This window comes from Onychomys torridus, chromosome 8 (assembly GCF_903995425.1).
Source record: "Onychomys torridus chromosome 8, mOncTor1.1, whole genome shotgun sequence".
Classification (NCBI taxonomy): Eukaryota; Metazoa; Chordata; class Mammalia; order Rodentia; family Cricetidae; genus Onychomys; species Onychomys torridus.
Genome location: NC_050450.1, coordinates 82,590,747 through 82,660,874, shown reverse-complemented (window position 1 = coordinate 82,660,874; position 70,128 = coordinate 82,590,747). Strand labels below are relative to the sequence as shown.

At 48.9% G+C, this 70,128-nt stretch overlaps 2 protein-coding genes across 2 annotated transcripts; one reads left to right on the top strand and one right to left on the bottom strand.

Annotated features, from left to right (window-relative positions):
- The first annotated feature begins 13,880 nt into the window (after positions 1-13,880).
- Positions 13,881-49,385, top strand: Abcc3 (ATP binding cassette subfamily C member 3). Its single transcript, XM_036195293.1, has 31 exons — positions 13,881-13,895; positions 16,799-16,975; positions 17,318-17,443; positions 17,630-17,767; positions 18,418-18,543; positions 18,776-18,837; positions 19,504-19,635; positions 20,784-20,975; positions 24,485-24,662; positions 24,758-24,919; positions 25,844-25,936; positions 27,586-27,789; positions 27,902-28,048; positions 28,387-28,474; positions 28,722-28,788; positions 29,019-29,145; positions 29,229-29,405; positions 31,385-31,552; positions 31,868-32,045; positions 33,329-33,440; positions 33,593-33,740; positions 33,819-34,026; positions 34,195-34,505; positions 35,923-36,122; positions 36,229-36,355; positions 38,078-38,179; positions 41,874-42,020; positions 42,144-42,302; positions 42,869-43,035; positions 46,478-46,672; positions 48,870-49,385. The coding sequence occupies exons 1-31, from the start codon at positions 13,881-13,883 to the stop codon at positions 48,976-48,978; spliced, it is 4,542 nt and encodes a 1,513-aa protein (XP_036051186.1). The 3' UTR covers positions 48,979-49,385.
- A 1,360-nt stretch (positions 49,386-50,745) lies between these two features.
- Ankrd40 (ankyrin repeat domain 40) lies at positions 50,746-64,988 on the bottom strand. The gene is made up of 5 exons (XM_036196747.1): positions 64,612-64,988; positions 58,923-59,071; positions 58,081-58,563; positions 54,130-54,311; positions 50,746-53,038 (listed from the first exon to the last, which is right to left on the bottom strand). The coding sequence occupies exons 1-5, from the start codon at positions 64,743-64,745 to the stop codon at positions 52,892-52,894; spliced, it is 1,095 nt and encodes a 364-aa protein (XP_036052640.1). The 5' UTR covers positions 64,746-64,988; the 3' UTR covers positions 50,746-52,891.
- Positions 64,989-70,128: the final 5,140 nt, after the last annotated feature.

The following is a 70,128-nucleotide window of genomic DNA, read 5'->3' as shown; positions in this document are numbered from 1 at the left end:
GAGGCAGGCATGGTAGTGCAGGGCACCGGGTATTGGAAAGCGCTGGCGCTTACCTGTTGATCTCAGCCCCTCTGTCAGTTGATCGCAGGGTACAGAAGCAGCATTTTGCATTTTGCCTGCACCACTAGTGAATGAAACTCCCAGCACCTGATCCACAAACAATGGCTTGCTTATCCACCCGGTCTCCCTGCCCTACACCCTAAAACATACCAAGTACCCTGAATCAGGTACTTGGTACAGCTAGACCTTCCAGGGACAGTTTTTTGGGGAACCACTGTTTCTGTGGACAAGATTTACCTGGTTTGCAGGTCTGTGTGAGGCCCTATTTACACCCAGGATGTGAGAGAGAGGTGGACTGGTCTCCTAGCCCAACCCTCTCCTTTGATAGATGGGGAAAATGGAGGCCCAGAGAGGAAGAGACTTGCCCCAAAGCACCCAATTGCATGAAATCAGAGCTGAATTAAAAACAGTAATAAAGCAAGTAAAAAGCAGACTACTGGGGAGATAGCTCAGGGATGTGGCGCTTACCTCGTATGCAGGAGGCCCTGCACGCAGACACAAGAGCAACCTTCCATGGCTCACATCAGATCCTTTCACAAGGCTGCTTGGGTATCTGAAGGGTGTGCAGCTCAGCGCTCCTCTACCAGGCAAGGTAACTGATGATGCAATCTCAGTTTTGTGAATAGGGGCTAATTTCTGGTAACTCAACCTGCCCACCCTAGGCTGCTTCCAAATCTAAACTCAGAATCCTTGTTGGTAAGTATTTTCCCATTATGATGTATTTTTGTATACATATTTGTGTATCGGTACCTGGTGTGTGCAGGGGTGAAGGTGAGGTGTTATGCACAGGTGTGTGCTATGTGCCTATGTGTTCACAGGTATGGTCTAGGCTGGTCACGGGGTGTCCTATGGATCCAGGAAAAGTAAAAGTGATAGAGTGCTCTCCCTGCTCCTGCCAAATGTCTAGAAGCTGGATGTGGCAGGGCAGTCTGTCATCCTGTGTTTGGGAGGTGGAAGTAGGAGAACCAGAAACTCAAGGTCATTCTTGGCTACATGACAAGTTCAAAGATACAGGAGACCTTATCTACAAACAAACAAACAACAGCAAAAATGTGTCTTTGGGGACCACTCTTTTTCTTTGTATCACTAACTGGTTCCAGCTCAAACCTCAAGGAGCCCCACCCCCCATCATCCAGACTGGAGTGCCACCCTTCTCTAAGGCCCAGAGATGATCCTTAGCTTGTCAGTACAACTCCTCTGTCTGCTCACTTGGACTTGGTAGGCGTGACTACAGCAGGCCCATGGTCATAGTGACTAGGCAAAAGTTTAAAAATCAGGAGGGCAGCTATGCCCAGCCTCAGGGACAACTTTCCTTGTTTCTAGGTTGGCAATGAAACCCTGAGTAATTAGAACAGCCCAAGACAACAGTCCCCGGAACCTGGAGCTAGAAACCTCGGGAAGTCCCCTACCCACCTCCGTCCCAAGCTTAGAACTATGCTATGGCAGGGGCTTAGCTAACCCAACCTTTCAATGTAGAGTCTTGGGGAGAAAAGGACACGTGGCTGGTAAGGCCATGGCAGGGTCACAGTGTTGTTAGAGAGCACTGGATTAAGTAAGGGACAGGATGTGTGCGACACTGCCTGGCCGCACTTTTGAGCCTCAGGCACCCTGGCCCTGGAACTTAACACAGTTTCATGAGGTCATGTGAGTGGGAACTCATTTCTATTGTGACCCTTTAAGGGGGTCTCTGCTTCTGTGTCTCTGGTAACATGGAACTGACTCCTCTACCCACCCCAGACTGGAGATATCCTCCATCTTCCTTCCACACTGTCTTGGCTTCTGAAAGCCATTCCCGGCTATACTTGTTGGTGGCTTCCTGTTGGGGTTGGAGGAAGCTGGAAGCTTCTCTTCATTCAGCCCTGGGAGTTTGCAGAGCTGGGATGTGGAAGGGGCTCAGGCTAGGAGGCTGGAGCCTAAGCTGTAGTTCAGTTACCCAAAGGGCTGACTTTCTGGGCTACTCGAGGGTTTTTTTTTTATATGCTATTTTGCATTTTATTTGCATCATCTACAATTCAGCTACAGTCTTGAACGTTAGGCTGTGGTAAGGAGGGACTGGGGTAGCCAGGAAAACCTGAACCTAGAAGAAAATGGAGCAAAGGGTGTGGTAGTGGTCAGGCCATTCTGGGCCACTTATTTACCCAGACTTTCCCTAGCTTCTCATGGCCTTTCTTTCTCCACCTACAAAATGAGGAAATGAGCCACCTGCTGCTTACCTAGCAAGATTTTTTATGGCGATCAAAGGAACTAGAGAATGTGAAATAAAGTTGAGAAGCAAGAATCACTGTTGGCAGGTCTGTGTAATGCTGTCGACTGGAGAGAAGACAGAGAAGAATGAGGTCAGAATGGGTGTTAGAGCCCTGGTCCTGCTGACACACTGTTGGGACAGAGGCTGTGGTTCCAGCTGTTTCCTGGGGATCAGGGAGCTAATGCCTACTGCAGATTTGGCTCCCTCCCCCTAAGGGTAGAAATTTGGGGACCTGTGATCTGGTGGGCACACACACACACACACACACACACACACACACACACACCACTTGCTAAATGGCATGACAGTTCTCCTCCATGCTCATCTCATTGGGCATATTATCAACATCTCAGAGTACACCTTAAATTTCCATGGAAATAAGTTCCAAAAGAACACTAGGCCAGCTGGGCGGTGGTGGTGGATACCTTTGGTCCCAGAGACAGAGGCAGGCAGATCTCTGTGAATTCTAGGCCAGCCTGGTCAAACAACAACAACAAGAATACTAGGCCAGAAGAAGACTGGGTCTCAAAAAACAATAAGAGGAAATGGTGGCACCTGTTTATAACCCCAGCACTCAGGAGGCAGAGGCAGGCAGATCTCTGTGAGTTCTAGGCCAGCCTGGTCTCCAAAGCAAGTTCCAGGAAAGGTGCAATGCTACACAGAGAAACCCTATCTCGAAAAACCAAAAAAAAAAAAAAAGGAGTTACAGGACAGCCTCTAGCTATGTAGCAAATTTGAGGTCAGCCTGAGTTACATGAGATCTTGTCTCAAAAACAAAACTCAGTCTGGCAGTGATGGCTCAGGCCTGTAATCCCAGCACTCGGGAGGCAGAGGCAGGAGGATCTCTTAGTTTGAGGCCAGCCTGGTCTACAGAGTGAGTTCTAGGACAACCAGGGCTATTAGACAGAGAAACCCTGTCTTGAAAACAAAGTAAGACAAAACCAAAAACAAAAGGAAAAAACAAAAAACAAAAAACAACCTGGAGTTCGGATGCAGGAGACCAAGGGTGCCTCCAGGAGGAGGTTGTGGATTACCTCTGCTGCCCTATGCCTAAAGAGGGACTGTTTGCTCTCAGAAAGTTTAGTCTTTTTGCATAATTAGGCCTGGTCCATGCCCTCTGGAAGCATAGAAATCCAGAGGCTGACTTTGTATGTATAATCAAAACTGTCTGAAAAGTAGTAGGTTCCCTGTCACTAGGGCTGTGTAAGTAAGTACCTGGTTTGAAGCCACCTTGTGGGAAAAGCACTCAAGCAAGCAACGTGGTCCTAACGTGAGATTCTGAAAGCAGCTGGGAAGAGGGGAGTTTTGACCAATGGAGACTCTCTGGTCACCCAAACCCCCACACCCACACCCCCCGCCCCCGATTTCTGGATTCTCCTTTCTCTGGCTTTCTTGTTGTTCCGAACATAAGTCTACTTAGCAGCAGGTCTTGGTCCCGCGGGTCCCACGATGGCCAGGCCCATGTGGGAAGTATTCTCACTGCTTCCTCAGCTACTCACTCACCCTAAGGAGGGGCTGAACTCTGGTACTTTGAAGACCGGTTCTCATGTCTCCTTACATACGTACATACATACATATGAGGTATGTAACTGTGGGAAAGTCTCTCACCCTCTGGGTCTAGCTGAGCTTAGGTGGTTCTGAGGGCCCCCTGCCCTCCCCCCAGCTCAAGTCTGGAGCTGCGTGGTAATGACTCTGGGAGGGTGCGCCTCAGGCTTGTGGCCAGGATCATAAATTAGGTGCTCCAAACCTTAGGGCTCTAGGTATTAGGGACTCCAAGGCTTCCTCTTGAATTATTGCCCAACACAAGTAGGCAACCATCAAAAGGCACCAATAATGGATGAGGTTCAAGTTTCAACATATTTGGGCTCCCAAGCGGTGACAGTGGCATGCAAGGAAGCCTGAAGTAGAGCAGTGTGAAGGGACAGATGGGTAGAAGGTGCCAACTTCTCAGCCTGCTGGGCACCGAAGCTTCCCATCTCCTTCCGGGGACCTAATCTTCCCTGCTGGGCCTGGGGCCTTGGAGAACCCTTTTCATTAAAGCTGGAGATATTAAACCTCGGGCTTATTAGCTTTGGCCTCTAAGTGTTTGGTTTCTGTCTGGGAGATATGGTCCCTTGTGGTCCCAGATTGTCTTCTCCTGTTCCCTGGGCCTGGGCTGAAGGGAGAAACCTAGGGAAGGAAGTGAACCAGGGATGTAGCCTGAGATGGGAAGCTTTGTGAAATCTACTGGCTTCCCTCCACACCCCCAAAGAGTGATCTTGGAGACGCATCTGTGATCCCAGTGCTCGGGAAGCTGAAGCAGAGAGATTGGCCTGAGGCTGAGGCTATCTTTAGCTGTCTATGGTTAAGATTTTTATTTCAAAATGAACAAACCAAGGGCTAACGATGTTGGAGGAGTGCTAGCCAAGTGTGCACAAAGCTTGAGTTTGATTCCCACCTCAGCACTCGGCACGTGGAGGCAGGAGGATTTGAGGCCTTTCTCAGCTACGTATTTACTTTGAGGTCAACCTGGCCTACATAAGAACCCGTCCCACAGAACAAACAACAGGGACTGGAGAGATGGTCCAATGGTTAAAAACGCTTCTTGCTCTTCCAAGGGACCTGAATGCAGTTCCTAGAACCCACATCAGGTGGCTCATGAACACCTGAACTCCAGCTCCAGGGGATCCAACTTCTGGCCTCCTCGGGCAACTGCACTCACAAGCACAGATGTATACACAGACATTCCTATACATTTTATAAAACTTATAAAAAAAATCAATCCTAAAACAATAGCAACAAAAAAGGCTTTGGGGTGCAAATGGCCTATAGTGGGGGCAAGGACTGAGAATCTGTGACTATGTCCCCGTCCCCCCACTGGCTGCCTCTGGAGTCAGGACACCTGCTAGACTATCCTCTTGTCCAGGGGGCTGTGCTGTGGAGCAGGGTGCGGTTGAGAACGGGGTCTTGAGCCTGGGTTGGTTTCCTCCTCCATCCCACCTCAACCAAACGACTTTGGTCCTTCTCTCAAGGAAAAACAGGCAGGGCCTCCAGAGCTCAGAGCAACCATCGGGCTCGCCTTCCCACCAGCCTGCCTACCTGCCTACCAGCCTGCCTGTTACTTCCAAGTGCTCAGCCCCAAAGGCACATACTCTGTAGACACTGGCTAAACAAAACTCATGAATGAATGAACTAATGTGCTCCCAAGCCCCGGCTTCAGTAGCTGAACACCAAGACAGCATCATACTGTCTCTCTAGCACTAAGCCTCATCTTAACAACCAAAGGGGCTTCTAGCCTAAGATACTAAAGTGTAAGTGGCAATGAGGCCAGGGATAGTTGAAGTCTTTTTTTTTCTGGACCCCTCAGGCAAAATGGATGGGGGCTCCTTAAGACTTCTCTTTGCACTCCTGCTCTGAGGAGCATCAGCTGGGAGGCAGCCCAGCCCCACAGTCCCGCCTGCCGCTGCCATCCACTTGGTTTCCACAGCAACAGCAGCTTCCTTAATACTGAGATTAAACAGCTGGATGGAGCTGATAAGGCAGAAGGTCCGGCACCCAGAATGGACCACAGGGCAGATGCCCCTTAATGGGCACCGAGGCTGAGATCCCTGGGGACTAGTGGCAGGGGGAGGGGGTGAGGACTCCAGAGTTCTGTGGCCCAGTTCTGCCAGCAGTCTCCCAGGCCTCAGACTGCTGACAGGCTCTGTCCAAAGAAGATTCATTACTTCCTCAATCCTGTATGGTGGGGTGGGGGACCATCTGTGCTAGACAGCTCCCGAGGTCACTGGGAAGTGACTGATTGGCAAGATCATATGACTCAGCAGAAACTGGTGGAAAGGGAGAGGGCATGTTCTGATTCCCTTCCCTCCTCAAGGCGCTGTTTAGACAAAAACAGGAAGCCTGGGAGGCCAAAGAGGGCTATGCTGGGCCAGCCTGTAGCTTGAAGGCCTAACACACCTCTTACTCCTGTAAAAGGCCTGGCATCCCAGAAAGGCTTTGGTTATTGAGTGCCACTGTGTGCCAAGACACCTGGGACCCACGTGAATGTGGAATTTGAGCCCAGGCCATGTAATCCAAATCCCAGGCCCCACCCTTGGGGTCGAGCCTGTCTCCTCCGTGCCCTGACAGCACTAATGTGACATCCACCTGCATCCACCCTCTCAAGTCATTAGTCTTCCTTGACCCACGCAGCCTGCCCTCCTTCCTGCAGTTCATCCATGGGACTGAGGGGTAGGGGCTGTCAGTATCTGGCAGTGGACCACCTGGATTCTGGGAGTAAACTAAACTAGAAACTGGAATGTCCGGTTTGGAAGAGAAATCCAATCCACACCCTGCTCCACAGCACAGCCCCCTGGACAAGAGGATAGTCTAGCAGGTGTCCTGACTCCAGAGGCAGCCAGAGGGAAGACAGGGACATAGTCACAGATTCTCAGTCCTTGCCCCCACTATAGGCCATTTGCACCCCAAAGCCTTTTTTGTTGCGATTGTTTTAGGATTGATTTTTTTTTTTTATAATTTTTAATTATGTATAGGTGTGTCTGTGTATACATCTGTGCTTGTGAGTGCAGTTGCCCGAGGAGGCCAGAAGTTGGATCCCCTGGAGCTGGAGTTACAGGTGTAACCCTAGGCAGGAAGGACCATCCTGGTCAACAAAAGCTGTCCTTTAGCAAACCTGTCCTTTAGCACATACTCTAGTAGGAGAAGGTAGACCAATCATAACTGCAAACAGTTCACTTGTATCAAATGAGAGGAGGTGATGAGAGGCTATGGAGAAAATAGAACCGGTAAGGGGTGGGTGCAGGGTTAAGAAGGGGGTTGGGTGGGTTGCAGTTCTAATTAAAAAGCCTGCAGACTAGCCGGGCGTTTGGTGGCACACGCCTTTAATCCCAGCACTCGGGAGGCAGAAGCAGGTGGATCTTTGTGAGTTCAAGGCCAGCCTGGTCTACAGCCAGGAAAGGCGCACAGAGAAACCCTGTCTCGAAAAACTAAAAAAAAAAAAAAAAAGCCTGCAGACAGTGAGGGCTCAGGGCTCAGAGGCAAGTGAAGATGGAGCCCCTGAAGATGGCCAGGTCCCAGGCCAGGGCCCTAAGGCAGACTGAGGCAAGAAGGTCAAACAGGTAGGAAGTTGGTAATGTTTTTGAGAGCTGTGTGACATTTCCTGATTTTTCCTTACACGCTGGTTTAAAAAAAAAAACAAAACAAACAAAGTGGTGCAATGGGTGTGTGGTCTGGCTTAGGCTTCCAATAGGTCTTCCCTTGTTGTACTAGAAAAGAGGATGTAAGGACAAGTGGCTGGGCCAGAAGCAGGAGACCAGAGAGAGGGCTCTGGAGAGAAGTCAGGCAGGAGAGTAGAGCTGGAGAAGAGGTCAGATTCTAGAGCGATCGGGTAAAGTAGGTGACGTTTCCTGTCTGTGGATAACGATGATGAAATACAGCATGCCCACAGAGTTGCACCCGACTTCCCACCTGATCTTTTGGATAGGATTTCAAAAGTGAGACAAAGAGAGAAAGCACAGCTGCCCAGCAAGATTCTGTCCTGAAGGAAGGAGGAAGGGGGATGAGAGATCGGGAGGGATGGAGGGAAAGAAGGAAGGTATTGCCAGTTGCCAAGGTAGGCAGGCAGCAGAAGGGACCTGTGGTTCCGGATTTGTGGCGTTTATATGTCCCATAGATGTCCCAGCAATAGCTCTGGGGGAATAATCCAGGATGCAGGAATGAACAGGTCCCTGCTGTCTCCAAGGAGACTGCACCCAATCAGAATATACCTTCCCCAAGGAGAAGCACCCAGATAGGACCTTCATGAGCTCAGAACAGCCATCCGATCCTTACTCCCCAAGGGTGCTTGGTTGTGGCTATAGTGTCAGTGTTTATGTCATGAAACATGTCCCCAGTAGCCTGATGTCCTGAAGTGTGACCAGGTGACAGCTGGGCATTTACACTGCCATCCATCACTCCTGCAGGGAAGGCGGCTGGAGGTCTGTCATTACTTGTACCTAGAAAGTGGAGTTCAGAGGGTTGCAGGGACGGGCCACCACCCCATGACTCAAAAGTGGCAGAACTGAGCATAGTGGTACATACCTGTAATGATGGCACTTAGGAGGTGAAGGCAGCAGGATGGAGAGATTAAAGCCAGCCTAGGCTGCATAGTGAGTTCAGGGGTTACATAAGAACTTGCCTCAGACGAGCAAACTGGTGGAGCTGTACATCTACAGCACCAGGGTTGGGTTCTCTGGTGGCCTTACAAAGCCAAGCCAGTGCCCTGCCAAGCGTACTGTGGACCCATGCATAGACTCTCTCACCCCACATCCCACTGTCACTTATTTAACAGCCTCTGGCCTGCTCCAGGGCACCTGGCCCTGTGCTGGAAGCTAGATGGGGATGGTGCAGCATAGGAAGAGAGCAGGAGGAGGGCATGGGTTACCCCCTTAACGTCTGTAAGGCTCAGGGGGAAAAGTGTCTTCTGGTACATGAGTCCAGGAAGAATAGGGTGGGAGAAATTGTCGAACGGCATCCCTGAAGCCAGGATATTTGTCCCGGTTCCACGGTGTCAACTGTCCCTGAAGCTGTTGCCAAAGCCCATGGTGTTCACTTTCTCCTCTGTAAACTGAACCCAGCGACACCCCTGTTATATATTTCAGGAACTTGTTTTGAGCTAGCCATGAGATAATGACCCTGTGAGCACAGTCATAAAATGCTGGAAAAGCTTTGGGGACTTTTATGACCCTCCCTGAGCGGGTGGTGGAGGCGACACAGGTCAGAGCACTGGTATGATGACATGTGCCTGGAATCCAGGTACTCCCGCAGCAGAGGTAGGATGGTCCAAAGTTCAAGGCCAGCCTGGGAAATTTAGCGAGCGTTGAGGTAAAAAGTAAAAGGAACACGAAGTGGTGGAGGGCTTGGCTTGCCTGGTTAAGATCCAGTGCCGCCAAAATGGGGATGACTCATTCAACATACAGAGTTTGGGGGGCTTTTTTGGTGGGGGGTGGGGAGCACGCCACGGAGCCTGTGTGGAGGTGGGAGGGCACCTCTGAGAAGCTGAGGTTGTCAGGCTTGGTGGCAAGTGCTTTTACCTGCTAGGTGAACTCCTCACCCCTCAACGTGTCGTTTTGAAAGCTTCGTATATATCAAACTGAAAGAAGGTGCCCGTTCTCATGTTTACACACAGCTGTCACAGGAAGAGCATTTGCTTGCCTGTTGCTGCAGAGCTAGCCTGTAGCAGGCTTTCTACTGGGCCACCAACCAGCTGCCAAATCATGACATGGGGACTTATTGTTAGGTATGAATGCCTGGCCTATAGCTTAGGCTTGTCCCGCTAGCTCTTATAACTTAATTTAACCCATTTTTCTTCATCTAAATTGTGCCTCAGGGCTTTTTACCTTTCTTTCTGTGTGTCCTGCTTCACGCCTGACTGGCTGGTGGCTTCCTAGCTGGCTGGCCCTGGGCATCTCCCTCTCTTTCTCCCTCTTTCTCTCCTTCTCTTCTCTCTCAAGCCTAGATTTCCTCCTCCTGCTTATTCTCTCTGACTGCCAGCCCGCCTGTCTCTCTCCTGCTTTGCTTTTGGCCGTTTAGCTTTTTATTAGACTAATTGGGTGCCTTAGCCAGGCAGCACATCTTTACATAATTAAACAAACACAGCATAACCAAATGTAACACATCTCGTAGTAGTGTATGCCAGGATAGCTGGTTCACAAGTTTTGAGGGATTCTGTCTCCACCTCCCATTTGGCCATAGGAGCACCTGGATTACAGATGTGACTTATGTGGATTCTGGGATTTGAACTCTGATCCTCACACTGGTAAGGCAAGTGTTTCTTCAATTGAGCGTTCTCCCTAGTCTCCAATAGATACCTTTTAAAAGCTCATAACCTGGATGGGTGTTAGGGCACCTTGCTTAGGATGTTTGGCTCAATCCCCAGGACCAAAAGCAAAGACAAAAGTCACGGCTATGACTTTTGCCTACAGGCTTAGTATAAACTGTACGGTCTAGAGATCTACTTTTCTCAGTTAGGAGCTGCCTGGAGACAGGTAGGGTGTGTTCTCAATCGAATGTTGGCACAGTGGAACACACAGAGTTGAAGGTGGACCCGCCAGAATAATATACCACAACACTGGGCTGGCTGAAAAAACCCAGACAGACACCATACAGTTTCATTTATGGGAAGATCCAAGCTGGGCAGAATCATGCATTGCATGAGAGATTAGGATGGGTTCTCTGTCGTGGGCAGTGATGGGGAGGGCCCCAGGGCCTCTTCCTGCCACCAGTGTTCCAGCTCTTGATGCTGAACGCACGTGTGTGTGTGTGTGTGTGTGTGTGTGTGTGTGTGTGTGTGTGTGAGAGAGAGAGAGAGAGAGAGAGAGAATCATGGAGGTTTCTATTTCAGAGATATGTGTGCTTTTCTATAACTCTGTCACACCTGAATTTAAAGAAATGCTTTTGAAACGGGGCTTGGCAGGAATGGTGACATACACTAGTAATCCCCCCCCCCCCCGCCTCACTGGGGAGGTGGAGACAGAATGGTCAAGAATTTAAGGTCATAGGCTGGAGAGATGGCTCAGAGGTTAAGAGCACTGGCTGCTCTTACAGAGGTCCTGAGTTCAATTCCCAGCACCCACATGGTGGCTCACAACCACCTATGAGATCTGGTGCCCTCTTCTGGTATGGAGGCATACATGCCACAATAAATAAATTAAAAAAAAAAGAAGAAGAAGAAGAAGAATTTGAGGCCAGCCTGGGTTACAAGAGACCCTATCTCAAAAAAAAAAAAAAAAAAAAAAAAAAAAAAAGGAAACAAGAAAAGAAAGTCTGGGAAGGAAGGAGAGGGGGAAAGAGAAATGAAAATCAGCTGGGGTAGACGATGTCTGCCTCCTCACCTTCTTCGTCTCCCTGATCAGGCTGAGTGTTAGGCTTAGCTCTATAATTGACAGGGCAAGAACTCAGCAGGAGTGTGTGGGTATCTGGTTTATACAGTCTGAATGCAAACATAAAATGGGCCAGACTCGGTGGCACATGTGTGTGATCCGAGTTTGTGGGGAGGCTTAGACCAGGAGGACCACGAGTTTGAGGCCAGCCTGGACTACACAGAGAAACCTTGTCTCAAAAAACCCTACATTGCCGTGGGGGGTGGGGTGGGGGTGCCTGCCTTTAATCCCAGCACTTGGGAGGCAGAGGCAGGAGGATCTCTGTGAGTTCGAGGCCAGCCTGGTCTACAGAGTGAGTTCCAGGACAGCCAGGGCTGTTAACACAGAGAGACTCTGTCTTGGAAAACAACAACAAAACCTATATCTTGAACTATAGCTCAGTGATAGAGCACTTGCCTACCATGTGCAAGCCCTGGGTTTAATTTCCTCATAAGGAAGAAAGGAAAGAAAGATGGGAAAGGGGGTGGAAGGGAAATATAAAGAACAAATGAACACCTGCCGCACCCTGTATAGGGCTTTAGAATAGAACATGTATGTGCTACAACCCCAGTCCCCCGACATGAATGCACATACGCACAGCTTGAGAGAGGCACCTCCGGGCCTCACATCCTGGCTGCAGGCTGCCAGGCTGCTGTGTTTGCAGCACTGGACTTTCTCCAAAGCATCCTCCGAGGCAGGAAAGCTGCTCCACAAAGTGACACTCCCAACAAGTGCTGATTCTAGATGAGAAAGGATTCTCAGGAGGGAAGAGGCTGCCCTGGAGCTTGCCCAACGCTGCTCGCTGCTCGGTGGAGGCACTGGGATGTGCAGAGTTGAAAGAAGAGAGGCCGACAGAGCAAAGGTGCACACGTGGGAATCTCAGCAGATTCAGGGTGGAGAGAGTCGGCTACAGGGGGAGAGGAAGGGGGCAGGAGGAGGAGAGTGGGGGGGGGGGATCCTGCAGGACCTACCAGGCAGGGTGGGCTGGGCAGTGTATGCAGCAGGAGCCGCTGCAACTGTGCTAGCATGTGACAGGGGGCAAAGCTATATTTCAGGAAAGAGCAGCAGTGGCCAGGGCATTGGCAGGCAGAGGGCTACCCAGAGAGAATTAGGGGAAAGACAGGCCAAAGAAAGGGAAGCAGGGGGTAGTGGCCTTCCCTACATACAGAGGTGGAGAACCCAGGCCCCTGCAAAGCTCCATAGATCACTCAAGGCCCACTGGGGGTTTTAAATGCTATAAGGAGAGACTTAGACTTTGTCTTCTAGGTAATAGGGAGCCACTGAAGATTTAGAAGGAATGTATCATATTATCTTCTTTGCTAACTCTTTCATTTCTTCAATATATAAATAACTATATAATATATATATATGTATGTATACACACACATATATCTTGCTTGCTTTTTGTTTGTTTTTTGAGACAGGGTTTCTCTGTAGCTTTTGGAGGCTGTCCTGGAACTCGCTCTGTAGACCAGGCCGGCCTCGAACTCACAGAGATCCACCTGTCTCTGCCTCCCGAGTGCTGGGATTACAGGCGTGCGCCACCACCGCCCGGCGCTCTTTTTGATACAGTGTCTTACTGTATAGTCCAGGCTGGTCTTGAACTTACTACATAACCCAAGCTGGTCTTGAACTCTTGCCAATCTTCCTGCCTTAGCCTTCTGAGTGACAGAATTACAGGCATGTATTACTACATCTGGCTTCAATTCTTCGATAAATATTGAGGAGACTTTACCTTAAAAAAGTTAAAGATTTATTTATTTTATTTTTATGTGTACTAGCGTTTTGACTGCATCTATGTATGTGTGCCACGTGCGTGTGTGCCTGCTACCCTCGGAGGTTAGAAGAGCTGGCAGCAGAGTTAGAGAAGGTTGTGAGCCACCATGTGGGTGCTGGGAACCAAACTTCAGTCCTCTACGAGAACAAGTGCTCTTAACCCCTGAGCCGTCTCTCCAAGCTCCTCATCTAAGTTATTGAAACTACTTTTTCTGGGTATCTACGATGTGTTTGGTACACTAAATTAAATAAAAGTAGTTTACTTCAATGATACTACGTGTTAACAAGAAGGGATGAAAGATAACGTGATAAATGTATAAATTATATACCATTCTTAAGGCATAGGTGCAGCAGAAGAGGGGGAAGGAGATTGGGATGTTTGGAGTCTGGTGAAGGTGGTAGGATTATACAAGGGGGTCATGGTAGACCTCATTGAAAATGAAAGACTTAACCACGTAAGGGAAGAGCACTCTGGAAAAAGAGGATGATATGTGCTAAGACCCTGAGGTAAGAACGAGCCTAGCATGTGTGAAAAGGCCAGTGGCCACCTTTAGGCAGTAGAAACAGTACTGGAAACCGGGTCAGAGGGATGGGACACTGTCTGGCCTATAGGGCGTGTAGAATGGAGGTTCCTGGTTAAGAGCTGGGCACAGCATTGGTGACTGAGGTACAGTAGGCTAGCTCACCGGTACCTACCTACCTGACCTACAACTATGAGACCAAAAGAAATCAGCAGAGGGTGAGCCCAGAGAGAGGAGAGAAAGGTCTGAGCCTGGGCACTCTCACGCCAAGAGAAGGAGCCAGCAAAGAGACTCCATAGCTGTGAAGGAAGGAGAGCGCCAGCACCCACATCATTGAAGTACCAGAAGGGAAGAGAGCCAAGCCTTGAGGCGGGCGCTCTGAAAGAGGTGAGAGGTGGTATCATGGCCAGAGGGCAGGTGAGGGATCAAGTGAGAGTAGCCAAGCAGGAAGTATGATCACCCCAGCCCCAACCCTGAAGAAGCCAGGGCCCAGAGCGGTAGGTGAGAGGCGAATCTCCTCACCACACAGCTTAAGAGAAGGTGAAAGCCAGAGTCAGACACCTGCTCTCTGGGCAAGAGTCCAGTACCCTGGCGCATCTGGGGGACCCAGAAGTATGGTGGTGGCTTTGACAGAGACAAACAGCACCAGTGGGACACTTGTTCCTTTCAGGTAGTAAACAAGTTTAGAATAAACAGTGTTGAAACTGAGGTGGCTGAGGACAGACGGGCACATCATCTGAGAGGCAAGGGCAAGTGGCCACATAGGCCTAGGAGACCGAGGCTATTGAGTACAATCTGTGAACAATGAAGGCACAGCCCACAGGCTGAGGCTGTGCGCTCAGAGGTCACTGGGGAAAAGAAAAGTCCAGTAAGAATGCTGCTTGCCTGTAGTGCAGAGACCAGGAAAGAGTCATTTCCGAGGGGTGACCATCAGCAGGCATGAGAGTGGCTGAAGCCATTTCCCATGCAGAGTCTGGCAAAGCTCAGCGACCAGGTAGCTGCAGGAGGTTGGGGGAGAGGCGGGGCTGGTGGAGAGAAGGGAAGGAGAACTAAGACACCAACTAGCTTCCCCCCCTCTCCTTTCAAAGCCAGGCTAATGCCAGTCACCCCAACAGAGGCCCTTTTCCTCCTCCTCCTCCCCCCCCCTTTTCTTTTTTTACATCTATATGTCCACATGCACATGTTCATGTGTGTGCAGGTCCACACACACACGTGTGTGTGCATGCAAGCCAGAGGACAGCCTGAAATGCCATTCCTCAGGCACTGTTCCTACAGAGCCTCTGGTACCATCCACCTTTTTTGAGATAGGGTCTCTTAGTGGCCAAGTTCTCCAAGTAAGTCTTTCTCCATCTCCCAGAGCTGGCAACATGAGTGCAGGCCACGCACGCCTTTAATCCCAGCAGAGGCAGTCGGATCTCTGTGAGTTCGAGGCCAGCCTGGTCTATAGAGTGAGTTTCAGGACAGCCACAGCTACACAGAGACACCCTGTCTCAAACAAACAAACAAAAACAGAAAAAAACGAAACCACTGAGCTTCCCCTGACCCATCAAGCTCCGCCCCAATCCATAGGGCATCCGTTAGCACTTCCTTGTTGGTTTGAAAGTACTGGAGCAGCCAAGCCTTCAGAGTCACACACGTTTGAGAGGAACTTCCAATTCCAGTAACAGAAAACAAATCTGCTTCAGGAAAATCGGGTTTATGTGCATCTGTGACTTGCATAAAAATTAAATGATAGTTAGAAGGTAGGCGGTATATCCTCAGGCAACACTTGTCCCTAAGTGGATGGGATGGTAGGCGGTTTTCTCATTATTTGTTTGTATTTTGGGGGCTTTTTGTAAAGAACACCTAATGCTTTGTGAGAAGGGGGAAGGATGAGTACATTAGCTACCTTGGAGGAAACGATCTGAATGCGAAGCATTTGTGAATGAATTTATTACCTCATCTTGTTCCAAAAAGTATGGAGGTCTAAGTATAGTCCAAGCCTGCAGTACATAAAACAGACTTCCCAGACTAGACCCCGGGCACTTCCACTGAATACAAACAGGTGCTTGCCCATCCCCTTTGCTCCTGACTCTTAGTCACTCACTGACGTAGACAGGGGCAGAGGATGGCCACCCCATCTTTTTCTCTGTGGTACGTCTATTTGTTAGCACGTGTATTCACACCGGGGTATGTGCATTCGGAGATCCAAGATTGATTGTTATCTACATTTATTTTATTCCATTTATTTATTTTGAGGGGTGTGTGCAAGTGTCACAGTGCACATGTGAAGGTCAGAGAACAACTTTCAGGAAGTTGGTTCTCCCCCTCCCACTCCCCCCCACCCCCATCACCCCCTCATAGTTCTGGGAATGGAACTCGGTTTGTAAGTCTTGGTTGGTGGTTGGTTCCTTTGCTGAGCCACCTTGCTGGTCCTCTGCCTTTATTTTTTAAGATAGTCTCTCAGTGAACCTGACAATCACCAATTCTGCTAGACTGATGGGCCAGTGAGCTTTGGGGATCCACCTGTCTTCCCCACCTCACCCCCACATCCACCAATGCCACTGCCACCCCAGCGCTGGGGTTTACAAGTGTAGACTACCATGCTGGGTTGGTTTAAAAGCAGAAAGAAAGAAAGAAAGAGAGAGAGAGAGAGAGAGAGAGAGAGAGGAAGGAAGAAAGAAAGAAAGAAAGAAAGAAAGAAAGAAAGAAAGAAAGAAAGAAAGAAAGAAAGAAAGGAACTTGGTTTTGGGGATCCAAACTCGAGTCCCCATGCTTATGCAAAAAAGTCATCCATCTAGCCTTGCTACCCCATCTTAAAGGCACCTAAGGTCCCTGGGATTCTCTCTCCTTGCCTGGGAGGGGTCTGGAGAGAGGGGTTTGTTTTGTATTCATTTTGAAAAAAAAAATAGGGGGAGATGTAAGAATATTGAAAAACACCGTTAGCCTGAGAGGAGTGGCATGCAAAGAGACATCAGTGACCTTGCAAGATAATGGAAATAGCATGTCTTTATTGTGGCAGTGGTTTTGAGGGGTTATGCAACTGTTAAACTCACTGAATTGTACACTTTAAATGGGTGCAGTTATATTGCGCTTAAATTATCCCTCAGAAAGAGTATGAGAAAATGAGGCAGCCTCAGACTCCCTAGGAGTTCACACCAGGCCATCCCTGCTCACCTGTTCACATACATATTCAGACTCTTGCCCTTACCCATCCTCCACCCATGCCCATGGCCATCCTGGTGGATGGAGTGGCTCCCTAGTCCAGCCACCTCCCCAAAGGACAGCTACGCCTGCCGGAGGTTATCACAGTGCTGAACTATTCCATTTCTGTTCCCCAGGACTCCAACCTGTCTATATACACCGATGCTCCCGACCTCACACCCTGTTTCCAGAACTCCCTGCTGGCCTGGATCCCCTGCATCTACCTGTGGGCTGCCTTGCCTTGCTACTTGTTCTACCTGAGGAAGCACCAGCGTGGCTACATCATCCTCACCCACTTGTCCAGGCTCAAGACGGTCAGGGGCCCAGGGCTGCCCTCTGAGTGGGGAGACCTGAAGGATTCTGCTTCTAATGAATTCCTTGTCCCCAGTAACAGCTAAACCAGTGTCCCCAGCCTGCCCCTGCCCCATAGTTCTGGGTCCTAGAAGCCTACCCAACTGGGTCTGGAGCCCTTCCCTGTTTAGAAAGTTGTAGAAGGTTCAAACAGCAGAATTTCCCATCACCCTGAGTAGGACACTTCTGAGTAGGCCCAGGCTGGTCTGAGAGCTCTATGGTGGCTGAGTGAGCAGGAACCCCTCCCCAGCAGGGTCTGGCATTGCCGTCAGGGATGCTGACTCCAACCTGTGCACTGTCTGCAGGCCGTAGGTGTCCTGCTGTGGTGCGTCTCATGGGTAGACCTCTTCTACTCCTTCCATGGCCTGATCCACGGCTCAGCCCCTGCTCCTGTCCTCTTTGTCACCCCCTTGGTGGTGGGGGTCACCATGGTTAGTGTGGGGAGGTCTCCGGGGGTGGGGGAGTGGAGTATACTAAGACCCTGGGCTCTGAGGAAGAGGGTGGACACATGGCGATCGTCAGAAGATGACTCCAGAACATCTGACCACACCAAGGGGGTTAGAGCAGGCCTAGGTATGTGTGCTTTGGCTAAGCCGCCCGGGGCCCTTCCTGCACAGCTGTTGGCCACACTGCTGATCCAGTACGAGCGGCTTCGTGGGGTGCGGTCTTCAGGGGTGCTCATTATCTTCTGGCTCCTGTGTGTGATCTGTGCCGTCATCCCCTTCCGTTCCAAGATCCTCTCAGCCATGGCAGAGGTAAGAGGGTCAGACCCTCCAGGTCTAGCACTAGTCAGGGGCGTGGCTTCAAGGCTCAAGGTCACTGCTGGTTCTAGGCTTCTCCTCAATCCCAGGATTTCGGCACCTCTTATGCTGTCCCTCTGCCTGCTGCATCTCTGCTCGGTGGCAGGAGGTGGGAGATCTGAGCAATGCAAGGGACTAGACCAAAGGTCCCACCGTGGGTTTGCTTCTGGGAATGCTGGGGTAGAGGAAGGGGAAGACAGTTCTGAAACTGCCACCCCCAAGTTCAATATACAGTGTGGATGCCAGTGTCTGTTATGAGCCCATGTGCAGGTGTCCCTGAAATCCCCTTCACTTCTTCTGTTTCTTCCCACATGCCTCCATGGGCCTTTGCTCTTTGATGGTGGGTGGGATGGAACACTGACAGTCAGGTGGCCCCCATCTCCCTCTCTCAGGAGGACGTGGGCAAGGAGCCAGGTGCTGATTTTTGGGTCAGCCCAATGCCTGGCTCAAGGCAAGTCCTCACCATGCCCCCACCCCCAACACCACAACACTTCCCCACCACTCAGCATCCTCCGACTGCTCCAGAGGAGCCTGACACCTCAGGGTGCTGAGCTGCAGGCCAGCCTTCCTGAAAGCTTCTGAGGCGCCTCTCCACTCTCCCCCAGGGTAAGATCTTGGATCCCTTCCGCTTCACCACTTTCTACATCTTCTTCGCCCTGGTGCTCTGCGCCCTCATCCTGTCCTGCTTCAAGGAGAAGGCACCCTTGTTCTCTCCAGAGAATGTCAACCCCGTGAGTTTGCCATGGAGGGTGCGGGGGGGGGGGGGGTTGCTTCACAGTTCGCACCTCAGCCCAAATGACAGCAGCATCCCCATCCCTCCAGTCTCACCCAAAGTGGGGATGGTGGTGCCACCTCCACCGTCTGTGAAAGCTGGCTGAAAGCATCAATGGCCTCCCTGCCTCTCCTGAGTGTTGAGATGCTGGGGACACTCCTGATCCTTTGTCCCCTTCTCTCACCTTCTAGAATCCTTGCCCAGAGGCCAGTGCTGGCTTTCTCTCCCGCCTGACTTTCTGGTGGTTCACAAAGTGAGTTGGCTCCTGCTCTAGCTTAGACCTGAGGAGGGAGAAGGAAACCCCAGGAATTAGCCCACTTACCCTTTCTCACACTACCACCCCAGTAACTGGATGGGTGGGTCAGGGTAGGCAAAAGTGGCTATTCGGGTTGGGGGTTGAGTGTGGAGGCTGAGCCTGGTCCAGTTTAGCTCCCAGGCTACAGGCCATCCCTGCATCTGGCAGGCCACAGAGACAGGCGCAGAGGGCTGGAAGGGGATCATAATCAGCTCTGAGCTCTTCCGTTTGGGATCAGCTTCCAGCTTGTCATCTCCTTGGCTGCCCCTCAGAGCGGCTTGAGCAGGATAATTGTGTCTGTGACCTGGGTGACAACTCATTAACCACACGCACCTGAGGCTGGCCTGAATCCCTCCTGCCTTGTGTACATACACTCAGGCCTAGCCAGTGGGAATTTCATCACCAGGGCCTTAGACAGATCAAGCATATAGGGACGTGTAGAAGCGAAGCAGAGAGAAGGTGCGAGGCAGGAGGGGAGAGGCAGCTACCTGCAACATGTTTCCCGTGCCAATGACTATGGGTGTTGCAGCTAAGGGGAACCTCCCTCGACCTTAGGCACTGGAGACATCAGCTCCAGGCTTCTGAATTCTGACCCTGTGTGTGGGTTCCTCCTCTCTCCTCCAGGCTGGCCATCCTTGGCTACCGACGTCCCCTGGAGGAGCAGGACCTCTGGACTCTGAATGAGGAGGACTGCTCTCACAACTTGGTCCAGCAGCTGCTGGAAGAATGGCAGAAGCAGCAGAAGCAAGCATCGGGGTGAGGCCTCCCTGTACCATTAGGCCCCCACCCTCGCTTCTCAGTGCTCTGGCTTTCCACGCCCGTTACCCGTGGTCTTGCTCGAACACCTGGGATGCGTGGGCAGGAGTGGGGAGAACAGCACGCACAGGGAGTGGATGTCTCCGCAGCCTTAGGATGCTGTAGGTGGGAGCGAGGCCTGGGTGGGACCTGCCCTCCCTGGTTTGGACGAGGACGAGGGGATGCTGATACTTGTGTATAGTTCAGTGTCTCCTAGGCACAGAGCTCTTAGCATATAGAGTACCTCATTCACTTTCTCAGCAGCCAGACAGTGTTCATTCTATGGTTCCCATGACTCCGAGAGGGGCACTGAAGCTTAGACCTTTAAAGATACAGCCAAGGTCTCCCCCACTGAAGCTGACAGAGCAATAACCCACACCCAACTGGCCCAGAGGCTCTGATCGGATTTCTCTTCTACTGTGTCTGATTGGAATCAGAAATTGCAGGGGTTTTCCTAGTGAGGGCAGGGCCAGCCCTCTCAATCCCACCTCTCTTGGCTGGAAGCAGGCCTGGAAGAGAGATCCTGAGGCCGAGGGCCTTTGAACTGGCAGCCTCTCATCCAGGACTCACAGTCAAGCCCTTAGTTCCTCCAACCCAAGGTTAGAAGTCAGTGTTTGGTCAGCCCAGAGCCCCTGGTGGAACAAGGGAAGGCTTGGACAACAGTAGTGTGGCTCCCCTGCCTCGGAGCATCTGGAGAGGCCTGTGGAACCCCCAGCTGCCTGCTGTACCCCCTCTCTGTTCCCCAACACCATCCCCTCCCTGATCAGCTGCTCAAAGCCTAAGCCTTCTACTGTACCTGCTCTGCTCTCTCCTGTCCCAGGGTCCTTGCTGAAGCCAGCTCTGGGAAGCAGGAGGAGGGCCACAACTTCTCTGAGCTGGGTACAGAGTTTTCCTTTGAGCAAGGGCACCCCACCCCCTGCCCCGGCACCTGGAGACAGTCATCCAGGGAATTGTGCTGTCTATCCCTCTTCCAGTTCTGAAAGCCAAGAAAAAAACCCATCACCTCCTCCTCCTCTTCTTCTCCCTCCAGCCTGCCCAGCCTAGACTGGCCCTTAGCCTCCTGGAATCAGGTGCCCATTCCCACCCACTGTTGTTTATTCCCCAAACAGGCCCCAGAATGCAGTATTTGAGCAAAAGATCCCAGGAGAGGATGAAGGCCTACTGAGGGCCCGACCCCAGACCCAGACCAAGGCCTCCTTTCTGTGGGCTTTGGTGAGAACCTTCACCTCCAGCTTGCTCATGGGCGTCTGCTTCAAGCTGATCCAGGACCTGCTCTCCTTCATCAACCCCCAGCTGCTCAGGTCTCACCCCACTCCCTCTTGCTGCAGCCTTCTCCTGGGTGGAGGGATGACTGGCTGCCCTAGACCAGGAACTCAAGAGTGCTCTCTGCTTTCTGGGTGACACTTGGTCAATGGCGTTGCCCCTTATCCTCAACTTCCCATTCCCTCTCCACATACACGCCTGCCGGTAACAAGTGTCCCCCTTTAGCCTTGTTCGGGAGTCCTCTGGGGATGTCCCCATATTCCTTCTTTACAAATGTGAAGGCAGACACCCAGGTGACAGCCACAGCTGGTCTGACAAGGCAGATGTGAGTCCCGGGCTCTGAAGTCCGACTCTAGAGCTTTTTCCACTTCTGCCAGCCTCTGCCATCTGTCACAGCAGAGGTTTGGACTGGAGGGAGCTCTCAGATGACAGGGTGAGGTATGGAGCCAAGCCCCACACTGATTCTCCTCACGTGCATGCTCATCAATTCAACAAGCTTTCATGGAACACGACAACACCACCCCTAGATGTGCAGATTAATTAAGGTACTCTTAGAGTCTTGAGGGAGAAGCCAAAAGTAATTCGGGAAGATTACAGCGGGTCCCAGGTGTGCCTGGAAAAGCCTGGGGAGTCCAGGAAGTCAGCCTGCCAGGTCAGAGAACATGTGCCAGCTCAAAAGGTTATCTTTGAAGAAACAAGTAAATGAAGGCAGAGGGGAAGGGCAGCCAGATGAGTCACAAAGAGTCGAGGCAGCAGGACTCAGGACTACTGGAGAAAGTGAACCAAGGGTGGGGCAGGGCTGGGGAGAGAGGAAGCCAGGGAGGGGCATCTGGTTACATTTCCAAAGGTTGGCCTGGGCCCAGTGTGGGGGCGATAGGGCAGAATGGCAAGATGCAGCTAAGCCAAGCAGGTCAGAGGACAGCCCAAGCCAGGAGTGAGGCAAGATTCAGGAGCTACTCCATCCAGGGCAGCCACTGAGGGGCCATGGACCTTTCCCAGTTGGTGATTTCAGAGGAGAAAGAGGATTAGGCCTAGGGCTAAGTGTTGGCCAGGTGGGCCCTTCAAAAGGATGCCTCTCAGTGCAGATCCAGGCTTCTGTGTCTTGGCCTCAGCTCTCCTAGACAGTCTGTGAGAGGAAGAGAGGCTTGAGCCCTGGCTGGATGAGAGAGGTCCAGAGCTGGGAACACAAGAACACAGAGAGTGCTTCTGGGAGAAAGAGAGCCTTCCAGGACACAAAATTAACCCACAAACTCGGTCCCAGGAAGGAGGCATGAAGTTGGTTAGCAGCTTTGCCATGACTGGGACCTGGGACACAAGGAAAAGGCCCCAGAGCAGTGGAGAGTGCCTGCAAGGAAATCACAGTCTCAAAATGTGTTGCAAAGACACCTGTATAGTTTGCAGAAATGTTCTGATGAGTCATCATTCTGTGGGCAATTTGGAACAATAGGAATTAATTCCTTCAGTTCTGCTCCACTGTCCCAAATCAAGGTGTGTTGACAGGATTGGTGAGTTTTGTCTTATTGTTGTTGCTGCTGTTTTTGTTTTTTCCTAATGGGGTTTCTCTGTGTAGCCCTGGTTGTCTTGGAACTCTCTGTAGACCAGGCTGGCCTCAAACTTACAGGGATCTGCTTGCTTCTGCCTCCCAAGTGCTGGGATTACAGGTGTGTGCTACCTTGCCGAGGATTGGTGTTTTTGTTTTGTTTGGTTTTGTTTTTGTTTTGGGGGGGTTTTGTTTTCTTTTGTTTTTGTCCATCTGTTTTTGCATGACCTCACTATGTAGCACTGGCTGGTCTGGAATTCTGTACACCAGACCAGACTGGCCTGAAGCTCACAGAGATCTGCCTGCCCCTGCCTCCTGAGTGCTGGGATTAAAGACTCGCACCACCACACGTGGATCAGTTCTTTTGTTTTTGTTTTTTTTAGATTGAGTCTTGCTCTGGGGCCCAGACTGGCCTTGAGTGATGGGTCTCTTGCTTCAGCCTTTTGAGTGCTGGGATTCAGACCTATGTCTTCATGCCCTGATTCAGCTTGAATCTTCCAAAGACTCTGAATGAGCATTCCTCCAGGGCCTGTCTTTCAGTTTTGGAGGTTGTCAGCAGTCCTTGGTGTTTCTGACATGAAAATTTATCACTCAAATCTCTGCATCTATCACATGACTCCGACTCCTCCTCTTCCCCCCTCCCCTCTCTCTCTCTGTCTCTCTGTCTCTGTGTGTGTGTGTGTGAGAGAGAGAGAGACAGAAAGAGATGGAGAGACAGAGAGAGACAGAGACAGAGAGACAGAGAGACACACACACACACACACACACACACACACACACACACACACACAGAGAGAGAGAGAGGACATGTTCTTTTCCCACTCTTCTCATAAAGACAACAGTCCCAGCATGCCTTTAACCCCAGCACTCAGGAGGCAGAGCCAGGCGGATCTCTGTGAGTTCGAGGCCAGCCTGGTCTACAGAGCAAGATCCAGGACAGGCTCCAAAACTACACAGAGAAACCCTGTCTCGAAAAACCAAATAAATAAATAAACAAACAAACAAACAAATAAATAAAAAGACAACAGTCTCTGAATTAGGATCCACTCTACTCCAGCAGGACTTTATCTTAACTGATTATAGCTACAAAGACTCCATCCATGTCCACATGAGGTCACATTCATAAGTACCAGAGGGTCAAAACACAATTCAGCCCCCAGGAGAAAGACTAGCTTGACTCTGATGGTGTCTAGAAAACTCCATGAGGTTGAGAGGATGTTTGTTTTATGACATTATAAGCCTTGATCATGTCGATAAGTGAAGGCACAGGGCTATCAGAAGAGGCGACAATACTAAGTATCCTACCACAATGGGGTCCAATCTTTCTGTTGGGGAGGTTCCAACAGGAAGATTGGATCGTGGGATCAGAGAGATAAAATAAGGCTTGGAAAGCCAGAATAACTCCCCTTAGAAGAAGAAAGCAAAGGATGAGCTTGGGAAAGCTTGGAAGCATTGGGGTGTCAGGAAATTCTCAGTGGGCAGTTCAGTGGGAAGATAGGGAGCTGCTGAGAGTGGCGAGCAGTGGGGACAGGCCAGGAGGTAAGAGAAGCAGAGTGAAGAGAGTCATAGGAGAGGTGGGCAAGAGTCCCAAGGACAGCAGATAGCACCAGGGACAACTGTTGGAAAGATTTCTGGAATGAAAATCCAGCAGCCCACAAGAATGAGTAGGAAGGTCTAAGCCAGTGGTTCTCAGCCTTTCTAACTCTGAGACCCTTTAATACAGTTCCTCACGTCGCAGTGACCCCCAACCACACAGTTATTTTTGTTGATGCTTCATAACTGTAACTTTGCTAGTTATGAATCATAATGTAATGTTTTTTGGAGATAGACGTTTGGCGAAGGGATCACGACCCACAGGTTGGGAATCGCTGCTGTAGCCAGTGAAAATGTGCCCCTTCTGCCTGCCATGACATTCAAGGACAAGCATGCAAGGCTGGTGATAAGAGCTGCTGCATGGGAGACGGGCTGAAGAGCACACCGGCCTCATACCTGGTCTCCCCCTGGCAGCATACTCATCAGGTTTATTTCTGACCCCACGGCTCCCACCTGGTGGGGCTTCCTGCTGGCTGGGCTGATGTTCGTGAGCTCCATGATGCAGACACTGATCTTACACCAATATTACCACTGCATCTTTGTGATGGCCTTGCGGATACGGACTGCGATCATCGGTGTCATCTATAGAAAGGTCAGTCAAAGTTGGACACACACCGGGAGAGGTCAGTTCTGGGCTGCTTGGGAGAGGTTCATGGGCTTGATCCACTGCTTGCTGTTCATCTGCAGGCTCTGGTCATCACCAACTCAGTCAAACGTAAGTCCACTGTGGGAGAAATGGTCAATCTCATGTCAGTGGATGCTCAACGCTTCATGGATGTTTCCCCCTTCCTCAACCTCCTGTGGTCAGCACCCTTGCAGGTCATCTTGGCTATATACTTCCTCTGGCAGGTAACTCCTGAACCTTGTCCTCTGTACCCTTCCTCTGACTTCATCTATCTTGGGCTGATAGATGAGCTGTGTTGTGCCCGTGAAACCATCCCTGGGTACCAAGGGAACTTGGTCACTTATTCTTCCTATCCTAGGCTGTGTTTCATCCCTCAAAAGCCAGGGGCAAGTGGGTATTGGAGGCAGGGTGGATGTGGCTATAGTTATCACTGTTGGTCTGTGTGTATTATCTTTCCTGGGTATCCGTACAGCCTCCTCCTTTGCTGCCATCTTCTCTACCATGCCTTCTCCATTCCTCCTTTCTCGTCTTCTTTGCAGCACTGGGGCTGAACCCAGAGCTCTGTGTGTGTTTGCACACACTCTGCTCCTAACACCTCTTCCCTTTGAATTTTTAATTTCAAGATGGGGTCTCACTTAGTTGCCCAGGCTGATCTTGAAATCACTGTGTAGCCCAGGCAGGCCATCTAAGTAACGGAATCCCAGACCTGTGCCAGAGGGACCAGTTTGAACAAGCCTCTCTCTATGTGCTGCTGGCCACCTGTGCTCATCAGCTGATAGCTGGCTGCCCCTGCTGATGTGGCTGCGGCTTTCTGACTCCTTCCTGACAGATGTCCTGTCATACTGCAAGTCAGCCAGGGTCTGTTGAGCTCTGTCTGCAGACCTTGGTTGTCTATAAGTTCCTCTATCGTGGGCTGGAGAGGTGGCTCAGAGGTTAAAAGCACCAGCTGCTCTCCCTGAGGTCCTGAGTTCAATTCCCAGCAACCACATGGTGGCTCACAACCATCTGTAATGAGACCTGGCGCCCTCTTCTGGTCTGCGGGTGTACATGCACACAGAACACTGTCTACATAATAAATAAATAAATCTTTTTTTTTTAAAAAAAAGTTCCTCTATCGTACCTGACTCTCCGCTTGTGTGCCTCCTCAGATCCTGGGCCCATCAGTCCTGGCTGGAGTGGCTGTCATAGTCTTGCTCATACCACTCAATGGAGCTGTGTCCATGAAGATGCGAACCTACCAGGTGAGTGCTCCTGAAGGCACTTGCGTTAGACAGCAACTCCAGGCGGGGTCGGGGGTTGGCACTTGAGGGCCAGTGTTCACCTTCTACACTCAGGACTCCTCCACTCCCTGTACTGAATGTGGATGACCGCAGCCCCTTGTACAAACCTTAAGTCCTCGATCCTCGTCACTATAGTGACAGTCTTATTTCATAGCAGAAACTCCAAGGCCCAGAGTAACTGTGGCAGTCCAGAGACAGAGTAAGGACTCAAACTTGTTCCCACTCATGTTGCTAAAGTGTTGCTAACCAGACACTGAGTTATCATCCGTCTGAAAATGGTTACTGAAGTCTTCAGAAGCTCTGTCTACACATGGAATAAGTGGTAGACTACCTAAGAGTGTCTTAGTCACTGCTCGACTGCTGTGAAGAGACGCCGTGACTTATGATGTCTTAGGAAAGAGAGCGTTTCACTGGGGGCTTGCTTAGGACATCAGAGGCTTAGTCTGTTATCAGCATGGGGGAGAGCATCAGGGCAGTGTGTGTGGCAGACATGGTGCTGGAGAAGTAGTTAAGAGCTACATTCTCATCCAAAGGGAGAAAGAGAGATTGGGCTTGGCATGGGCTTTTGAAACCTCAAAGGCCACCCCAAGTGACACATTTTTTCCAACAACACCACACCTCCTAATCTTTCTAATCCTTTCAAAGAGTGCCACACTTTGGTGACTAAGCATCAAATATATGAGCCTATGGGGGCCATTCAAACCACCACAACCACTTTCCAGGCTCCATTGGACCTTGCCTGCCTCCATTTCTAATCCTCATGGGATGACCACATTCCAGACATGCTGGCTTTTCCTTTCTTTAAGAACCAAACTCGGGTTGGGGATTTAGCTCAGTGGTAGAGCACTTGCGTAGCAAGCACAAGGCCCTGGGTTCAATCCTCAGCTCAAAAAAAAAAAAAAAGAACCAAACTCTATGTACCTCTGGGCCACTACATGTACTCTTCCCTCTTCCTGGAACATTCCCCGCTCTCCTTGCCTCTTTAACATCCTCCCTTCCTTGACTTCTCAGCAGAAACATCACTTCCTTCAGATTGCCCCAAGTTCACTCCCCTGCCCCGACCTGTTTCTCCCCTTATTGAATCCTGTTCTTTCCCTGACATTTACATTGTGTTGTCTGCCTCTGCCATCAGACTGTCAGCTCTATGGTAGCGAGGGCCACATCTGAATCGTCCATCACGCTGTCCTGCATTTGGCACGTGGCTTGACACATAGGCACTCAGCAAATAAGAACTGAGTGGAAAAATCACTGTGATATGCCAGGCCTTAGATTAGGATCTGAGTGAACAGAAAGACAAACAAATCCTGCCTCTGGGAGGCTCATAGTCTGTCCAGGACGTTGTAGAAAGAGGTAGGGATGGAAATGGAAGGCAGGGGCAGAGGATGCTGCCTGGGGAGGTCAGGGGTGTTGACACTAAAGACGGAGCTGCACTTCTGAGTCAGAGGACACTGGTGGTGGGGGACAGGGGTCTGGGCATTTGAGGTGTGGTGGGAAGGCCCGTGGGTCAACATGCAGTGTCTACGCTAGATGAGATGGTATTGGAGGTGTGAGTCTAGCGGGTAGGAGATCTGGGGAGGGGGAAGGGTGTACCACTGATCCTTTCCGGACAGGTCCAACAAATGAAGTTCAAGGACTCTCGCATCAAACTGATGAATGAGATCTTGAATGGCATCAAAGTGCTGAAGCTGTATGCTTGGGAGCCCAGCTTCTTGGAGCAGGTAGAGGGCATCAGGCAGGGAGAGCTCCAGCTGCTGCGCAAGGGTGCCTACCTACAGGCTATCTCCACCTTCATCTGGGTCTGCACCCCCTTTCTGGTGAGACTTTCTGCTGGTATGGGGTTCCTGGATGTGGCTAGGCCAGCCCAAGTCTTGATGTTCCCTGAAACCTCACAAATCCCACCATGACGCTCATTCCCATGCTACCCAGGTGACCCTGATCACCCTCGGAGTGTACGTGTGTGTGGATGAGAACAATGTGCTGGATGCGGAGAAGGCCTTTGTGTCCTTGTCTTTGTTCAATATCTTAAAGATCCCCCTCAACATGCTGCCTCAGTTAATCAGTGGCCTGACCCAGGTAACCCAGGGCAAGCAGGGTGTCTGTTATACTTAGGATATGTGGGAAGGTCGTCAGTCAGGGGTCACTTAGGGTCAATGGATAATCAAATGGGGAGAGTTCTTGGGGCCAGGGAAAGCTGTGGAGACTAAGTGGGTAGTTTGGAGTCACAGGGTCTGAGTTCCTGACACAGCCTCCTTGTTGCCATCTGGACCTTATCTTCAGATAGTGGGAGCCATGTAAGACTTGATTATAGGAGGGGCCCTAGCATTAGTGAGTAGGTCCTCAGGAGGCCCTGCTTAGCCTCAGAAGTTGGGCACCCATAGAGCAATGGAAAAACTAACCACACCCTCCTGTAGGCCAGTGTGTCTCTGAAACGGATCCAAGATTTCCTGAACCAAGATGAACTTGACCCCCACTGTGTGGAAAGAAAGAACATCTCCCCAGGTCCCAACACCCTTACTCCAGGGAAATCCTGCTCCAAGATTCCTCTTGTGACCCCCGTTCTTCTCTGAACTCTACAGCACCTCTCCTAATCAACCCCTCCCCCACGACTCCTCGCACCCCCCCACACCCCCACCCCCACCCCGTCCTTGCTCCAGGGATTCTCTCCCTTGCTCACACTCTTCCCAGTCCTCCATTCGGTCCTCCAATATCCTAGACACGCTGACCTTATGCATCTTGGCCCTCCCAGGCCATGCCATCACCATACACAACGGCACCTTCACCTGGGCCCAGGACCTGCCACCTACCCTGCACAGGTACCCTCGGCTTCTCTCACTCACTTGCCATCTATGCAAAAAAAAAAAAGTGGACAGAGGTCCAATCAAATGTGGTCCCTTCTCTCCTTGTCTCTGGCTTTGACAGGGAATGCAGGAAAAATCCTGTTTTTGACAGAGTGGTGTCAGGAACGGAGGAGGGCTTGGGTCTGCAGGAGGAAGGCTTGGACCAAACCCAAGTTCCGCTACTGACCACTACTCCTTGCTCTTAGCCTAAACATTCAAATCCCGAAGGGGGCACTGGTGGCTGTGGTGGGCCCTGTGGGCTGTGGGAAATCTTCGCTGGTATCTGCCTTACTCGGAGAGATGGAGAAGCTGGAAGGTACAGTGTCTGTGAAGGTGAGATGGGCAGGGGGCTCCTGGAAAGGCATACAGTCTGGACAGCCTCAGGCAAACCCTAAGGCAACCTCTCCATTGGCCAGGGCTCGGTGGCCTATGTCCCCCAGCAGGCGTGGATCCAGAACTGCACGCTTCAGGAAAATGTGCTATTTGGTCAACCCATGAGACCCAAGCACTACCAACAGGCTCTGGAGACCTGTGCCCTGCTGGCTGACCTGGATGTGCTTCCTGGTGGGGACCAGACTGAGATTGGAGAGAAGGTACAGAGCCACCTTTTCATCCCTGAGGAGCCAGCTCATGAGGTTGCTAGCCCAAACCCAACAACCTCAGATTTCCGTACTCACTCACTCGTTCGTCTAACATCATGCCCAGCTCTGTGCCAGGAATCAGCTCTATTCCAGGGAGGAAAATGATACGAACAGACAAGGAATGCCCCAGGTCCATGACAAAGGCCTATGCAGGGTAGAAGAGTAGGAGGTAGGGGTAGAAGAGTCTGTATAAGGAGAAGCATCACTCTTGAGCTGACTCTTAATGACTGAGAAAGAGGAGCGCATCATTCATTGATTCAGCCACCAGATTTTTATTAAGCATCTACTATGGGCTAGGGAATATTATATGATGGCGAATGCACCAGGATAAAAAATTTTGCTTTTATAGAAAAACAATAAGCAAGATAAGCAAAATATATATTAGATAATCCTAAAGGGGAGAGACAAAGCGGCACAGGAATATAAGAAATTTGTGCTTGGCAGTTTTGTTGGGGAGGTTTATCATTGAGAAATAGAGACCTGACTAGAAGGAACAGCCCCCTGCAGAGGACCATGGAGTTCTGGCTGTCTAGGGACCTCGCCTAGAGTCATCTGAGATAGAACAGGTAGTTCAAAGCCTCAGGAAGAAGTGTAACTGGGCATTAGCCCAAGGAAGAAAGCAGCATGGTTGGAGCAGAGTGATCCAGTTGTCAGGAGAAGAAAGGGAAGCGACTGAGGTCATCAGACAGCTGGGATGTTTAGAACCCTGCAGGCCATTTGAAGATTGCAGTTTTTACCCAGAGTGATAGAAGGCCCTTGGAGAGTGAGCCTAGGAGCAGTGGGTGGTCAGAGATGGGCATTTGGTGCACTTTGACCCTGGTGGGTGGCCCTACTTGTCTTGGAACTTATTACATAGATCAGGCTGGTCTTGAACTCTCAGAGATCCACCTTCCTCTGCCTCCCGAGTGCTGGGATAAAAGGTGTGGGCCAGCATTGCCCGCTTTGAATAGGGCTGTTAAATTATAAAACGCGGGGCTCTGGTGGAAGTTTTGTTTTTCTTTGTGGGGTTTTCACTTTCCTGCATGAATTTGTGTGAGGGGTAATGGGAGAACACTCAGTTGCTACAGTGTGTGTGGAGGTCATTTCTATCCTTTCACCTTTGGGAATCGAACTCAGATCCTCTGACTTGGCGGCAAGCACCTTTCTCTGTAGAGCTATCTTGCCATTCCTTGCTTTTATTTTTAAAGTATTTCCTTTTTGTCAATGTGTCAAAGGTCACCTGACATTAAATGTACCACCCTCACTATCTTTTCTGTGCCCAGTTCAGTTATGTTATGTATATTTACAATGTTATGCAATAATCACTAGGACCTTGGGCATGTCCAAATGTCACTCCAACCTTGTTATCTGTCCCTTATCGAACAGATTTGAATTCCTCCTCCCCAAACCTCCAGCAATAGCCACTTTGTTTTTCAAAATGTGGCTACCTAGATACCAGTGTGAGTGGATTTGTACAATACTTGCCTTATGTCCAACTGGTATCATGTCCTCAGAGTTCATCCATGTTGTAGCACATGTCAGCATTTCCTTCCTTCTTGGGGCTAAATAATATTCCAATCTATGGATATAGCCCCTGTTGTTTTCTTGTTCATCTGTTATTGGGCAAGGCAGCCAACTGTGCAGGGTGATGAATAGGCTCATCTGTCCCAGAGGATTCTAAGAGCCTCCTCCTACAACTTTGTGGAGACAGCCAAGTACTCAATGAAACAGAGATTCAGCTGGGCAGTGGTGGCATATGCCTTTAATCCCAGCACTCGAGAGGCATAGCCAGGCAGATCTCTGTGAGTTTGAGGCCAGCCTGGTCTACAAAGCGAGATCCAGGACAGGCACCAAAACTACACAAAAAAAAAGAATAGAGATTCAGAGTTCTGCCTTGCTGAGTGACCCCTTCCATCTACCACCACACATCACCCACCTTCTCCACCCTCTAGGGCATTAACCTATCTGGAGGCCAGCGACAACGGGTGAGTTTGGCCCGAGCTGTTTATAGTGATGCCAACATTTTTTTGCTGGATGACCCATTGTCAGCTGTGGACTCTCATGTGGCTAAACATATTTTTGACCAAGTGATTGGACCAGAAGGTGTGCTGGCAGGCAAGGTGAGGCCACAAGAGGGTGGAAGCAAAAGTGAGATTTGATCCTTGGGGAGAACAGACAGGAGGTGGAGGGGTGGGGGGGGGGGGGGTTGGGCAGGGAGACCTGGAGATGTAGGAACCTGAAAAGCAGGATATGATCTGGGGAAATCCATAGGGATACACACCTCCAAGATGCTGTGCAGGCTCTGGCTGGTGTGGGATATGTTGTGGATGTGCCTGGCCTATGACTGACTCCTCATGTTTATCCCATGGCTCTGTACTCATGCTTGGGGTATGCCTGAGGATGCTGCAGCTCAGAGCCTGCTGCCTTCTCCACAGACTCGGGTGCTGGTAACCCATGGCATCAGCTTCCTGCCCCAGACGGACTTTATCATTGTGCTCGCTGACGGACAGGTGTCTGAGATGGGCCACTACTCAGCCCTCCTCCAGCATAATGGCTCCTTTGCCAACTTCCTCCGAAACTATGCACCAGATGAAGACCAGAAGGACCATGAAGGTGGCAAAAAATTAGTCCCCACCATCCCGGCCTTCCTAACTCCCATCCTTTCCCAGTATTCACCTTGTCTGGAGTTTCTAAGTCTCTCTGGACTGGCCTCGTATGGAGCTGGGACCTAGTTCTAGGAAACCACCTGTATGATAAAGATGCACTAGAGCCTTCCTTCTCTCCCCTCACTGTGAGACCCTGCATCAGCAGCATTTCCCCATTTTTTAAAAGATTTATTTTTTTATTATGTATACAGTATTCTGCCTGCATGTATGCCTGAATGCCAGGAGAGAGCACCAGATCTCATTACAGATGGTTGTGAGCTGCCATGTGGGTGCTGGGAATTGAACTCAGGTCCTCTGGAAGAGTAGCCAGTGCTCCTAACCTCTGAGCCACCTCTCCAGCCCCTGTTTTTCCATTTGTTAAAACAACACAGGAGTTTAGGCCCAGAGTATGTAGCAAAGCTGTTTTATGGTTGAATTGTTTATAAGCGTATAAGTACTTGGCAAAATCATTTACTTACCAACAAGAGTTGTTAAATAATTATTATGACCTGGAACTATTCCAGATAGCAGACTACAAAAAGGCCTCTTTCATCATGAAGTCCAGGGCAGAGTCTGAGCTTACAAAAGACCCGGCTCCCCTACTCTGTTGCCCAGTCAGAGCTCCCTACCTCAACACTCTGAGTTGGCTCTTGGGCCTTTGCTTGGGTTTCCCTGCCTGCTGCCAACCTGCTTGAGCATTCTCAAGTAATATGCCCTTGAGAATCCCTAGACACACATCCTTTCCTTAACCCTCACAGTGACTGGTGGTGCCATGAACTACCCATGACTATTACCCTTATGTGAGTGACGCCTGCCTAAGGCCCTGCTGCCATCAAGGAAGCAGGATTTGAGGGCAGCCAGACTGACTTCAGAGCCCAGGTCTTCAGCCTATTGAGTCCCCTTCTCTACAGTCTGCAAATAACTTTCTGCCTAAATTTCCTTCTGGCTATTTTTTGTTTGTTTTGTTTTGTTTTCAGAGACAGGGTTTCTCTGTATAGCCTAGGCTGTCCTAGAACTCACTCTGTAGACCAGGCTGGTCTTAAACTCACAGAGATCTACCTTCCTCTGCCTCCTGAGTGCTGGGATTAAAGGTGTGTGCCACCACGGCCCGGTTTCCTTCTGGCTGTCATTTCCAACCCTCTCCTCACCCTCTTGCTCATCCATCCAGCCCTTCCCACTGGCATGGAGGATGCGGTCTCAAGGGCTGCAGAAGGGGCCATCAGCCTCTGTGACTTTCCATCCCTGCTGCAGGCTTGCACGATGCAGATGAGGAAGTGCTGTTGGTTGAAGACACACTCAGCACCCACACAGACATGACGGACAATGAGCCATCCATGTACGAGGTCCGCAAGCAGTTCATGAGGTAAACTCCCAGGAGTTCTCAAGTTCCCAGAAGGCTATGTCAGGGCCACCAAACCCCAGTGGGTAGAATACACGTGGACATTCTCCCTGACACTCAAATCCTGGGAGTGTGTCCATGTTCTCAGGCCTGGGTCTGACCAGCTGCTTCCACAGACAGATGAGCTCCATGTCTGCAGAAGGGGAGAGCCAGAACCGGACTGTGACCAAGAGACACACAAGCCCATCAGAGAAGGAGATGCAGGTGACAAACGCGAAGAAAACTGGGACACTGATCACAGAGGAGACAGCAGAGACAGGCAATGTGAGTAGGGTGGGCATGGGCTGCAGACGATGATCAGGTCCCCGGGGCTCGTGGAGATTGGGTGGCCTCTCTTTACAGGTGAAGATGAGCGTGTACTGGGATTATGCCAGGTCTGTGGGGCTCTACACCACGCTAGCTATCTGCCTCCTGTATGTGGGCCAAAGTGCAGCTGCCATCGGAGCCAACGTGTGGCTCAGCGCCTGGACCAATGATGCGGTGGTAGATGGCCGACAGAATAACACCTCCCAAAGGCTAGGTGTCTATGCTGCCCTAGGAATACTACAAGGTGAACATATTGGGGTGCCCAGAAGGGGTTCCCTCATCCCTTCTCTCCTTTGCCCACTTCCCAAACCACAGACCCATACCCCTGTTTCAGAGCCTCCCTAGACCCACCTGGCCATCTGTCTCATTCTGCCCTTCTACTCTGGCCTCCTCCCCTGCCTCTCCCAACAAGGGCTCCTGGTGATGCTGTCAGCCTTCACCATGGTGGTCGGCAGTGTCCAGGCGGCCCGCCTGCTGCATGCGGCTCTGTTGCACAACAAGATTCGTTCACCCCAGTCCTTCTTTGACACAACGCCCTCCGGCCGCATCCTCAACCGTTTCTCTAAGGACATCTATGTCATTGATGAGGTTCTGGCCCCAACCATCCTCATGCTGCTGAATTCCTTCTACACATCCATCTCTACCCTTGTGGTCATCGTGGCCAGCACGCCGCTCTTCATTGTTGTTGTCATACCTCTGGCTGTGCTCTATGGCTTTGTGCAGGTACCAGTGTGGATGGGTGGGACGCTGAAGGGCACGGGGCAGGTGGAGCTCTAGAGTGGGCATAGGGTGTGTGTGTGCACATGGTGGGTGGGTTCTGATGGGGGTCAGGCCCTTTTGTAGATGAGGTCATAGCTAGTTGGATCAGGGACTTCAGTCCATTGCTCCCCGTCCTTGAAACTCACTTATCTAACCTGTAAAATAGACTCTTAAAATCTAATCTGTAGAAATGGTGTGAGGATGAAATGTGTGTTCATACACTGACAGCCCTGGGACCCTTTCCAAATGGCTGTATTTTATTTATGTGTGTGTGTGTGTGTGTGTGTGTGTGTGTGTGTGTGTGTGTGGTGTACATGCACATACATGTTTGTGTGTGTGTGTGTGTGTGCACATGTGCGTGTCCATTTGTGGAGGCCAGAGGTCAATGCTGAGTGTCTTCCTCAATCAGTCTTCACCTTATTTTCTGGGACAGAGTTTCTCATTGGATGCAGAGCTCACCTATCCAGCTAGGCTGACTGCCCAATGAGCTTCAAGGATCTGCCTGGCCCTGCCTCCCCAGGGCTGGGGTTACAGGTGTGCACCGCCATGCCTGGATTTTTATGTGGGTGCTGGGGAATCTTATTTCAGGTCTTCATGATTGTATGGCAATGCACTCTCCTGAGTTGTCCCCTCAGCCCCATACACCAATTGGTACTGTTTGAGAAAATCATTGGAAACAGTTCGAGGGATGCTGTCCTCTGTGTGCATATTTAGACACATATATGTCACCTGAGATGCTCAGCATTCAGGGGCAGCTCATTGTAAAGGCTCGTGATTACTGGGATCTCTCTCTTCGGGGAGGCGATCAGTTCCCACAAGGGGCTGGAAGTGCTGCCCCCTAGGTAAGGGGCCTCCTTGTGTACCCCTCCTGTGCAGACCTGGCTGTCTTTGGTCCACAGGATACAGGCTAGGAAATGGAGGCAGAGCCATGGTTTTGTGGGGTTAGAACCTTTACATGACTATGTAGGTAGACTAAGAGGGACATTTTCAGAAAAAAAAAAAAGATAAAATTATTTCTTGCAGTCATTTTACTGGGAGCACACATCTACAATCTTTAAGCGGAACAAGAAGTCTCACTACTTGGGAGGTTAAACAAGAGAGTGTCATGGTCTGTAAAAGATGATGAGATAGGAGGGCATAAGACATCAGGAAGAGCTTTATGGACAAAGCGGGCTGGCTGGCTGAGCAAAGCTGGTCAGAGAGGAAATGTATAATGTATGTCTGGAATCTGTTCTCCAAGTGAACACAGGGAAAGGCACCAAGGGCTCACGGGAAGAATAGGGCCAGCAGGAGGAAGCACAGGGAATTGTTTGGCGGACATGCAAGACTGAGTTGGTGGTTCCACATCCCTGACTGGAGCTCTCTTCCCATCCCTGGTCAGCGCTTCTATGTGGCTACGTCCCGGCAGCTGAAGCGACTGGAATCCATCAGCCGTTCACCCATCTTCTCACACTTTTCTGAGACAGTCACAGGCGCCAGTGTCATCCGGGCCTATGGCCGAATGGAAGACTTCAAGGTCTTCAGTGACAAGAAGGTGGACATCAACCAGAAGAGCTCCTACCCCTACATTGCCTCGAACCGGTCAGGAGCCTCCCTTTCCCCTACAGGTGCCCACAGGCTCTCTGTGGTTCTGAGTGGGCTCCAGCACTCCCTGCCTTTGTTCATTCCTCCCTGTTGGTCCCCACAGGTGGCTGGGTATCCACGTGGAGTTCGTGGGCAACTGCGTGGTGCTCTTTGCTGCACTGTTTGCAGTGATCGGGAAAAACAGCTTGAATCCAGGGCTTGTGGGTCTCTCTGTGTCCTATGCCCTACAGGTAAGGTGGGGCCCGGGTCACTAGGCAGGGCCACCACTGAGACAGAGGACATACAGGGCTCACTAGCATCTGCTGAGTGTACTCCTCTGCTCCACATGCAGACCAGCCCCACCCAGCTGGATTCCCACTGAGATCTCTCAGCCAGGCATGGGGAGACACTACCAGCCAGGGAGTGTGATGCAGACTGGGGAGGTCTCCCTAGCAGGAAGAAGAAAGGGTGACAAGAGATAAGGGGGTATAGTTCATTGGTAATGTACTTGCCTAATATGTGCAAGACCCTAGGTTCAAACCCAAGTACAGGGAGGAAGGAAGGAAGGAAGGGAGGGAGGGAGGGAGGGAAGGAGGAAGGGACAGAAGGGAGAGAGGGAGGGAGGAAGGGAAGGAGGAAGGGAGGGAGGGAGGGAGGGAGGGAGGGAGGGAGGGAAAGAGTCAAGAGCTTGCAGGAATTTCCCTGCTCTGAGATCTTGGAGGAATGCTCTTGGAGCTTGGCCCAAACAGGACTGCCATGTCTGGGCAAGATATAGGTCAACCTGGCTGAGGTCTGAACATGGGACATGTGGGCCCAGACTCCATGATGTGGTGCATGCCTTCAGGAAAGATACAGCTAGCCCTCCGTGTTCTTGGCTTCTTCACTGAAGAACCAACCAGCTGCAGACAGAAAACAGTTGAAAAGGCTGGAAATGATGATGCATGCCTGGAACCCTAACACTTGGGAGGAAGCTGAGGCAGGAGGATTGCAGTGAATTCAGTGCCAGTGTAAATTACATAGTGAGATCTTTTCTCAAAACAAAACAAAATTAAAAAAAAAAAAAACTCCTCTCAAAACAATCTGAAAAAAATTGTTTAGAAGCTCCTACAAAAAAAAAAAAAAAAAACAAAACAAAAAAAAAAAAAAACAAGACAACTTCACTGAGTCTCTGGACACAGGTAAATGTGGTGACATGTAGGCATTGTGTTAGGGATTTTAAGTAATTGAGACACCATTTGCAGCATACAGGAGGGTGTGGGTATGTTTCATGTAAATAATAAGCCATTTTATGTGAAGGACTTGAACATCTGTGGATTTAGGTATTTTCCCGGGTCCCAGAACCAATACCCGGTGGCTGTGGAGGAGGTAAACAGATCAGGTGACTGGAGCCTGGGATTGGAGGTCACCCTGACACCAGCCTGTACAGTCAAAGAATTATACAAGCTGCAAATGGGATTTTTGTAAAGCAGATCACATGGTTGAGGTCTCAGGTGGCTCAGATCTGAATGCATCGGTAAACAGAAAGCGAGGCCGACAGGCCTGTCTGCTTAAACCTTAATGTGCATGTGACTCATTTGGAGATCTTGTTAAAATGTTCATTCTCATTCCCAAGCTTCAGTGCTGAGCCGAGCTTTGATTCTGCATTGCTGTCAACGCTGCTTGGTAACACAGTCCAGTCCCTGGACTGGCCACACTGACATATTCTGGGAGCATGTTAGGAGTGGAGAGTCTTGGACCTACTGGCTCACACACTGCATTTTGACAGGATGCTCTGAGAAGTTTAATACATGTTAAAGTTTGAGAGACACTGAGTCAGACTGTCCTCCACTAAGTGTGCATTGTCACTGCCTGAGGCACAGATGTGGTTAGAGGCCTAGTCAGCACACAGCGGAGGTCTTAGGCAGGATGGATTCCACGGATGGAGAAATAAAGCCCCTGCTGGGCCCCTCCCACAACACAGTTCCTTTGCGTAGGTGACCTTGGCTTTGAATTGGATGATACGAATGGTGTCAGACCTGGAATCTAATATCATAGCTGTGGAGAGAGTCAAGGAATACACCAAGACTGAGACTGAGGTGAGTTCCCTGCAGCAGAAGGTACCTGGGTGACCTGAGGAAGGATGCTTGGTGGCCTGTCATCACTGTGTTTCAAGGCTAGCTGTTTAAGTGGTATCCATCCTTCTGTCTGTCCGTCCATCCATCCATCCATTCATCCATCCATCGGTCCATCCATCCATCAACTCTCAGAGTATCAGGCCATGGTTGATGCTATATATAGAGGGCTCAGAGCTGAGCCAAAGATTCTGAGCCAGTGGAGGCACACGGCATGTAGATGGTAAGGCTCTGGGGCTGCCCAGAGGACAGATAGGGGAGGTGGTTCTGCGGTGATCCTGGAGTAAGTGAGATTCAGAGAATGGGCAAGTTTTGACAGATGAGGTGAAGAAGGGGTGGGGCAGGGGGAAGATGAGCATTCCAGCCAAAGGGACTGAGGTGGGGCCATGTGTGTTTTGTTTTGTTTTGTTTTGTTTTGTTTTGTTTTTCAAGATTGGGTTTCTCTGTGTAACCTTGGCTGTCCTGGAACTTACTCTCTCTTTGCTCCCCCACCTCCTGAGTGCTGGGATTAAAGATGTGTCCCACTGGGTTGGGGATTTAGCTCAGTGGTAGAGCGCTTGCGCAAGGCCCTGGGTTCGATCCTCAGCTTTAAAAAAAAAAAAAAAGTGTGCCGCTGCCACCACCAGGCAGTGTGCTCTTTTTTAGAGAAAAGGAATTGTTCTCGCCTAGGTGGGTACAGATTTTTCCCCAAAGAGGGCATATTTCAGACCTCGTCATGCCCAGAAGCTGCACCATCTCTGAGCTCTTAGTGTCAAGCAGCCCCACTTTTGACCTCTGACTGTGTGTTCCAATGGTCACAGTTCTGCCCTCTATGAGACCCCAGTGCTGTGACCTGCCTTTGTTTCCCCAGCCATCGGCTCCTGTTCAGCCTAGACTCAATCTACACTCCACAAGGAGATGCTCTCAACCTGTCCCTGTCCTTGCCTACAAAACCCTGCCCCATCTGCGCCCACGTGCCCATACTTGTACAGAGCCACTAATGTGTAGCTGGGGGAAAACTGTTAATGTTCCTTCAAGTTCATAACCACCCTCCGCAGCTGGTGTCCCCGCTTCCCTTCCCTGAGAATTATGCACTCCCACTTTCCAAAAGACCTCTTCAGAGCATCCTCTGTCCTCAAACCACATCTGTTCTCTGTGCTCAGCCCTCCACCTCACCTGACTCTTTCTTCCCTGAGAAAATAGGTTAAAGATGTGAACTCCCTTCACCTTCGGCTCTTCAGTGCCGCCTGGGCATCCTTTCCTCCTCCCTTTCCCTTTGAGCTGATGTTTTCCCTTGTCTTTTCACAGTCCAGCCTCTCGGCTTCTATCAGCTCAAATGGCTGCTGAAGAATATGACTTCCTCAGTCAGACCTTCTGTCTTGCTCCCTCTGTTGGAAGATTCTCATCCTAGGGCACCTTCCATTCTAGACATAAACACCCCCCCTCCCCCTGCATCACATTGCCTCGGTTCTTAGTTCTCCTTTGTTGGGAAGGCCGATTGAAGATGTGATCTGCACAGGTTCCAATTCTTCCTTACCCCGGCCCTTGCCTGCTGCTGCCTGCTTTCCACGAAAACAGCTCACTCATGACCTACCTGGCTCGAGTCTAAGAGACGCTTTTCTGTGCTGTCTGGTTTGACATCAGCTACATCCAGATGAAAGCATTCACTCTTCCGCTTGGGGCTTCTTCTGTGACCCAAGCCCTAGGTCTGTGGGTGGACCTTCACTGAACCTCCACCCACTTACTTGTTCTCCATCCCAAGTCCCCCACTCCCCCACCCCCGGGCCTCCACGCTAGCCCCACTTCCCCCAGGGTACACCTGATTCCTGAGATATCCGTGTCTCAACATCCAACATGTCCTGTGGATGCACAGTTGCTTTATCCCAAATGATGCTGGTATCCATGTCTGCCTTTAGCATCTCCTGGAGGGAGCTATCTGTATAAACTGCTGTTCCTGGTTCTGTTACTCCCTTCCCCCTCCTTCTCCCCTTCCCCATCTCCCCCTCCCCCCTTACCTCCTCCTTCCTTTTCCCCCTCCCCCCTTGTCCTCTCTTCTCTCTCCCCTCCCTCTTCCTTCTATCCCTTTCCCTCCCCTCTCCCCTTTCTCCTTTCCCCTTCCTCCTCTCCCTCCTCTTCTTCCTCTTTTTCTTCTTTTCCCAGTTCTGGGGCTGGAACCCAGGACCTCATATATGCCAGGCAAGCACTCTGCCCCTGAGATACATCCCTGGCCCTTGGATTTTGTTAACAGTCCTGCTGTTTATCTCTTGCTGGCCTCAGACTCGCAACCCTGCTTCTGTCTCCCAGGGCTGTTCCTTCCAGGTGTGTGCTACTCCACTCAGCTCCCTCTGCCGCTTTCAAAGCTGACTGTCTGCCTTCCTTACCCAGAAGCAAGGTTGGCTTCAGGTGTGCAGCCTGAAATGTCCCACAGTTCCCCATCTTGGAAGGGCCCCACACTCAGCAGGGCTGCGTGTCCGTTCAGTAGGTTCAGTATTCTGCTGTTGTCGCTTGGCATCTTAGTAATTTTTTTTTTTTTTTTTTTTTGGACAACAGGCCCTGAGGGTTTGGGTTTTTTGTTTTGTTTTACACTGGGACTCTCAAATGGATATAGCTCGTTCTTCCTCGAAGCGCCCACCATCTTCCCTCCAGCCGGTCCATTCTCCTCGCAGTGCCCAGTGAGACCCTTTAAAACTCCACTGGGGGGTTGGGGATTTAGCTCAGTGGTAGAGAGTACTTGCTTAGCAACCGCAAGGCCCTGGGTTCGATCCTCAGCTCAAAAAAACAAAACAAACAAACAAAACAAAAAAAACAAAAAACTCCACTGGGAACTGGGCATGGTGGTGCGTGCCTTTTATTTTCAGCACTAGAAAGGCAGAGGCAAACTCTGTGAGTTTGAGACCAACCATGGTCTAGTGTGATAGCTCTTTTGGTAAAGTGCATAACTAACATGCCCAGAGCCCTGGGTTCTGTCGCTAAAACCAAACAAATCTGGTGTGGTGGCTTGTGCCTATAACCTCAGCACTTGGGAGGTAATTCAGAGTACCTGCCTCTGTGCTGCAGAACACCAACTGCAAACATCATTCCCTTGTCTGTCTGTCTGTCCTCTAGGCAGCCATTTGCCTGGTTCCCTCCCTCACCTCCTTCAGGTAACCACTGTCACCTCTTCCAGGAAGCCTTCCTGAAGAGTTCGTAGACCAGCAAACTCTTGTGGGCCCAAGTCCTCATCACTTGTTCCACTACAGAGCCTTGCTTCTGTATAAATCATATGCCCTGTGTATGCTGGGACGCAAGCCTCCGGAAGGAGAGCTTTGTCTCCTTGGTGATACTTAGTAATAAAGAATGAATAAAGATGGCGAAAGGAGGTACAAAAGCAGGCAGGGAGAGCCCCTCAGAGACGCGTGACAGAGAGGCAGGGGCAGGGCAGCCAGGTTTTAGAGCAGCATGTGGGGGTGTGGCCCAGTGGTAGCCTGCTTGCCTGGCAGGTGTGAGCCCCTGGGTTCTAGCAAAGGAAAAAGTCAAAGGATATAAGGATTCCCTGAACCACAGGTGCCAGGCCTCCCCAGCAGGAGCCAGGGTGAGAGAGGATTGAGGTGTCTGGAAAGAGGTGGGGCTGAACAGCGGGAGAGGGCTTGGACAGGTGTCAGCCTGATGAGAACATGAGAACCCAACTCTCTCCTGCTAGGCTCCCTGGGTAGTGGAGGGCAACCGTCCTCCAAAAGGCTGGCCCACGTGTGGGGCAGTGGAGTTCCGGAACTATTCAGTGCGGTACCGCCCAGGCCTTGAGTTGGTGCTGAAGAACTTGACTCTGCATGTGCAGGGTGGCGAGAAGGTACTTGTGCCTGGGGACCTTGCCACAGTCTTGTGGGGGAACGTGGGTGCTCTAACTGGCTCTCTCTTGGGGTGCTGATAGAAACCCAGAGGTGCCCCTGACAGCCCTTCCCATGCCCCACAGGTAGGCATTGTGGGCCGCACTGGTGCTGGCAAGTCTTCCATGGCTCTCTGCCTGTTCCGAATCCTGGAGGCCGCAGAGGGCGAGATCTGCATTGATGGGCTCAATGTGGCACACATTGGCCTCCACGACCTCCGTTCTCAGCTCACCATCATCCCTCAGGTAGGAGCCTGCTGACCCTGCTCCTCCCCCACCCCGCACTCCCAAACCCTGTAACTTCAAGAACTTAAAGAACTGGGCCTTGGGGCCTGGTTGGAAAGATGCCTCCACAGCCAAGAGCAGAGTCAACACAAAAGCCACCTAGGCGCAGATCTGGAAGGACAGACTCCTTGGCCAGTCAGGACTGCCCTTGGGCTCCTGAACTAGCAAATGGGAAGGACCACAGGCTCCTCCCAGCAGAGCAATGCTGAGGCCCTGGTTGCACGGCTCTAAAGTGGTGCAGCCTTTTCTGGCTCCTTAGGGTGTTTTTTATGCCGAGTAGACACTTCGGAGGCAGATTAGTGGCGCTGCTTCCCGCTGCAGCAGGGGACCAGCTACTGGCCAAGCTGAGGTTTATCACTCCCCCACAGACAGTTGTTTTTTTTTTTTTTTTAAATCTCCCTGGTAATGTCCCCCTTCTGGAAGACTGGGGACAGAGCAGAGAGCTTCTGCCCGATGACTTTCCTTCCTCACGCTCCTGAGACTCCTTATAGGGGCTAAGCTATTTCTCTCCGATATCATGTCACCAGGACCCCATCCTATTCTCGGGGTCCCTGCGCATGAACCTAGACCCCTTTGGCCGTTACTCAGAGGAGGACATCTGGGGGGCCCTGGAGCTGTCCCACCTGCACTCGTTTGTGAGCAGCCAGCCAGCAGGCCTGGACTTCCAGTGCTCGGAGGGAGGGGATAATCTCAGGTAAGAGTGGGAGTACACAGGTCAGGAGTGCTGCCCCCCAACTGGGGGCCCTGTGGGTGCTGGGCAGAATCCGGTTGAGCCCCTAACCCACACTGGCATGCACCTCAGCCAGAGTTGCACAGGGATGTTATTTCCTGTGGAGTATAGTCTCAGAAAGAACATGGTGCTTCCTCAGACCCCTCATACAAGACTCACTTTGCAGTTTTGGAAACAAACTCAGAGAGGGCAGGGATTCACCAAAGTTGCACAGCTAAGAGAAGGCATGCCTGGGATTTGAACCAGCTCTGGTTCTCATCTAATTCGACCCCAGTGACGTACAGATGAAACAGTCCCACCCTCGTTGGAATCTCCTAGGGTCATGTACCTGTGGCATAAGTGAAAGGAAGCCCGTGTTGCTCTAGAAAGCTAAAGATGTCTGCCAGGATAGAGGCAGTCAGCTTGGGAATATACAACGTAGGCTCTCTCTGCATTCCCTGTGCCCACTCCAGATACTTAGGGTTCACAACCCAAGCCTCTGGGCTGTGTGTTCCAGAGATCAGCAGTCTGTTCTTACTGAGGCAAAAGCCTCAAGATATCTAGACTTTCTTTGGTATTCTATTTGAGTTTGTTTCTGATGGTAGAGTCACCCTAGGCAAACTCTTTACTGCTAAGTCATAGTCCTAGCTGTGTGATTTGGGGCAAATTGCTTAACCATTCTGTGTCTCTTTTACATTCACTATATAAATAGGGATAATAATAATCTATGCCTGCTTGCATTGCACTCCCTGATAATAATATAATATGAGGGCTGAAGAGATGGGTCAGCAGTTAAGAGCACTGGCTGCTCTTCCAGAGGACTCAGGTTCAATTCCCAGCACCCATATGGCAGCTCACAATTAGCTGTAACTCCGGTTCCAGGAGATTTAACCTCCTCTTCTGGCCTCAGTAGGCACAGAACACATGTGGTACACAGACATACATGCAGGCAAAATACCCATATACATAAACTAATAAATAAAATAAACATATATAATGTAAGCTACATATATATAATTACATATTTTTTCTAGTAGCCACATTAGTGGGCAGCAGAGTGATATCCCTTCTCAAGAGAGGCATTAACCTCTGAGCCATCTCTCCAACCCAATTCTCTCTTTCTAAAATGTGGGTTATGGGGATCAAATTCAGGCTATCAGACTTAATGACAAGCATCTTTATCCACTGAACCATCTAACTGAATAGGCCCTGGAATAAATTCTAAAAACATATTTTATCTAGCCCAATGTATCTAAAATAATATTCAATGTGTCAGCAATATAAAAGCTATTGGGTGATATATGCCTGTCATCCCAGGCCTTGGGAGGCTGAAACAGGAGGATTACTTTAAGTTTAAGGCCAGTCTGGGCTACATAATGATTTCTTGTCTTAAAGAAAAAGAAAGAAAGAAAGAAAGAAAGAAAGAAAGAAAGAAAGAAGGAAGGAAGGAAGGAAGGAAGGAAGGAAAGAAAGAAAGAAAGAAAGAAAGAGGGAAGGAGGGAGGGAGGGAGGAAGGAAGGAAGGAAGGAAGGAAAGAAAGAAAGAGGGAAGGAGGGAGGGAGGGAGGGAGGAAGGAAGGAAGGAAAGAAGAAAGAAAGAGAGAAAGAGAGAGAGGGAGGGAGGGAGGGAGGGAGGAAGGGAGGGAAAAGGAAGTTATTATGGATATTTTGCTTTTTTTTTTTCCACAGAATTTTAAAATCCTGCTTGTATTTTCCACTTTCTTTTTGTTGTTGTTTGTTTGTTTTCAAAATAGGCTTTCTCTGTATAGCCCTGGCTGTCCTGGAACTCACTCTGTGGGCCAGGCTGGCCTCAAACTCAGAGATCTGCCTGCCTCTGCCTTGCAAGAGCTGGGATTAAAGGCGTGCTCCACCGCTGCCTGACAGTTGTTTGCTTTTTGAGACAGGGTCTCTGTGCAGCCCTGACTATCCTAGAACTTGCTATGTAGACGAGGCTGGACTAGAACTCACAGAGATTCTGCCTCTCTGCCTCTGCCTCTTCTCTCTCTTAATGCCCTCTCTTTTTTTCTTACTTTTTCCTTTTGGTGCTGGGGTTGAACCCAGGACCTTGTACATGCTGAGCAACACTTCACCGTGACCTACATTCCTAACCCTTTATTTTCATCCTTCTATTCAGTGCATATGCATGTTTCAAAACTTGAAACAAACAAACATAAGGTCACATCTTAATGTTTTGCACACATTAATGTTTTGCAGTATTCAAAGTACTTTGGCCTCCACCATCTCATTTAATCTTTTCTGCTGCCCCGTGGGCCGGAAATAGAAATGGAATTACTTGCCCCAAACTGCCTTGCCAGCCAGAGGCAGAGCAAGGGAGTTAGGGAGATGTGAGATTTTGTCCCCATGGCCTTCCTTACTTCATCACAAGGCTTCCTCAAATGGCAAACAGGTGGTGCAGGCCTTGCAGCGCATACCTGTAATCCCAACTACCAGCCTTGGCTGGATGGAGATCTAGTTCTTGCTTAGTGAGTGTGAGGTCTGGGTTCAGTTCCCAGTACAACACCCCCCTGTCTGCTAGCCCCCAGCACTTTCCCAAGAGCATCTGTAGCCCTTCACGCCAGGAGCAGAGACAGAAACTGTCCCTCGTCCTCTTTCAGTGCGCTTGTGGTCACTTAAGTATGACCTGTGTCCTGTGCCAGGCCCACCATTAATCAGCCCTGAGCTCTATCTGGCAGCTCATTCTGCTGCCAGAACCTTCATTAGTTTCGGGAAGAGGCCAGGGAGGGAGGCCGGTCTTTGCTTTGGCTGTGACTCACCCCTCTGGGAAGGGTTGAGGTATTTGTCCTTGGTGGGTGGGTGGGGGTGCTGTGGCCTCTGTGGTTGGGAACACAGCCCTGCTTTGTTTATTGGCTCTGGCTTTCAAGGCCGGGAGGTTGAAGATAAGGATCTGCCCTCCTGATCTCCAGTGAACAAAGATGGGGAGTCCCCAGGTCCCTCCCTTCCATGTCTCCCAAGCAGAGCCATGCTCTCTACTCCCTGTGTGGGTAGGAGATGGCTGCCAGAATGGTATAATCATAGTTGAGCAAGATGGCATGAGAGGCTTGTATGCAAATATCCAGGGAGAGCAATCCCAGTGTGTTCTTACTATAAAGTGTGAATGACTGACAATGTGAGGTGAGGACACACTCTGGCACTAGTTCAGAATGTGGTCCGGAAGGAAGCACAGGAAGAGAGACCTGAGGATACTGACAGCAGAGCTCTTGCGGTGATGTCTGGCTCTGGCTCTCCAGGCCCCTCACTATGGTACAAAGCCTTGTCCCTGCTCCTGGAGGGCTGTGGCAGAGCCAGGAAATATAGACAGCTAGTTCTGGGCTGCTGAGAAGAAGTAGGGACAAACCCAATGGAAACAAGGCCTGAGGCCTGGAAGGTGGCTTGGGCACCTAGCTGGAAACACCTGCCTTCCTTCTCAGTGTTGGCCAGAGGCAGCTGGTGTGCCTGGCCCGAGCCCTGCTCCGCAAGAGCCGCGTCCTGGTTTTAGATGAGGCCACTGCTGCCATTGACCTGGAGACAGATGACCTCATCCAGGGCACCATCCGCACCCAGTTTGAAGACTGCACTGTACTGACCATTGCCCACCGGCTCAACACTATCATGGACTACAACAGGTGGGCCATGGAATACCAAGTGGGTGAGGGGATGGAAAGTCATGGAACGAGGGCATCTGTGGCTGTCACCTGGGAGTCCGCAAGAGGCAGGGCAAATGAGACTCTTAGAATTGGCTATGGCATGGAAGCACAGAACAGGGTTCCCAAGTTATGCTTCAGATGCAGGGTAGAGTTAACTGGGTACAATGACATCTGCAAAGACCCAGGGTCTTTGGAATTACCAACATGTGGGGAAAGGTACACCAGGCTCCCTAGACATTGGAAACTGCATGGGTCACCTCTGTGCTCCTAACTGAGAATGGGTAAGGGCAGGGGAATGGCCCCTCATGTCACTTCCAAGCTTGTGGGTGGAGCGTTTGCACGCCCATCACCTCATTACAACCTGTGTCGGGGAAGTACAACACTACACCGGGGGATGTGATAAAGCTGCTTGGGAGGTCCCTGGCAGACTCCTGGGTCCCATCCTTGGTGACTAGACCCTACCAGTCCCTAAAAGGGCTGATACTTGTGGGGAAGGCATTGTGTCTGAGCCAGAGCACTGAGCCTCTGATTGCTGTGTGACTATGGGCAGCTTGCAAAGCTTTGCTGGGGCTGCTCCATGTCTCTCAGAACTGCTGGAAGGAGTCAGTGAAAGCATATGTAAACTGAAGGTTTGCTCCCCAGCCCCCTTAGAGCCCATTTATCATTATTCTCCCTAGCATTCATTCCCCCAAGGATGAGAAAGGGAGCCCCTCAAAATCACTTGGCTTCCTTGGGTGGGAGGATGGGTCAACTGAGGCTTTCTCTTGCAAGTGTCCCCCATGCAGCCAGCAGGATCTGGGGGGTGGTGAGCATGCCTGATGCCACCCTGTGTCTGTCCCACCTCTACCCCATCTCTATCCCCCCAACTCCCACTCAGGATCCTACTGGAAGGAGAGTACAGGTGGGCTGCAAGTGCTGGGCTCTGCCTCCGGGGAAAGAGGCAGGGCTGAGAGGTCTTTCCGGATTCATTCCCTAATAGCCCTAGGGTGGGAGGCTCGGGCCCCACCATGGAGGGGTGGGAGTCCACTCATTCTAAAAGGGCAGGCAGAAATTAATCAAAGAGTCAGGTTACAGAGCCTGTAATTAGAGCCCACGGGAAAGAAGCAGGGGTCCCTGTGTGCAGGCAGAGAAGTCAGGCTAGCAGGGTGGCAGGACCTTCTCTTCCAAGAAAGGGCAGTGCTAGGCAGACCCAAAGGATGGGGAAAGGATGAGAGATGGGGAGTGAAGAAGGGAGGTGGCTGAATACCTCAGAAAAAGAGGCAGCACAGCCCCCAAGGCAGGGAGCACTGAGACTGGAGGGTGGAGCCAGAAAGAGGAACCAGCCCCCAAAGCTGTTCTTGAAGACCATGCAGAGTCAGCTGGTCATCATGTTAAAGGGCCAGTAGAAGCCACTGGAGACTGAGTTTGGATAAGACAGCCTCCTGGCCCAGGTCTGGACAGTGGCCAGGTGGTAATGTTTACTCCTTCCCAGCACACAGATCTAGGAGCCCAGCAGGTGGGGATTAGAAAACAATCTACCTCTCACAAAGGAGTCTCTCTCCAAGCTTAGGGGTTCCTGCCCTTCCCACCTTCCCCTGGTGCAGCTGGCTATAGGTCTTGTGCCAGGTTCCTCCTGCGTGTGGTTGATAGGAGACTCTAACTCCAGGCTCAGGCTTGCCTGGGGTGGGGCAGTTGATCCATGCTGCAGTAGCAGCAGCAGCAGCAGCAACAGCAGCAGCAGTAGCAGCCCAAGACCCAGATTGCAGCGTTGGCCTCTCTGCAGCCTGGTTTCCTGCCGTGTGTCTTTGTGAGCTGGCACAAAGTAGACGGATGTACACAGGGCCTAGCGCAGGCCTGTGGCTCCCTGCACACAGCCTGCTGAAGCCTTGCGACCCCAGCGGCAGGATGGCTCATTAGGGAAGGCTTTCCATTTCCAAGCCCAGACTAGCAGAGATGAATAGGACTTTGTGTTTGATCCTAGAAACCGCTTCGTGTGCTAAGAGAGCTAACCAAATAGCGAAAATAACCAGGCTTTTGAGTGTGCACAGGTGGCCTATCAGTTGTGCTGAGTGGGTTGACTGACGTGGGTGGCCTGACATGTCACAGCAGAGCCTGAGCAGTACTCAAAGGGCAGGGCTGGCCTCCAGGGCTGAGTCTACGCTGATGGAGACCTAACTACTTTTTCTTTTTTGGCTAGGGTCCTGGTCTTGGACAAAGGAGCAGTAGCTGAATTTGATTCTCCAACCAACCTCATTGCAGCTGGAGGCATCTTCTATGGGATGGCCAAAGATGCCGGACTCGCCTAGACTACATTCCAAGGGTTTCTTCCTTGTCTGAATCCAATAGCAAGTGTCTGCAGAATGGACTTGATGGCAATGAGTGGGGGCATTTGTGATATTTGTATTATTCTTATTATTATTCTGCAAATTGCCTCACAGACTAGCCATACTTAACACTGGAATGAGGAAGTGAGTTGGGGTCTAGTTGAAAGCCAAGTTCAGACCAGTGCCTGGGTCTCCTGGTCCTAGTCTACCATTAGCCCCACACTGCAGTTTTTAAGACCACTCCTGCCACTACATTTTTATTACCCCCCCTCCTTTTTAACGAACCTTCCTCCTCTTGGTCCAGGGACTGCTAGGTCAGTCTGTCCCAAAAACAGTCCCTGTATTGGTGCTGTCTGAATCCACTTGAGATAGGATACTGATGAAATAAAGTTGTGTGGTCAACAGCATATACACCATGTGTTGCCTTCTTCTGCCTGTTTCCAAAGTCTGGGGGTTCGAACCTTGGTGAAGGACTTCCTACACTTCTATGTGGCTGAGTTATCTGAAACCTTCAGACCCCAAATTTTTGGCTGCATCTTCATAGCCAAAATTCCCAGTGAAATTATAGTACCTCTCCTTCTGCTGGGCAGATGTTATGAAAGGTAAGAAATAAAGGTCCTGAAATCTGACCTGAGGCTTTAGCTTCTTAGAAGAGCTGTTTAGAACACCTCTGGGTCCGTGTCATTGCTGTCTTTCCAAGCCTGTTCCCCTCCTGGCTCCTTTAAATGCCTGTTCACCAGGAAGGCCACTGGTCATTCCTTCTCCTCAGGTCAGCTGGATGAACATTAAGGTCAGAAGTGTTCCAGGTCCCTGCCTCTCCAGCCCCTGGAGCCATTTTGAACAAGCCAACAAAGGCTTATTTTCTGGACCCAGGCTGCGTTTGAAATGGATCTCTTTTGCCACCTCCTCAGCCTACTCACCCTCATCTCTACCCTTGCTCTTGGTGAAAAGTGACTGGCTGCAGGTGATGGCTGGTTTTCTTTCCCCACCTTAAATGCTTGGAATCACTGAGGAGATGGCTCCTTTGATCTGCTTTTTCTATATGCCCTGGCTTGGCCTATGCAGCAGGACCATTTGTTAAAGGTTAATCACATTCTTTTTTTGGGGGGCAGGCTGTTTCTGTCCAGGATGTTTATGAGTATATGGAAGTCGACTTCCATCCTTGTGATAGAGCAAGTACGAAAGCACAAATGCCCAAATTATTCTGCCTCTCCTTGGTGCTAAGCAAAGGTCTCTGCTATGCTCTCTGATTTATTAGGCCAATTTGGCATGACGTCTGCTTTGTGAGGCACTAGCTGGCCTAAACCAACAGGAGATTCATTCGGCTTCTCAGCTGAGGATCTGAAGGTGTGAGGCTGTTTCCTCTCCTGTCTCAGGAGTTTGCTTCTGAACTCATTGAGGCCGTGACAGGTGCTGACAGCCCAAAGGGGAGGCTCAGTTGTGTCAAGTAAATAGGATAATCAAAAAATGTGGTTAATAGGGGATGACCTCTATCTAACTGGCTCAGCGACTCCAGGGAAACAAAGCGCCTGCTGTGAACTGAGAGGGAAGTGCCACACAGAATCCATCTCCAGATGCTGCTGCTGCAGGGACAGCAGTGGCAGTGGGTGGAGGAGGCTCAGCTGGGGAGCTGGCCCTTCTCTTTTTCCTCCGCAAAGCCAGCCCCACGGGACTTTACAGCAATTTGAACCCTCTGTGACTAGAATACAGTGCTGTTTACGAGGGCACAAGGAGAGAAAATGAACTTGGTCAGTTAGCATTTAATTTTAATAATACCTGTTATGTTTCAACAGTCTCCTGTGAATGTTTACACACAGTGTGAACACATGCTTCAACTATGCAGTGGATGAGGAGAAGTGCATTCAGTTAACAACGCTTAAAAGAAAATCCCTTGTTATAAATTACACAAAGCATATAAAAATATTTCTCTGAATGCATAGATTAAGACTTCAAACTCACCTAAGAGCAACCATGCAGTTCATCCCACTGCCAGAGGCAATGACCACAGAGGACATCAGCAAAGAGCAGGGCATTGGGCAGAGCCATGTGGGACACATCTCCCATTTGGGACACCAACACCCTTGGTCACTGCTCCTGAGCTCTGGAACACTGGTCTGTAGCCCACCTCCCAGCCAGGTCTCTACTGCTTCTGAGAATCTCTAATCAGTTGGGGTGTCTGAAGGAGTTTGAACCCCAGTAATTTAGACATTAATTAATACTGAATTTATTTCTTCCACGATAGAATCACACTATTGTATCAGTAAACTAAGTTTTTCCAAAGCAAATCAAGGTGGGGGGGAAGGTTAGTACATCTAGATAAAGTAGTTTCTGATTGGTTGAAACACAGGGGAGGTTTCTTCATTAAAGCACTTGGGAGAACGGGGTGATGAACAACTACCACTCTGCTGTGCAAACACTCTACAAGGGAAAATCCCCAGGGTACCAGGGGTGGGCACGATGAAGTCACTACACAGTGACCTCACTAAGCTGGCCATGACCACCTCAATCTCCTTTCAGCATTTAGGTGGCAGCGGGAGGCCATTACCTCAGCAAAACAGTCTCTTCCACCGACACCTGCATGTTTTCACTCAAATGCAGTGTTCTAATAAAATGAAGTTAATCGTCAGGAAGTTAAGTTTCTTTGGAAACTATAGGCACTATGGGGAGTAAGCTTAAGACAGCAGGGATCCTCATCAACAGCTGCTCCAGCCCCTGCTCTTGTTTGTCTGTGTGGGCCGGGTCCTATTTCTAAAGTGAAGCTGTCTCAGCAAAACCGAGGCTTTTCAACTTTAACGCTGCTGAGGAGAAGGGGAAGACTCTTGGAAAAGATCCTTAGGCCGTGCTTGAGTCTAATCGGGTGCTCACAACTGACTGACCAGTGGATGGTGGTGGTGATGGGGATTCCTAAGATTGACCAATTTGTTTACAAAAGCAACAGATTTCAGAGTTATGTAAAAATCCTAATAATTGCCAAAATAACCTTTATCTTTGATACAAAAATAAAGATGCTAACTCCTTTAGTTCAGTTTCCCACAATAACCTCTAAAACAGCAACAAATTCAGGCTCAAAAACTGCTTTTCATTTCTGGTGGGAGGTGAGAGTGGTGGACGTGGACCAGCAGTGTCTGTGCTCTTGAATGGTGCAATTGAACAAGGATAACAGGAACTGCCTCACTAAAGATGTAGTGGTTCCTTCAGAAAGCGCCAGAGCGCCCTCTAGTGACCGTGGAGGGGAGGAGACGCAAAGCCTGAGACAGTCAGTCATGAGTGGTCACAAAAGAGAAGCGGGGGAGGGAAGCTCTTTTGGTTAACAGCCTATTTACAATTAGGTGACTAGATTCTTAAATACTTTAAACCTGAGTAACAGTTATAAATACGCTATATGGAACCTCACAGCCACAGGTCACACCGGAATCCCTCTGTCCAGTACCTGTGCTTTCTACCTCAGTCTCCCTCCCCAGTTCCAAATTTCAGGAGCATCCTGAGCATGCAACACCAAGAGAAGGGCGCCTGGCCCTACAGGTGCACCGTCAACAGCGGCGCCTGGAAACAGGTCCGCTCTCGTGTCCACTTTGACTCCCTAGCTTCTGCACATGAAACACTGGCTATCGTACCTCCAGCTCTGCCTCTCAAGACCGCTTTCCAGCTGTTCAAAGACTCAGCAATAGGTTTATTGTGCACCAAGAGGCTGGGAAGAGTGGCACTGCGCTGGGGGCCGGGGCTCCCTCCTGCTGAGGCAGGGGGTTAGTGGACACTGCGCAGTGACACCCGAGGCCCTGGGGGGCACCCGAGGCCCTGGGGGTTGGGCATCCGAGGCTTTGGGATCAATGGCTTGTCCTTTGGCCTAGAGGTGACACATACAGTCACAATACTCAGTGATAAAGGCCCTGCAGCATTAGTATGTCAGTTTGGAAGTTCTCTGGTTGTAGCAAGGCCTCTCAGTCAGTGTGGATGCAACGTTTCCCATCAGAAAATTATTCTCACTTATCATCAGAACCAACTCTAGCTCCTGGAAATCCTGGAGTCGGGCCACATCTTTGTCCTAAAACAAAACAGGGCAATGGGTTAAATGTTTCTCTCCATTTAGTTACTTTTTAAATTACACTCATTAATTTGCTTGTTTATTTTGCGTGCTTGTCACGCACGACACACATGTGGAGGTCAGATGACAACCTGTAGGAACTGGTTCTCTCATTCCACATGTGGGCCTGGGATAGAACTCAGGTCATCAGGCTTGGCAGCAAATGCCTTTACCCACTAAGCCATCTTGCCAGCCCAAGGCAACAGATTAATAGAAGCAGCTTGTGTCTATGTTTGGTGGACTGTACTGATGCTAGCTAGTATCTTGGTCCATCTTCAATATAGAAGGAAAATGAAATCCCTGACGCAGCTAAGCAATGATCAGTTACCAGGTATAACCTGGACAAGATGGAGAAGGCCCTAACAGTCTCTGCTGTAGGATGTGAATGTCCTGAAGGGACAGGCAGGTGGGCATCAGTTTTCCTCAGGCTCCTAGAGAAGCCAGAAGCTTGATGCTGGAGAACCCATAGCTGGCTGGAGGATCACACAGATGCCCAGGTGGGCCTCAGCTCATCATACACACAACATACCTAATAGGGTACTAAGGCAAGCTCCACAGGTCACTATGGAAAGAACTGAAACAGGTCCATGTAACATTCTGCTATTTTCTAATCTTCAAAAATGCCAGTGTATTAGAGTGTGGTAGCTCACATCTTTAATCCCAGCACTCAAAAGGCTGAGGCAGGAAGACTGCCATAAATCTACTGCCGGCCTAGGACAAACAATAAATACCAGCACAGCTAGAGCTACACATCAAGACCTTGCCATAAATAAATAAACAAACAAACAAACAAAGAAGTAAGCAAGTAAGCCAGAGTCTCTGTGGACTCAGATGAAGAGAGAGAAAGCTTATGGACTGCGTTGAGGTTGGAGCTTGAACTCAAGGCTCTGCACATGACAAGTATACACTTGACCACTGAGCTCTAGCCTCAGCACTCCTTAGCCCTTTCCTACTGGCTTTCCCTCCAGCTATGACTCAATAACCAAGGAAGAAGTTAGGTGTGTTCCAAATGCAGGCTGCAGCCCCTTACTCGCGCTGAGCAGACTTCTTACCTTTCTCAGCAGAGTATTGGGTAACTTCCTGATCTTTTCCACTTGGTCTGGATTAACACCCAGCTCACAGCAACTCACTCTGAGCAGTTCCTGGTAGGTGAGCTCCTGTCGATCCAGTTCAATTTCAATGAAATCATTTTCCCGAAGAGATGGGTTCTGAATCCTCACCTTGAGTACCAGCTCTAGAAAAAGAGAGGAGGAAATGGTAATGCACAGTCTGGTACAGCTCAGCACATGTAATTTAAGGTCTGCACCACCCACTGAGAAAACCTAGGTCAATCAGTAGGGTTTGTTTACATCCATTCCTGGCTCAGTTGGGGCAGTTCCCTGCACTGTCTTCTCTAGGAGGGGTCACCAAGCAAAAGGGGCAGCAGCCACCCTAGCTACATAAGAGTCACTAGTCTCTGTCACTGGACATAAGGAGGTAAAGACTCCAGAGGGTTTGAGTACCAATGACACATGAATAGGGAAAGGAGAGGAGGGTCAGAAAGATGGCAAAGGCAAGATGAGATGCTCTGACAGGATTCAACAATTATGGAGCTGAAGTTACTCAGGAAATATGACGTTCCCTGAAATAAAGACAGTAAAGGGCATGGACTGCATCACACATTTATAATCCCTGCAACAGGATGTCGAGAGAGAAGAGCCACAGGTTTCAGGACAGCCTGGACTACATAGTGAGACATTGTTTCAAAACACCAAAACAGGGTTGGGGATTTAGCTCAGTGGTAGAGCGCTTGCCTAGCAAGCACAACGCCCTGGGTTTGATCCTCAGCTCAAAAAACAAACAAACAAACAAAAAACCACCAAAACAATTCATTCTACCAACTGGGAAACAGAGACAGGCAGATCTCTGTGAGTTTGAGGCCAGCCTGGTCTACCTAATGAGTTTCAGGCCAGCTTAGGCTACATACCCAAATCAATTAACAAAAACAAACAAAACCACCAAATCAAAACAAAACCAGCAAAGGAACAACAACAACAACAAGTTAAATCTAAGCATGACTTGAAGCACTGCACCTTGATAAGGAAGGAACTCTTGTTTGGAAGTAAGTAACACTACATTTAGGAGTCAGTTAGAAGCAATCTATCTGCCTTTATATTCCAAAGCTGGGTGTCAAGATGACTCAAGCCAAGTATTCACACACATTTGACAATTCTGTCTTGCTCTTATGGAGCCCTCACAGCATCATGGGTCACTGAATTAGCAGCTATAGTACTAGGTCTTCAAAACTAGGAAGTTAGGTGAAAACAGGTGAAAAGGAAAAGTAAGTGTACACCAGACTGTAGATTTTACTGGAATTAAGAGCCGTTTGAATGTAGAAATTGTGGTTTCTAATGTTCTTAAAATGATATAAACAGCCAGGCATGGTGGTGTTCTCTTTTAACCCTAGCATTTGGGAGGAACAGGCAGGTGGGTCTCTATGAATTCAACACTAGCTTGTTCTACATAGTGTGTTTTGGGCCAGATAGGACTACATAGTGAGACTCTACCAAAACAAACAGACTAAAAACCAACCACATACACACACAAAAAGAAATATACACGAATATGTGAATAATATATGTGTATACCTGCAAACATATATACAAATGCCTATCTGCTTCCTTCTCTTCTCCCATCCACTCTTCACACTGTCCCTTCTTTCCTCTTCTCTCAGTCTCTAATTAAGCCTGGAACTGTCACACCTATAGCAAGAAGGACACCTAGTGCTCACATCCTGGCTTCTAATGCTCACATCCTGGCTTCTAAATCCTACTCTCTACCAAAAAGAACCAGGACTCCCAGGAGAAATGGTGGACTGCTGTATTGGAGTGGGGAAATGACACTATAAACCAGGAACATCTTGTTGCCCTAGAAATAAGGATGTGTTCCAAGAATAATGGGGATGTGTCCACAGGACATTAAGAACTAGCTTGAAGGGGTTCCCACTGGCTAAATCAGGGATAATCTCAATATCAAAAGAATGACTGCATCAAATTACAATACACTGAATATAATATGAATTATGAGTCCAGGCTGGAGAGATGGCTCAGCAGTTAAGAGCACTGGCTGCTCTTCCAGAGGACCTTGGTTTAATTCTCAGAATACACAGGGTGGTTCACAACTCTCTGTAACTCATTCCAGAAGATCCTATGCCCTTTTCTAGCCTCTGAGGACACGAGACACATACACGGTATACAGACATCCATAGTGGCAAAAGATCCTCCCCACACAAAGGAGTAATAAGTCAGTGTGGCTATAAATGAGAAGGAAAAGACCTTTCTTACTGGGGTTTGTTTTTATTTTGTCTTATCCCTGAGACTGAAATTACATAAGGTTGTAAGCTGCCATGTAGGGGCTGGGAATTGAACCCAGGTTCTCTGGAAGAGCAGCCAGTGCTCTTAACCACTGAGCCATCTCTCCAGCCCTCCCTCCCCCAAATCTTTCTTTATAGCAGAATATCAAGTAATAAACAGAGAAGGAATGATAGAAAGCCACATTTCACCAAATAACTGCTCTGAACCCTTCAAAATTATAGAGGTCAAGAATAATAGGGAAGTAAGGGGCTAGAGGGATGGGTCAGTGTAGCTAGAGTTTTCCTGCCTGGCCCACAGTCTGGACAAATATCTCTCACCTGCCAGTCCCACAGCCACTCAGACCCAACCAAGTAAACACAGAGACTTATATTGCTTACAAACTGTATGGCCATGGCAGGCTTCTTGCTATCTACTTCTTCTATCTTAAATTAACCCATTTCTATTAATCTATACTTTGCCACATGGCTTGTGGTTTACCTGTACCTTACATCTTGCTTGTCATGGTGGCGGCTGGCCATGTCTCTCTGCCTCAGCCTTCCACTTCCCAGAATTCTCTTCTTTGCTTGTCCCACCTATATTTCCTGCTTGGCTACTGGCCAATCAGTGTTTTATTTACTAACCAATCAGAGCAACACAAATGATATACAGAACATCCCACAGCAGGTCAGCATTTAGGAACACTTGCTATTTTTCCAGAGGACCAGAATTTGGTTCCCAGTATCCATGTCACGTGGCTCACAGGGTCTGAAATTCTAGTTCCAGGAGATCTGACACTCTCTTTGGTCTCTGCAGGCACTGTACATACATGGCACACTTACATGAAGGCAAAACACTCATATACATAAAACAATTAATCTTTTTTCTTTTTTGTTTGCTTGTTTTTCAAGACAGGGTTTCTCTGTGTAGCCCTGGCTATCCTGGAGCTCACTCTGTAGACCAGGCTGGCCTCAAACTCAGAGATCCGCCTGCCTCTGCCTCCTGAGTGCTGGGATTAAAGGTGTGTGTCATCACAGTGTATCATGTATATGCAGTGCAGAAGAGGGCACTGGGTCCCTGGAACTGGAGTGAGAGATAGTTGTGAGCTAAGTGTAGGACTGGGAAAGAAACCAGAGTCCTCTGTAAGAGCAGCAAGAGGGCTTAAAAAATTGCTAAGCTCCCTAGTAACTTTTTCTTTTTTCTTTCTTTCTTTCTTTCTTTCTTTCTTTCTTTCTTTCTTTCTCTTTCCTTCCTTCCTTCCTTCCTTCCTTCCTTCCTTCCTTCCTTCCTTCCTTTCTTTCTTTCATTTGTTTTGTTTTGTTTTTTTGAGACAGGGTTTCTCTGTGTAGCTTTGGGGCCTGTTCTGGATCTCACTTTGTAGACCAGGCTGTCCTCAAACTCACAGAGAGCCACCTGGCTCTGCCTCCCGAGTGCTGGGATTAAAGGTGTGCACCAACATGCCCAGCAAGAGAAAAATTTTGTTCCCAGGAATGACAGAAAAGGAACAATACTTCATATTTTTGAGTAAACAGTATACAGTTTATGAATCTTGAATGAAGGGACTTCCTTATACAGATCCTGGAACTTTTCCCTAATTTTATAAGTATACCCCAATTAAATAAACAAATAAACGTCATTCTCCTCTTGCAGAGACTGTTGCTGTTAAGGCATTACCTTGCATATTAAATGGAAATGCTCCAGTGAAGAAAAATGGCTGAAATGCTGGCGCTGGTCCTGCATATGTCCCATTTTGAGGCTCCAGAGACACTGGTGGCTTGGATGGGACAGAGGAGAACAGGGAGCGGTTCTGACTCACTGGTGGCTGACAAACAGGACCAGGTTTTGTGCTTTCTGGTGTTCTGAGTATGGCAGAGGGGGCAGAAATATCACCATTCTGAACCAGTGTCAAGGAGGTGTGGTCCCTAGGAAAGGCCCCTAGCAGAGGGGGTTCTGTGGAGGGCAGCAATGGAGGTGAGCCATCTGCAGGGGGTGATGCTGGAGGTGTGGAGGGGCCCCCATTCTGCAGCTGGGTGGAGTCTTCTGCTGCAGGGGTATAGATAAAAGGGAAGGCTGGGTTGGCCAAATAGTTGGGAACAAAGGGCAGTTCCGACTCCTTCTTCAGCTGGGGGAGCTCGTCATCGTCATCAGCTTCTTCCACTTAAAAACAGAAAAACACAGAACATAAAACTTACCAAGAAAGGAGCATGGTGGAAGCTAGTGTCATTTGGAATGTGACAAATACTTTGGTCAGGACTGACTGCCTCTTCAGGTCAGAAGAGAGACCATTTCATTAGGTTTATGACTACCATTTTTTGTAAAAATCTTCACTTTTACAAATTAAAAAAAACACAACTTATATTACTGGCATCCTACAAACAATGTGGAATCACAACCTTGGCATAGTAATTAATTTAGAAAAATAAGACCAGTTATCTGATCAGCATGGATGTGGCCAATAACACCACATCTTGAAGTATTTGTTTGCAAAATTGAATGTTCCTCCCAAACGGACGCACCTCCCATAATCTTCCTGATCTCTCTCCTTGATGTTAATTGCACGGGCATTTCTCCTTTTGTTGTAAGAATCTCTCTGTCAGCCCCTGATTTTAGCAGGTATGACACCACCTGGCCATGGTTGCGCTTACATGCCCAGTGTAAACAGGTCCTGTCCCAAAGAAAGAAGAGAGAATGACTGAAAGAGAGAAAAGCTGATTCAAGATTTCAAATTAGAAACATTAGTAAATAAATATATGAGCTTGTTCGACTTCAGCTAGAACTCAGAAGCCAGACTAGCAATCTCAACTTTTCATTTCACAAAGCAGATGATCAAAATATTAATATAGCCAGGCATGGCGGCGCATGCCTTTAATCCCAGCACTCAGGAGGCAGTGGCAGGCGGATCTCTGTGAGTTCAAGACCAGCCTAGTCTACATAGTGAGTTCCAGGACAGACAAAGCTACATAGTGAGACCACCCCCCATCTCCAATAATAATAATATTTTAATACATTTAAGTATTATTTTTCAGTTTCATTTTTGGGGCTGGAGCTAACTTAATGGTTGAGTGCTAAGTCTAGAACACATAAGGCCTACCTGGGTTCAATCCTAGTGCTGCAAAATTAATAGATAAAGTTTGAATTTCTAGACCACAAGAAACACCAATCCATCCCAGGAGCTTCAATTTCCCAGGTTCCAGAGACTGCTGGCTGCTGCCTTGTGACATCCATTAGATCTTGGACTGTTTAAAACAGATTTTTACGTTACCTCTTTATTTTAGAAACTGTGAAAACTTTATGTGTGCTAAGTACCAGCTGAAGAGTAAATATTGTCAGGCTGCTAACCATGCCCTATCTGCAGCTTCTGTCACGTCAGTCACTACTGGAGCAGGGCTACTGCATCAATCTTAGGTGTTTTCTCTCTTCTCCTGTCTCTCTCCTACCACACCTACACATACACACGATTTCTAAATTCCCATTTTTAAAAATGCTGGCTTTTCTCAATTTCTCCAGACGGCTACAAACAGATCCTCATCTGCTCAAATGAAACACTGCACACATACTTTTTTCCTCTGGAGGCATAGTAACAACAACCAAATTGCTTCAAGAACAGACCCTTCTAACATAACAGCCTCACTTAAGCAAAACTATTTAATACTGTATACATAGACATGTTGTGCACTCCAATTAATAGTATTTTAATACTGTATAGAAATTTATTAGTATGCCTCAAAAATGCAATCCTAACAGAAGTTGCATCCTCAGGTGCAAAGCAGAATTTATATTATGGTAAGGAACACTTTTCCCCATTTTAAACAATCTCATTTACCAATTCTCTAATTTGACCAAGCTTACAGCCAAACGTAGATAAGATAATAAACAGAGTAAAGGCTTGACAGAGAGGTCACTAACCTAAGAAGTACAACCGTCTGTAAGGTTGATTTGATTTCAAGGAAAAGATGATTTGCCTTGTGTATCTTTATATTATTGATTTCAGGAATGCTAGCCTGAATGACTGGATGAAAGCTACTCATTCACCATCCACATGCCTTTCGTGTACTCTTGAACAAAATGACCGCCCGTGGGAAAAACAGGGATGGGGCTTTTAAAATTATTTTGTTGTCCTGCAACCCAGGGACTCACACATGCTAGGCAAGTGATGGATCACTGAGCTACATCCCCAGCAGAGGCGAACAGAAGGAAGCATTTCCCTAATAGATACAGGTGTGTGCGTGTGATAGCAGAGCCTGGACCAATGTCCTCACATATGTTAGGTCAGCACTCTACCATTGAGCTACATCTCCAGGCCAACTCTGCCTATTTCTTATCACCTTAATTAGTGAACCTAGCATAAAATGGACATTGCTTAGCATAGGGGAAATCCAAACTTTCCTTGATTCTGCTGCTTGGAGTGTGTTTGTGTGGAGATGTCTATGGCATAGGCTTAAAAAAAATGAATAATGACAATAACTGAGCATTCAAAAATGAAGGGATTGGGCTGAGAAAAAAATATGCTCCATTTTGGAAAGAGGTACTTACTTGCTAGCAGTACATCAGTCAATCATGAAGAGAGTGAAAGTCTGATACTGAGTGGGCCAGAGACTGAACAAACCACCAGTTAGAGTACTACCATGTAAAATGGGGTCATGTGAACACAGCATGTCCCAGCCACCCTGTACCCTCAGTGACCATCATTTACAGTCCAGAGCCCAGTGGCTATGGCAGCTATAACTCAAAACCATTGCAGCTAGGCAATATTTTCAACTTCTTATAAACCATAATACTCATTTCTAAAGCCAAAGGGGACACATGACACTTGAATTACAATTGATGTGGAAACTCTATTTTTGAACTTCAACTCTTTAAACTTTATATTTGCAGTCAGAATATCCCATTAGGGCTGGAAAGTATTTTTGACCAGAGGCTTTAGGCATCATTCATCAACTAGGCATCATTCATCACTGCTGAGACTGTGGTTACTGAGCAACGAAGAAATGAAAGCAGTCACTAGCTACTTCTCAATATTGAAAGGAGTTGTTTTTTTATTTTTCAGGGTGACTTTATAAGTCTCCCAACATGTTGCCTAATAATAAGGAAATAACAATAGCTAACACAAACATAATACTTTACATGTTGGACATTGTAAAGGCTCTACTCATTTAATCTTCAAAAGGTCCCTTGAGGAGCTGGGTATAGCGGGGCGTGCCTGTAGCCCAGCTACTCAGTAGACCAGGGTGGGAAGAAGGTAACTTTGAGGACAAGAGTTAAGGTCAGCCCAGTAAGATCAAGACAAGAAAGAAGTGGGGGAGGGGGGCGGTGCGAGGGGAGCTGGAGAGATGGCTCAGCAGTTAGGAACACTGGTGCTCTTCCAGAGGTCCTGAATTCAATGCCCAGCAACCGCAAGGCTCACAACTATCTGTAATGGGATCTGATGCCCTCTTCGGTCATGCAGGCATACATGCACATAGAACACTGTGTATATAATAAATAAATAAATCTTTAAAAATTTTTAAAAAGAGAAAGAAAGAAAAGAAAAATATTACTACTGTGAACGTTCTTCATTCATTTTATAGTTAACAAAGCTAGGACAATTAGCAAATAAAAAGCAAATTATGTAGTGTGCTAGGTGGCTATTAAGTATTATGGGGCAATAAAGCAGAGTAAGAGATTAGGGGATGGTAGGGGTTGGGAGGGGAGTTACACAATTTATTTCTTTATTGGTGTTTTGAGGTAAGGTTTCTCTATGCAGCCCTGGCTGTGCTGGAATTCTGTAAACCAGGCTGGCCTCGAACTCACAAGATCCACTTGCCTTAGCTTCCCAGTACTGGGATTAAAGGCGTGTGCCACACTCCCTCCACACACACACACACACACACACACACACACACACAACCACGGCTGGAGTTGCACAATTTTTTACTGACAGCCAAGGAAAAGCTTTACCATGAAGCTGACATCTAAGTTAGGATGTGAAGGAGGACAGAGAGCAAACCATGGATACACTGAAGAACAGCCCCCTGGACTAAAAAGGTGGCAAAGTGCAAAGGTCTAGAATCAGGGTGTTCCAGGAAAAACAAGGAAGCCAGGGGGGGTGGGAAGAAGGAAACAAGGAAGCAAATCTCAAGAGATGGGGCCCAAAGGTCAGGTAAGGGAGTGGAAATCAGCTTCATCTCAGAGTAACTTGGGAGCCACTAGAGGACTTGGAGCGAAGTGATCCAACTGTTCGAAGTCAGGGACCCTCAGACCACGAGTTAAGGTCATAATATAAGCAAGACTATGCAACTACCCAGCAAGATAAATGGCGGGGGCTTTGTATGACAGTGTAGCAGCAGAGCTTGTGAGAGGTAGTCAGATCCTATCTGAACAGGGAGGCAGCGGAACTGGCTGATTGTATGTGGTGTGTGAAGGAAAGACAGGGAACCAGGATAATGCCAGCATTCTGGCCTGGTCATATAAGAGGCTAAGATGAGAAGAACTGAAAGCAATAGGCTAAGGGCATAAGGCGGGATAAAGGGAATCTAGGGATTCTTTTGGATTGAATTGACTTAAATTCATCAATATTGAATTAAATCTATAGGGAGCCTCATCACATTACTTCAGACTCACCTGACATCCACTGTATATCTAGCAAGGGCATGCATTGTGCTGAGGGGGTCAGGGGCTGGATTCATTTTCAGCTCTACCAATTACTTAAAGGCTAACAGTAATGTAGACTTATTAAATCCCAAATTTAGTAATTTAGGAACATTTTGAAAATTGGATGATTTACTTAATTTTCTTGGGGGCTCAGTTTCTTTATCTTTAAGATGGAGAAAATAACAATAACTTATGTCCCCAAATTGTCATAAATGGGTTATGTCAAACGTTCAGAACCACATCTATGCCACAGAGCACATTTAATACACAGTAGCTATTTATTATCCTTCATCTCAATAAACGCTAATAACCCTTCTGAAACAACTGGAAAATGAAGTGACTCAGGCAAGATCATACAGCTAAGCAGGCAGAACCTGCAGAGAGACCAGGCTCATTATTCTGTAGAACACTGCCTCCCAGTGCCAAAATGGTAATTCACAACTTTTGGACATCTGGGCAAGGCAAACACAACTACAAATTTGTTTTGTTTTGTTTTGTTTTTGTTTTTGTTTTTTTATTGTAAACACTTCAAATAAGACAAGAAAGGAGTGTCCACTGTCTCCTAGCTGTGGAGAGCTCTCCAGGATAGTTTCTTTAGGGAGAGGAGGCAGGTAGATTTCTTAGGAAGTAAGGCAGCGTCAATTCTGACTCTGATATATTAACAATTGTGCAACCAGGGGCAAAACACTCTCTGGGATTCAAATGATCCCCAGTGCCCTTTCAGTTCCAAAGTGTGTGACTCGATTTACGAAGGGGTGGCCGATGTTCAAACTTATTTTAACTTTGAACTAGCAAAAGAGGCGAGTTAGACATTACCTGGATTAAGTAAAAATTTAAATGAAAATGCAAAAAAGGGTAGAATAATACTACATCCAGTAACTTAATGATCGGGTCTTAACATGAGACTCCTTATTTAATTGGGAAGGGGGCAATCTGCAAGCAGACTTTAAAGCCTTGGGTGAAATTCTCTGTTGGAAATTGTACTACGAAAACAAAACACTCTGCAGGGTAAACAAATGAGTCTCCTCTCAACTGGCAGCTGTAGGCAACGGCAAATCACTGTTGCATTGAAACAACAGAGGCATATTATGGTGCAAGTGGTGGGGTTTTGTAGTTGTTTCCCTTCTCCTGGCCTTGGCTAAAGAAATAGTACTGGTTCTAAGACTGGCAATTGCTCGGTTGCTTATGCTTTCATCTCTGCACCAAGTGTTCTTCAGAAGCGCCCATGACAAAATAATTCAAGCCTGATGAAATCCAGTGCTGAGTCGTTGAGAATCAAAGCCTCTAGTATCACCTTGCGGGCCAAGATAGCCAGGGGGCGCAGGGGGGGGGGGATGGCATGGGCTCTAGTGTCCTGGAGGGCGCTGGCCGCGGGGGACCACGGAAGATATGATTTGGGGAGGATGTGCTCCTGACTGCTCGAGGCAATGAGGCCAGGGCTAGTCTCGAAAGGGCACAACCTGCGAGGCCTGAAGTACCAGCCTTCACCTTAGCCTGCGTCCAGGGTCAAGGCTGACTGCTCCACGCCCCGAGCTAGCGGCCCTGAACCCTAGGCCTCCCCCGCTCGCCACTTACCAGCCGTTGACCTCATTTTGGGAGTTCACATCCACCCCGCTCTCCACCAGTTTCTGCACCTCCCGAATGTCCCCCAAGGCCGCTGCCTCCCGCAGCCTCTCCTGCTGCTCCTTCTGCTCTAGGAGGGCGTTCATCTTCCCCAGGGCCCCGGGCCCCCGGCCGCCCCGCCCCAAGCCCGTCAGCGCCGCCGCCGCCTTCGCGGCCCGCTCCCGGCCATGGGGAAGGAGCGTCGGGTTCGGCCGCCCCACTCGAGCCTCCTCCCGCGCCCGGCCCGGGCTCTGTCCTCCCCGCCCGCCCTCCGGCAGATCCCCAGCTGTTCGCGGCGGCCCGCAGGCCCAGGCCTCCTCCCCCGCCGCGCCTTCGAAGGCCGGCTCCGGGGGACCCTATTTAGTGTGACAACACTAACCCAGATACTTTTCGTTCCGACCCGCGGCCCCGCCACCCCAGCCGGCTGTTTATGTAACCACTGCACTGGATTATCTGCTGTGATTCATCGGCTATTTTTAGACCTCCCAGCTTCCAGCCAGGAGGACAGACACAGGAATAGTTGGGGGGCGGAGGGACCCGACATGTTTGAGAGCCAGAAAAGCCTTATCCTCTGGAGCAGGCTGTTTAGCAGGCATTAAAAATAATTGGTGGGTTTCCACCCACCCTCCAAGTTTGGTTAGCTCTTTTTCTTTATCTGAGCCAATTTTTGCCCAGCAGGATGGGAAATGGGCTGAAAACGATCCTACTATAATATGTTCATTATTTGCCGAGATAGATAACAGTGTTCTTTCTTATTTTTGTCGGTGCTTGGAACCATTCAGCTAGAATATTTATTTCAGTTGTTTCTGTTTTACCCCTTATCGTTTTTAGACAGAAATTCTTCTAACTTGGCTTTCAAGAAAAATAACATTGTTTACAGTCTATAAAATGCAATTCATTATATCTTATAAATTATAAGTAGTTACTCTGTAAGTCAAGTAAGGAAAGGCGCGGGGGAGGCGGGGGGGGGGGGGGGGCTTAGTCATCCAGGCCCTGATCCTAGGCACTGAGAGGTAGAGCTATGGTGTGTTCATAAACAGCAGTGTGCAGTACTCCTTGCCTAAACTAGCTAATGAGGCTCAGAGCCTCAGTAGGCACTGCTCTACTACCCAGTGGGAGAAACAGAAAATATTGTTTTGCTGAGCCCAGGTGCCTTGGAGAGATCCCTCATGTGGCACTGGCTAGAACTTGGCAGATGGGCTGAGAAGATTAAGGAAAGTGCCGTGGGGAGGCAGAAAGGTGGGCCAAAGAGGAGATGAAATAGGAAGGGATAAATTTAGGTATAGAATCTTTATTTCCATTTCTCAGAGCTGCCAAGGGCATGCATTTGTCTTGTTACTGTTTAAGAAAAAGCAGTGTGTGATTATTATTATACAGTAATTCACAGAGTACACGCTGCACACCAGGAGTGATGAATATCAATTGACTAAACGCTTAAATTGACCCCAGTGGCAAATTGGAACTCTGCTTGAGCTTGTACTTTTATTTGTTTCCCCAATTTAAAATTTAATTCTTAGATTCAGCCTAGTACTCCATCTGAGGCTGATGTGAATGGCATTGGAACTCAGTCTTTTAACACAATCTTAGCACACATGGAAAGAAATAGTAGTCTTTAAAAAAAAAAAAAAAAAAAAAAGCCATTTAAAAAGATAGTAGCCGGGCGGCGGTGAGGCACGCCTTTAATCCCAGCACTTGGGAGGCAGAGCTAGGTGGATCTCTGAGTTCGAGGCCAGCCTGGTCTACAGAGCGAGATCCAGGACAGGCACCAAAACTACACGGAGAAACCCTGTCTTGAAAAACCAAAATAAATAAATAAAATAAAATAAAAAGATAGTAGTGGGTTGGTGGTATAGTGTAGTGGTAGAGTACTTACCCAGACAAGTCCCTGGATTCCATCCTCAGAACTGGAAAAATACAAACAAACAAACAAACAAATCAGCAGCAGCAGCAACAACAAAAATTAGATGGTAACTGCCCTCCAAAATGTATGTTTTTTAAAAATAAAAGTTTGTTAAATTTCCTTCCCTTAAAAGGGTTATATCAGGAGAAGAATAAATAAATTTTAAGACGGGATTATACCAGGGGGCTGGAGAGAGAACTCAGCAGTTAAGCGCACTTGCTGCCTTTGCAGAGGCTTAGGATTTGATTCCCAACACGCTGGACCACAACCATAATAACTCCAGTTCCAGGGGATCCAGTGCTTTCTTCTGACTTCTTCAGGTCTAAGCATACACATGCGCACATACATACATGTTGGCAAAACACACATACACATAAAATAAAACTAAACAAATAAATTAAAAGAAAGAAAGAAAGGCAACTGAATGCAAACCAGGAGAGCAAGCCAGCCAGTAAGCAGTATTTCTCCATGGACTTCTCATCAGCCTCAAGGTTCCTGCCCTGCTTGACTTCTGCCTGCCCTGGCTTCCCTTTGTGATAAACTGTAAGCTGAAAGACTAAATAAACCCTTTCTTCCCTAAGTGCTTTTAGCCATGGTATTTATTATAGCATCAGAAAGCAAACTATGATAGGATCCAAACTCAGGTCCTCATGCATTCTTGGCAAGGACTTACTGACTGAGCTATCTCCTTAGCCCTGAATGCACTTTTTCATCTATTGACTTGAACTGCCCCAGGACCTATATTTGTTTTGTTTTTATTTATCTCTTTTGATGCTGAGGATCTAACCCAGGGCTTCACAGTGCCGGGGCAGCTCTCTACCATGGAGCAGCTATACTGCCAACCCAGGAAGCTGTTTTTCTGTTTGTTTTCTGACTTTCATGTAAGTGGAGTGGCCCAGTCAAGGGGGTGGGTCTGGATACTAAATTCAGAAAGGAGATCTGGCCTGGAGGTTGAGATCTGGTGCTCATCAGCAAAAAGTGCTTGGTGAAGTCATAGGAACAGGAGAGATAACCCCAAGAGAGTTGGTGAGTGGTGAGTACTGACAGAAGACAGCCAGACAGAACTCTGAAGAACACTTGAAATTCTAATGATGGAAAGGAAAGTCTCTAAGGCACTTGAGGATGAAGAACTGGAATCCTGTAGCAAAATCAAAAGCAAGTGAGTGGGAGGGATTAGTGATGAGTGACTCATGGGCTGGAGAGCAACAGAGTGGATAAGGAAGGCGTGAGTTGAACCTTAAGATTGCTTGTGACCTTGGAAAGTTACAGTGCGTGGTGAAGAGACAGCATGGGTTTTTCTCATTCTGCCCAGGCTGGCCTTGAACTAGACAGCCAAGGATGACCTTGAATTTCTGGTTCCTCCTGCTTCAGCTTCCCAAGTGTTGTATTTTAGCCTTTTTGGGTTTGCCTCTTCCTCTAATTTTTCAACCCATCCTCGTCTGGCTTCTATTCATAAGACTCAAAGAATGCTTTAAAAAGTTCCTCTCCTAACAGACCTTCAACAGCTTTCTTCAGTGTCTTCCATTTCACGGTTTTTAAACTTTTGTTTGTTTGTTTGTTTTGCTTGTTTATTTCTTTGCTTTCCTTAACTATAAACTCTTCAGCTTTCTACTTGAGGAAGGTGCATGCTTGTTATGCCAACACACTGGGAGGCTGAAGTAGGCGGCTTGGGGCCTCTTTTTTCCACTTTGCTTTGATTGGAGCTTTGTCATGTTCCTCAGTCAGTTCCACAGGGAGGGTTCTCTCCTACCCTGACAATAAAAAGGTTTCTCCCTCTTGCTAATAAAGTAATTAAAAACCTGTTGGGTCTCTGTTTTGGGATATTTGATCACACTGTGTGAAAGTATCTCTGGTTTACCTCACCTTCCTTAAGGCACCTTCTGATTGGTTTAATAAAGAGCTGAATGGCCAATTGCTAGACAGAAGAGGATAGGCGGGGCTTCTGGGGAGAGATAGGAATTTGGGGGGGAAGAATCTGAGGTGGGTGATTTGCCAGCCAGATATGGAGGAAGTAAGATGTACTGGAGGAGAGGTAATGGAGCCATGTGGAAGAATGCAGCTGAATATAAATCAGTTCATTTAAGTTTTAAGAGCTAGTTGGAAACAAGCCTAAGCTGAGGTTAAGCTTTCATATTAGTAAAAAGTCTCAGGTGGTCCAAACAAAGACTGAATACAGGTCTCCTCTATCAATGTGCAAAGTGTATCAGTTCATCTGATCTTCACACTAACACTAGTGAGGAGGACATATAAACCCTATTTTACAGTTGGGGAAACAAAGGCACAGAAGGAGATTTGCTGAGGATCATAAACCCAGGCAGTCTGGCCCTTTAACTGTGGTAGAGAACTATCCCAATTTTTAACCTTTTTTTTTTTTTTTGGTTTTTCGACAGAGTTTTTCTGTGTAGTTTTGGTGCCTGTCCTGGAACTCGCTCTGTAGTCCAGGCTGGCCTTGAACTCACAAAAATCTGCCTGCCTCTGCCTCCTGAGTGCTGGAATTAAAGGCGTGCGCCACCACTGCCTGCTTTTAATTTTTTTTTTTAATTACATTCTATTTTATGTACCAATGTCTGTGTGTGGAGATGCACATGTGGAGATCAGAGGACAGCTTCCATGAGTTGATTCTCTCCTCTCACCGTGTGAGTCCTGGGGATGGAATTTGGTTGTCAGGCTCATCAAGCCTGTCTGCAGAAGCATTTCAGATGAGCCATCTCATGAACCCCCGATTTTTTTATTTTCTAATCTTAAATTGTTTTAGAAAAGGACTCACAAGGTAGCCCATGATGACTTGGAATAACAATCCTCCTGTCCCAGCCCCCCAAATTACAGGCTTGTTCCATTACTTCTCAACTGAATACAAATTTTGTTTATTTTTGAGATAGGGTCTCACTATGTAGCCCTGGTTGGCCTCAAACTCATACATGAGCCAGGGTGGACTTGAACACACAGAGATCCACCTGCCTCTGCCTCTGGACTGCTGGGATTAAAGGCGTACTTTATCATGCACGGCCGAATTGACATTCCCTCCTCACCCCCCATCAACCCTGGCTGTCCCTGGAACTCACTCTGAAGACCAGGTAGGACTCAAACTCACAGAGACCCACCTGCCTTTGCCTCCCGAGTGCTGGGATTAAGGGCCTGCTCTGCTGCACTTGGCCGAGATACCCTTTTTTTTGTTTGTTTTTTCGAGACAAGGTTTCTCTGTGTAGCTTTGCGCCTGTCCTGGATCTCGCTCGGTAGATCAGGCTGGCCTCGAACTCACAAAGATCCGCCTGTCTCTGCCTCGCGAGTGCTGGGATTGAAGGCGTGCGCCACCACCACCCGTCTGAGACACCTTTCTTGAAATAAAGAAAGAAAGAGAGAGAGAGAGAAAGAAAGAAAGAGAGAGAGAGAGAAAGAGAGAAAGAGAGAGAGAAGAGAAAGAGAGAGAAAGAAAGAAAAAGAAAACAGAAAAAGTGCATGATTCCTGAGGAATGGACTCTAGGGGTTGACATCTGGCCATCTGAACACACAGCAACGCTTGTACAACGCACACAAAACGAAGAAATTCCTGGATGGGAGGTATCAGGACATAAGTTTTCCACCCTAAAAAT

Coding starts and splice junctions, on each gene's coding strand:
- Abcc3 (XM_036195293.1), top strand. Junction 32,046..33,328: donor AGACCAGAAGGACCATGAAG/GTGGCAAAAAAT, acceptor TCCCTGCTGCAG/GCTTGCACGATGCAGATGAG. Junction 43,036..46,477: donor GAGGGAGGGGATAATCTCAG/GTAAGAGTGGGA, acceptor CTTCCTTCTCAG/TGTTGGCCAGAGGCAGCTGG.
- Ankrd40 (XM_036196747.1), bottom strand. CDS start 64,745: ATGAACGCCCTCCTAGAGCAGAAGGAGCAGCAGGAGAGGCTGCGGGAG. Junction 59,072..64,611: donor CAAAATGAGGTCAACGGCTG/GTAAGTGGCGAG, acceptor TCTTTGGGACAG/GACCTGTTTACACTGGGCAT. Junction 54,312..58,080: donor ATTTCCATTTAATATGCAAG/GTAATGCCTTAA, acceptor CTCTTTTTCTAG/AGCTGGTACTCAAGGTGAGG.